Here is a 72,089-nt window from a genome sequence, read left to right on the forward strand (position 1 = left end):
CATAAATAAATAAGCATCATGATAAATCCTAAGTGCTATATACAGAGGAAAAACACACTTGAGAGGCAAAAAGACAGATTATCAGTTATAAAAGGCCAAGAGGTTAACTCAGTTCATAACAGCAACAGTGCAAGTAACCAGTCATCATACCATAATTAAAGGAAATAGAGCACATCATCAGGCTAGAAGGGAAAAAGGGATTGAAAACTAATCATGCTTGGCATTAATGGTTTCCATGCTCTCAAAGAGTATAAATCTCACAAGCTGAAAATGAAAGATCCAACTTTAAGCAAATAAATATTTAGGTGCGAAGTTAGGATTCTTTTTCTTTTCTCTTTTTTGTCAAACATTTAGCTTCTTATCATTGAACAAACAAAACATGCATTATTAAATCACTAAGTGGAATTCTTACATCATTAAAGTTATTGTATAATAAGCTAATTATATTCCAATTGACCAAGTAGAAATCTGCTTTTGATATAATAAAATCATTAATTATGTTTGATTTTATAAACTATTTCTTTACACACTGATGTCTACTAGAAAATAAATTTGCTTAAGATTCAGAACTCTCCTGAAAGTGGAAAAGTGGAAACAGCCACAAGGACTGAACTTAAAAGGGAGAAAGGAGAAAGGAAAGAGTTTAAATTCCATTAAGACTATAAACAGGGGGAGCACAGAGTCTGAAACTCCACAGCACAATACCTGGTGGTGCTCTGGTGGGAAGGGTGAATCCCCAGGAGCAGAGTGGAATCCGGAGTTCTTCAAGCCACACAGGGAGAGGTGGTTCCTCTGCTGGAGGGACACCTGGTAGAGGCTGTGTATGTCACCCAAAGGCAAGGCCCCAGTGGACCCAGGAGAACAACTACATTCACTGGTGCTGGAACAAGGTTGTTAAGGGTGAAGCCTGGTGCCAGATGTGTGTTGTGATTTTCCATAATCCCTTTAATGCTGCTGCTACACTATCTTGCAAACTTTTTCTGGGGCAGACTGGCACCTGGCTGCAGCCTCTGGGAATCAACAGCAGCATGGTCCTGCAAAAACGTTCCTGGGTGTGGCCGGCACGTGGCCATTGCTTGGTGAGACCCTCCTGCCAAGGGGCAGAACAGGTCAAAGCCACAGTCCCTCAGAAGTAAGAGGTCGGAAAAACAGCCGCATCTGAGATGAAACTCAGGAGGAAGGTGCTGCCTGGGGCTTGGTCACGGACTGTGTAAAAGCGGGCAGCGGATGGAAGCCAAAAACAAAGGATGGGTGTGCGACTGCTGATCGGGGAGAACAGAGTTCAGAGACTGGGTATCTCGGTGACACCATTTTCACCACTTCCGCGAATGCACATAGGCACCTACAGGCCCCACAAAAATCCACCTCAGTAAGGTAAGCAGCGCCATCTAGTGGAAAATGGAACCATTACACTAAGCCCTGCCCAACTGGGCCAACCTTGCTCTTCAGGAACATAAGTCTCTCCACCTGCTTAGCTTATAGACTATAAACCACTTCACCATTTTCTAAGGAAAATGAAGTAATTTAAGTCGTATTTCAGTCTGTTCACTGGTCCATCTATTCAATTTTCTTTCTTTTTTTAAAAATATTTTCATTTCTTTTTCTTGAATACAGTAAGAGAAAAAATCATTTTAATTTTCAATTGTTATTAAAAATATTTTCTTAGCCTGCTTCAGATTCTGTGTCTCCCTCTCTCTCTGCCCCTTCCTTGCTCATGCTCTGTCTCTCTCTAACTAAACATTAAAAAATTTTTTTTCATAAAAAAATACTTTTTTCTTTATTTTTTTCTACTATATTTTTTACTTTTGTGTAAATTTTTTCAAATTCTATTTTACTTCCATCATTTCATTTTAGTCTACCTCAATGTGTTCATTTCTTCAAATTTTCAAATGATTTCTTTTTTTTTTTCTTTCTCCTTTTTTCTCTAATATATCAAGCCCTTTTCAACACCCAGACTAAAACACACCTAGGATCTAGCATCATTTATTTGATTTTGTGTGTGTGTGTGTGTGTTTGTTTTTAATTTTTTTTTATTTTAATATTTTTTAATTTTAATTTTTTTACCCCATTAATTCCTTTTCTCCCTTCAAAAGGATGAAACAAAGGAATTCATCCCAAAAGAAAGAGCAGGAAGAAATGACAGCCAGGGACTTAACCAACACAGATACAGGCAAGATGTCTGAACCAGAATTCAGAATCACGATAATAAGAATACTAGCTGGAATCAAAAATAGATCAGAATCCCTTTCTGCAGAGATAAAAAAAATAAAAGCTAGTCAGTATGAAATTAAAAACTGCTATAACTGAGCTGCAGTCTTGAGTGAATGCTATGGAGGCAAGGATGGATGAGGCAGAACAGAGAATCAGCGATATAGAGGACAAACTTACGGAGAATAATGAAGCAAGGGGAAAAAAGGGTGATTAAGGCAAAAGAGCACAATGTAAGAATTAGAGAAATCAGTGACTTATTAAAAAGGAACAGCATCAGAATCATAGGGGTCCCAGAAGAAGAGACAGAAATAGGGGTAGAAGTGTTATGTGAGCAAATCATAGCAGAAAATTTTCCTAACCTGGGGAAAGACACAGACATCAAAATCCAGGAAGCACAGATGACCCCCATTAGATTTAAAAAAAACCCGACCATCAACAAGGCATATCATAGTCAAATTCACAGAATACTCAGGCAAGGAGAGAATCATGAAAGCAGCAAGGGAAAAAAAGTCTCTAACCTGCAAGGGAAGACAGATCAGGTTTGCAGCAGACCTGTCCACAGAAACTTGGCAGGCCAGAAAGGAGTGGCAGGATATATTCAATGTGCTGAATTGGAAGAATATGCAACCAAGAATTCTTTATCCAGTGAGGCTGTCATTCAAAATAGAAGGAGAGATAAAAAGTTTCCCAGAAAAACAAAAATTAAAGGAGTTTGTGACCACTAAACCAGCCCTGCAAGAAATTTTAAGGGGGATTCTCTGAGGGGAGAAAAGATGGAAAAAAAAAAAACTAAAACAAATAAATAAAGACCAAAAGCAACAAAGACTAGAAAGGACCAGAGAACATCACCAAAAACTCCAACTCTACAGCTCAGGTATCAGAGTTGAAAAACAAATGCTTATTTTCTTCAATTACCTCTCCCCCCTACTAATACTTGTTTTATTAAATACCTTTCTTATATGTTTTCAAAGCATTTCTATAATTTCCTTTAACTCATCCCCCTTATATGACAATCATTGATTTTCACCTTTAATTAGTGATGTTTTTGATTGCATAGAATCATACCTTATTCATATTTGCTTGTATTGTTGAATGAGCAGAATGAATACATAAATAAGGTCAATGCTTTAAAAATCTGAATATCAGGGGTGCTTAGGTGACTCAGTTGGTCAAGCGTCCAACTCTTGGTTTTGGCTCAGGTTACGATTTCAAGTTTCATGAGTCTGAGTCCCACATCAGGTTCTGTGCTGGCAGCATGGAGCCTGCTTGGGATTCTCTCTCTCGACTTCTCTCTGTGCTCCTCCCCAGCTTTCACTGTCTCTGTCTCTCTCAAAACAAATAAATAAACTAACTAAAAAAATACCTCTTTAAAAAATCTGAGTTTCAGTCAGACCTATAAATTAATTCAAGGAGTGAGAAATCAGAGTACATTGTTAATTTAAAACAAAATATGTAATGAGCCCATTTTACTGAAAAAATCAATGTACACTTCTATATCCAAACACAGAAGGGGTTGTCCTTTATGAAGCAAAAATAAGTAGCAATTTTTGAATAGCTCTTTGCAGATAATTAAGAAATAGATGCATAAATGGATGAATCAATCCTAACAATAATCCAAACCTGATTTGCCTTTGAACTTCATCTCCACTTGTATGTTAATAGGCAATTCATACTCAGCATGAAGAGAAGGATTCTAGATTTCCTCTCAAAACTCATAAGTTCATTTCTTAATTTCTCCTAACTCAAGAATGGCACCATGATTCATTTAATTGCTCAGTTAAAAGTGCTAGCAGTTTTGTAGGTATCTGGTTTTAACTCTCATATACAATTTCAATAAATAATTGTGGACTATGACCTGTATAATTTATTATGCTGTGACTGGAGATAGACAAAAAATTCAATAATTAATCTCAACTTCCAGGGTGCAATGGCATAATAAGGACTAAACCAGAAGAAAGTGCCAAGTGGTCTGGAAGTACAGAGGAAATCAAAGAATTGACGTGATCAGATCCATATGGAAATTGCTTTGGAAGGACCACAAGCTAGAGAATGTTAAATTAGTGCAGAGCTAATCATAATTATTCAAGCATGAGAGTAAAATAATTAAATTAAGGAGGAAGGCCCTTTTCAATAGGTTGATTTAATGTCAAATTGAGACATTAGTCAATGCTAAGAACACTTGCAATGGTGAAGTAGAATAACAGTGTCCTTGAAGTTCTATGTCAGGAAGATGAAAATCCTAAGATGGACAAGTCAGGTATTCTGATAATTAAAGTGACCTAAAAAAAAAAAACAAAAAACAAACCCAGAATGCTGTGATTCTTAGTCTTTGAGGGAAGGCCTAGAGATTACCACTGAAGTCTCAACTCTTTATGTCTTAGCACTTAAAAAGTCTTCTGGAAGGTGGAATACAGAAAAAAAAAAAGAAGAAGAAGAAAGCTTAACAATTATGATTCAGGCCCTGTGTATATAAATGTGTGTGTGTGTGTGTGTGTGTGTGTGTGTGTGTGTGTAATATATATTGTATACACTTACTGGGTCATATATAAGGGATGTTTGAATTTGCAACGGATACAGTGTAATATTTAAGAAGAAAGGTACTCATGCAATTGCTAATTTTATATGGTAGGTTGTGTTATCTGAGGAAAGATTACTATATTATGGAAATGGTAAGATTCTGATTTCAGAAAATATGAGCACAGGTTAAATACTGAACTTCTCAACTTAAAACACAAATTCAATTTTTTAAATTTCAATTTCAGGAGAATGCATTCCAGCTTCCTGTGGTGCATTGGATCCTTCATTGGAAACTATTTCACAATACATTACAGCTGTACATTCTTGCCAATTAATGGAGATTCCACACTGACAGAAAGTCAGCTGATCTACAGTTATTTGAATATGTACTTGATAATATGGGGCCAGCAGTTTCTACAAAATGCAGTTATTTAGATCTATGAACATTTACATTGGCAGCTTTCAGAAATTATAACATTGATAATGGAACAGATTTTGCCCATACCATCTGCTATTATTCAGAGACTTGAATTTCACCAATTAAAAGCTAGGTGATAAAATCATCAAAGCTAAGACTGCTGAAAGATATCTCTTCTCCAAAAATTATGATTTATTTGTTTTCTCAACAATATGTTCTTGATTATCTCAGCTATAGAATAAGACACAATGTATTTTACAGCCATTTCCTTACTGAACCTAATTTGCCATTTGCCATCACTTAGCAAAAAGGATATAACCGGCAAATCAACCTAATCACTCACTAAGGAAATTTGCATCATGGCAACAGAAAGAAATGCCTTTTGTTCCAATAATACAATAAGAAAGATAATTGTCACAAAACATACGTAATGCAAGGAAAATCTTCTCTAAATATTATTGGAAAAGACCCAGATTATATATGAGTTGCTGCCAAACTGAGGTTTTGCTATTTAATATTATTCCTCTCTCACAATAACTCCTTTTATCATTATCAATGTGATCAACGTCTGTAGTTGATTTGATTCAATCACTAAGCCACATGAAGCAACAGATTGATGGTTCCTTTTGCAGCCAGTGTATTATGTCCTTTCGACATGGTTCTGATTGTACAATCATATTTTTAGGGTATAGAACTAATACCCAGAGATACGATGGTAGATTTTTAGTGAATGATTTAAGTACCACAGGTTATTTTGTCTATTTATTTTATGTTGTGAGCTATAAAATATCAAAATCAATACAAATTGGACTTTGAAATTGAATTTCTCTGCATACAAATCTTGATTCTATCACTAGGCATAAGCTTTTTGAATCTTGGTGTCTTCATCTGGAAAATGGAGATAATAATCCCCATTTTCAGATTTTTTTTTCTTAGGATAAAGTGAAATAACATGTGAAGAATATTTCTTGCTAAAAGGATTACCTCAGCATCATGAATAAGAACTTTGTCCCCATAGTCACCCAGACCCCACTCTGCCACAAGCTGTTGTCATGCTTCGGCCAAATCAGTTGATACCTTTAATCATATGTTTGCTGATGCATAAAATGAAAATTATTCCTTCAATATTTATTGGGCACTCACAATGTTCTCATGGAGATATAATCTAGTAGGGAAATAATACTACCTAACATTTAGGGTTATTTTGAATATTAAAAGCAGCAATGCATATACTATACTTAGCCACTAATAATTATTTTATATAATTGTTGGCTATTATCATTATTACATAGGAGAAACCTCAAAGTGTGAGGATTTAAGTGATAAAAGTAGTAGATGTCACTTAGTGAAAGAAGATGCCTTAGTGAGGGAGTGAAATAGAAAACAGAGAAGGAGACAGGAGTGGATGGGTGGAGTGGGGTGTGAGGGGTGCTGTCTCTAACTAATTTGCCCACAGGAGAAGGTCTGTTTAGAAAACAATGGGGGGAAAAGGTTTGAAGTGACTGCACTTTATGCAGGGCGTTAAGGAAGTTATGCTTTATAGTCAACAGGGATTCGTGGTGCCTTCTGATGTGAATAATATTGTTATGCGAGAAAGAAAGTGAGTGGCCAATTAGATTTCATTGCCCTCTTCCTACAGAATGTGAAATTCTTTAGACCCCCTCAAGGCCATATGATTTTAGGGGATGCATATTTAAAAATATAATGAATTAGTCCTATCACCATGTTACATATTATAATAGGTTTGTGGTCTTCTGATAGATCCTTCTTAGAAGAAAATAGCCTTGAACAAAGTTAGACCCTTCTTGCATAGTAAACTGTTGTTTACTTCTCCCTGTCTCTTTTATCTTATCTGAAAATATAAAGCTGGAGCTTCAAAGTCATTAGGAATAGAGAGTCTGTCCTACACTTGAATATCCTTCATATGAAGTGCACTCCAGAGGAAGAATTTAATGATTATAGTAACAGACTGATGCTCTCAACACCCCTGAAATTCTGGCATGAAGGTCATTCTACAAGGAGTTCTTAGAAGCAGAGGCACACAGCTCTGCTCAAAACTCAGAGTAAGCTCCTCAATAGGTTACTTCCAGAGGTGAATCTGATCCTTAGTCTTGTTTCGTTGTCAGGCAAACATCTCCCCAGTTCTATTTTGAATTTAGGACTGTTGCAAACAGCAAAAGAGAGAAGTTTAGATATAAATCTCTTCTTCCTGGAGGAAATACACCACGGTTTCCTTACTGAGCTAGACACTGGATTTTTAATTTCAACCTGGCAATTAATTTTGGAAGTTGAATGCTCTCACCTCAATAACTCGCATCCTTTCTCTCCAGTGTAAGCACAAAAAAGCATACTAACTGCTTATTGTGCAGGCATAAGATGAGTGCCTGTGTTGTAAACAAATGTGCTCTTCCAAGCTTCACTGAAGATATGGTTATTATACTCTTATATTTTGTTCTTTCTTCCCAGAGTACAAAGAAGCAATTAGTTGCCCTGTGGTATATTTTTAAAATCTTTCTAATAATAATGTTTTTAACCCATCATCTAAGTCAGCTAAATGGGAGAAGCATTAGCTATAGTGAAAAGAGATTAAAGAGAAATATGAGCATCCTGGGAGAAAAAGAATAGCAGACAAAATTAATCAGGAGAGACTAAATTTTACTGGAAAGATTAGAACACTATCCCAAGGCAAGCAGCGAATGACCTGAGGACATAAGAAAAATACATCAAGAGAAAGAAATCTTCCTAAACCCTGCCAATATCAGTAACATTCGATTAATAACTACAAGTAATTTTTCAGTTTTACTGTTTAGTTCTGGCTTGAAATGTTTGGATTTGTGAAGAACATACCCAAGCCCATGGTAAAGCAACTGTTAAACACTAGATACACAAGCTTCTGAAAAGTGGAATCTTCCCAATTTCTTCTGCGGTGAACAATTACCTTGTGATTCTATTCCTCATGTTACATTGTAGCCTAAGTCACTGCAGTTAGGCTCACAGAACTGAGCCACCATGAAAGTGGTAAGCTTCTGAGAAAATTTAACAAGGAAAATAATTCCATTTTCTTTCCAAAATATTATCTAGGTGATTTAGAAGAATACAAGAATCCATGTGTTATAAGCAGGAAATCACCAAAACCTAATTTCTTCCCCATAATCATATACTAAAAATAGGAAGCAAGTTTTTTGTAATTAAAAAAAAAAACCTTGGCTGAATTAGTACAATAATATGAATCCTGAATCTTAAAAATGTATAATATTTTTAAGGGTGTTAAATTTTTAAGGGTGTTAAATTTTAAGGGTGTATAATATTTTTAAGGGTGTTATAAATTTTAAGGGTATTTGAGGACATACACAAATTTGAAGATCTGATAAACACTATGTAATACCAGATGCTTCCCTGCAGTGGGTGAATACAGCTGATTGAGATCTCTGGAGTTTGATCCCAAGAATATTATGTACATCCACAGTTCTTTTATATTTACTTCTATCTACTTATTTTATTACCACTAAATAGCACGAAACCAGCTATTATTAAGCATTACTAATACAGGTATATTTAATAAATAATTTAGCACTTTGCACACCCATATATTCACTACAATCCTATTATTCCTAGTCACTGTGTCATTAAAATAAAAGAATGTAATCTCAGAATTTCATGCACAGACTTCTACAATAGGGTTAAATATTAATAAGGTAATAATGAGCTTTCACATTTGTTTTTAGAGCCATTACCTGCTGGCCTTTAACACTATAATTATTACTTTAAGCAGTGTTTGTTAACATTCAAGATGTCTGTTAACACATGTAAACATCTCCTTTTCACAAGTCTGGAGTCTGTTTATTAATGAGTTAACCATATATACTGAAATTCAGATGAGATCATCTCTCTGTGATTTTTACCAAATGATTTTAACCTCTAAGAAATCCAGTTTCCTTACCTATAAAATGGAGAAATTGGTACTGTTCACTTAGGGAAGACTTACTGAGATAATAGTATGAACAGACTATTCTATTGCCTGCTAAATAAATAATAGGTGCCTAACAAATACATATGTATTTTCAGAAAAATACTTCCGTATCTCTGTATAATTGTAGGTATCATTGACTTCCTTTATTAGTAGGGTATAGGAAGACTGTGTATATATACTAAGTATACATATATAAAATAAGTAGTATATAGGAAGTCTCGCAGAATTTGTCCATCAAAATTTACTTCTTGATCCAGTTTTATCTTGTGTCATATTTTATAAAACATTCTATCTCTAGAGGCTTATATAAAAGCAGGTTATATTTTACTTAAGTAATATAAAATCATATATTACTCCTTATTAATAGAGGAGAAAATATTTTCTATAGCCAATAAAAAAAGATTTTAACTAACTAAGATTTCTTTTTAGTCAAATTGTAGTATAATTCTGAGCTTCCAATTTTAAACTATCTCCCAATTTATATCGTTGTTAAGTGAGCTCTACTGGTTTCTCCAGATAATGTTCTATTCAGAATTTACATTATAAGTTCTGATTAAGCAAAATTCACTAAGGATACTTCTTATTTATTTTGTCTAATAATTTATCTTAGAAGGCAGTTGGCATAGAGACTAAGAACGTAACTTCTAGGTCCAGACTTCCTGGTTTGAATGCTGGCACTGCTGATGTTATTTTGATGTTCTTGAGTAATTATTTAATGATGCCCACCTTCCTTAATTTTGTCTTTTTAAAATAAGGGTATTAATAGAACCTACTTCATGAAATTATTTGAAGATTAAATTAGTTAAAATATATCATGGTAATAAGCAAAACATTAATGTTACCTACTGTCATTATATTGCTCCAGTATCCAAAAGTGTCAAAAGAACCTTTTGAGAAGGTTCCAGCCTCTTTCATCTAAATTTGTTCTGACCACTTTCACCCCCTAATTAGGATAAATGTCATATTTTAAAGTGTTACTTTTAAAAATATATAACTAAATAACAACAGCTCTTTATCAAAGGCTATTCAAAGGCATATCTTGAAGATTTTTTTAAATAATGATAAAAAGATTTTTGTTTAAATGAACACAAGTTAATAGATTTAGAATTTTGTTAATTAAAACTAATTTCTGGTAACCAAATATATCTTCGAATGGATTAAGATTAAATGATGCAAGGCTTCTGGCTTCTATCTTGGATGGAAAAGCTGGGAAAACTGTCACATCTAATCTAACAACAAGAACAAGTCAAATAATACACTAAATCATGGATCCAGAAAACAGGAGTCACAGAATAACCAACAAGACTAGAATTGAAAGTATACAGTTTCAAAGGAAATATGGGATATTTAGCATTAACTACTCTGTGGCATAGGAGATAGACAAAGATCTCCATACAAGTAGGAAGAATTCAGCAATTCTTTTATTGAATTACTAAAGGCCGAGTGTAAAATAGCATGAGGGTATAGAATCTCAAAATGTTGTAGACACAAAGGGAGTTTGCACTCATTTACGAGCTCTTTTCTATAGAACACACTGGGTCTGGATCGTCACAAAGACTAGACAAGACAGTATACAAGACAATGCTTTTCTTGGTGATGCAGAGCTGTGTGAGTGGAGGGACCACTGTTACCCTACCTGATAGCAAAGAGAAGAGCAGAAAATGCTTTTGCCTAGGAACACATGTGATAACTTACTGCATCTAAGAGAAAGATAGGGGCACGTGGGTGGCTCAGTTGGTTAAGTGTCTAACTCTTGATTTTAGCTCAGGTCACTATCTCACAGTTTATGAGTTCAAGCCTCGCCAGGGCTGTGCTGACAGCACGGAGCCTGCCTGGGATTCTCTGTCTTCCTCTCTCTGTACCCTTCCTATGCTCTTTCTCTCTCAAAAATAACTAAATCAACACTTAAAAAACAGTTTAAAAATTTAAAAAAAGATAAAAGAAAAAGACCCTTTACCCCTGGAGGAGGGGCAGGAAACTCTCCTGAGCCCAGACTACAGGGGATCTCTTGCTGAAGTCCTGTGTGTCGACCTGGGACCAAGTCAAAAAATACTTTTTACATTGTATCCATTGTTTGTACATCAAAGGAATCCAGAAATATTCAGTGTCTGATGAATTTTCTTTTCCAACTTCAGGCCATTGAAGAGTTAAAGAGGTGTAGTCTGTGCCTTTTTTTCTTTCTGCTGATCCTTTTATTCTACTAGTTATCCACTAGTTGAAAAGTCTAGGTATCAGCAATATGTATGCTCATTCCCATTGAAGTCAGAGAGAAAACTAGAAACGGGGTTATTGTAAGCCTAGAAAGGTGACTGAGGGGGGACTGAGGTGGTTCAGTCGGTTAAGTGTCCAACTTCTGATCAGGTCATGATTTCATGGTTCCTGAGTTCAAGCCCTGGCTGGGCTCTGTGCTGACAGATCAGACCCTGGAGGCTGCTTCAGATACTGTGTCTCCCTCTCTCTCTGCCCCTCCCCTGCTCTTGCTCTGTCTCTCTCTCTGCCTCTCAAAAATAAACATTAAAAAAAAATTAGAAAGGTGACTTAGAGCTCTAAATAAGTATTCAGGCACATCCATGCTTCTCTGTGGCATTTGCCATGCATATCTTTTCTTAAAATGTATCATTGTTTTGGAATAAATTAATTCCAAGGAGTGAGATTTTAAGAACATTGTTTTTTTTATGGCTTTTAGTAATATATAAATGTACTAACTTCATAGCAAACTCACCAGGATTTAGTGCTTAAAAAAGTCAAATATTTTTAAAGTTTACGAATATAACCGTGAAGAGTTTTTATGGACAATAATCTGGCATACTTATTTAAAATTGTTTTGTGATCTTTTAGGGGCACCTGGGTGGCGCAGTCAGTTAAGCGTCCGACTTCAGCCAGGTCACGATCTCGCGGTCCGTGAGTTCGAGCCCCGCGTCGGGTTCTGGGCTGATGGCTCAGAGCCTGGAACCTGTTTCCGATTCTGTGTCTCCCTCTCTCTCTGCCCCTCCCTCGTTCATGCTCTGTCTCTCTCTGTCCCAAAAATAAATAAACGTTGAAAAAATAAAATAAAATAAAATAAAATAAAATAAAATAAAATAAAATTAAGTTTTGTGATCTTTTAAAGGGGAAAATGCCAAAATGAATTCACAGTAAACCAGTAACACTAGACTAAACTACTTCTCTCTTTTACTGCTCATCACTCTCTTCATTTTTTTCTTCCTTGCCTATAAATATTAGATTCTATGATGTAACACTCCCTTACAAACATTATTAATACTTTTCACACTTGCTAATCAATCACATCAAGTTGACAAAGCCCTAACTTCAGTTAAGCCCAGCAATCTACTCTCAAGAAGTTATCTATTACCTGAAAACATCTCAAAGCAGCATTAGTTGCTCTCTTTAAACTCATGACCGTTAGCATCATATTGGTGTTCAACACTAATAAATTATAGCATCACATTTCCTTAATAGATTTGGTTTAACATTTTCCATTCCCCAAACCACTTCCCAATAGACTCTCAGTTCTGTTTTCTGAGGATAGTATCACCTCTGATGATGGACAAATCCAAATGATATTGGAGGATCATTCGCTTTCCCTTTTGACAGCTCAACAGTTTTATCAGCTGAACAGCACAGAAGACCTTTGGCTGATGTCAGCGTTCCTGGCTGACCAGTGTTTTGCCAGAATCTGGTATGCAAAATGTGGACCTCCTTCCCATTGTACTCCAAGTTCCCTTGAACTATTTCTTGTTACTTAGAGGAAATGTAGGTTTTCTGTAGTCCAGCTTAAGCTAACCAATAAGTACATAATAGTGAGACAGGCTTGTTCACGCTGTCATAGGTACATCTGCAGCCCACACAGTTTCCTCCCTGCTGCAACCTTGGCCTTGCTGGGTATGAGACCTCTTTGCCCAGGCTGTGCTGTGGAATAATGAGATTTCTGGGGGTTGAGTGCACTCTAACACTATGAATGTTAGGTTATAACTGCTCTTTAAGCCAATGTGTTTATGATGCTCTTGAATGACACTGAGACATGACCTAGAAAACAGAAACAATCTTTGGGAAACTCATGTATCTTTTCTCCACTAAATCTGCCAGAAGATGCAGTCTAGCCTAGCGCTTAATAAAGTCTTTTCTGGAGCCTACCTGATGGAGTTTGAATGCCAGCCCCCAGTCATTAGTTGTGTGACCTTGAGCAATTTGTTTTTCTTTTCTGTGCCTCAGGTTTTGTTTTTGTTTTTGTTTTTATCTGAATAGGATTAATACAGCTTTGTAGGGTTGTAGTGAGAATTCAGTTAATATATGTATACTGCTTAAAATAGGCTTTAATATATAATAAACTAGTATTATTGTTTGTTCAGGGAACGATGCCTATCTGTAACTAAAATGACATTCCCTGTATTTCCTGCTATTACAATGGAGAATGGAAAAAGTGATCTTAAAGGCCAACTTCACCTGTTGGTTCTGGACCAGATCCCATTTAATTTATAAGAATTTCATTCTTGTGTGCATTCTGTATGCTATTATCAATTTTTCTAACTCTTCTGGATCATTCTGACTAGCATGAAAATAATCTTTATTAGCCCTCAAATTAATAAGAATGTTCCCTTACCCTTTATCTTCTCCATCTACCAGCTTGATTATCTTCCCTCCTTGACAGCAAATTCATAGAAAGAGATTAGTTGTGGCAGATTACATATTCTTAAAATGTCTGTAGCAATATTTCTAGTTCCACTCCAAAATGTCACTGGTCCCATCGAAGAGATGGTTTGTTTCCCCTCTCTTTGAACTTAGGGGGATTTTGTCACTACCTCTATAAATAGAATGTAAGAAGTGATGTTACTCCAGCCATAGGTAATAAAAGATAATATGCTTTCACCTGACTCTCTTGGAATACTTACTTCTGTGGTCCAGTCATCCTGCAATGAAGAAGCCCTGGCTATATGGAGACGTCAGGTTTAGACTCTCTGTTCAGCAGCTCCAACTAATATCAGTCTCCAACCAGCTTCATCCTCCAAACATGTGAATGAATGAGTAAGCCTCTAGATAATTTCAGCCCCAACCTTTTGAATCTTCCAGTTCGAAGTCCCACATATTATGGAGCAGAGACAATCTACCCCTGTTATGATCTGTTCAAATTCCTGACCCACAAAATCCATGAGTACAATATATAATTGTTTTACGCCACTGAGTTGTGGAATAATTTGTTATGCAGCTATAATAACTGGATCATTTGTTTATAATAAGAGAGTGACTACATTAGGGCTCAGCAATTTTCACAAAGAAATGCCAAATTGCTGGAGATAAGGAAATTATAAGAAAAATATTAAAATAAATGAAGAAATCATTCAGAAATTCTGAAATCCATCTAACAGAATTTCTAGGAAATGATATGAAAAATGCAATTAAGAAATAAATAAATCAAAGAAGGAATCCTCTAAAGGTGAAGAAAGACTCTTCATCTTTCTTGCACATACAGGTTTGTCCATTGTTATACTCCTAAATCAGCCAACTTATATAATCAGAAAATATATTAGTGATAATTTTCTTCTTTCTACTTTTTATTTAAATGGTTATTTTAAACTTTTTCAATATCAGGGTGTATTAAGCATATAAGATAAATTAAAATAAAAATTCAAAACAAGCATAAAATGTTTTAAAATGTTTATGTCAGAGTTGTATATAAAATTTCTTTTCCTTGTAACATTGCCTTTTTAGATTGCTATGAATCTAAAAGAAACAATAAAACTAAACAACATTTCCTATAGGATTCATGACATTTGATATATTTATTATTTACACTGACAAGAAAATTAATTTTAGCTTTCAGAAAGTAGGATATTGTCTATTCATAATTTGAAAACACACTGTAATGCAACTTTTTTAAAGATTGCCCACCTTAAAGCAAATGTTGATGAATTAGTATAATTTTCTATTTTCTTTAAATAATACCTTTTTAACAACATTTCACTTAACATTTTGGATGGGATGCTAGAAATTACATACTTTTCTGCTAGTTACAGATATGTGCTTAGTCATTACTTTTACCTCCATACAATTTTACAAATAAATGAAATTAGATATATCTTCCTACCTTGATATATGAACCATTTCAAGATTGGTATCATCCTAATCTTTGTCATTATCAACAAGAGCACCACCTACAGATTGGTGATTTTTAATATTCCTGTTTGTACACAGCTACATTTGTTTCTCCAGTTCCCTTTTGTTAATAACTATGTAACAATTCATTGACTTCCTGGGGACTTTCAATCCATCCACTTTGATCATGGTATTTTTTTTTCCCCTCTCATCCCTTCACACCCTTTGTTCTCTCTCATGTATTCATGTTTCATGAATATTGTCACTTTCTTGCATACTTTTACCTCTCCGGCTTCTTTATTATTCCATTAATCACACCAGGCAAATACCTCCTACTTAGTAATTTGAACTCTGTGCCAACTTTATGTCTACACATGAAGAACAAGCTCAATATGGCTAGGAAAAAATCAAACACCCAAACATGATGGCTGATCTCATTTTATAAGTTAACCACATCAGGGGCACCTGGGTGGCTCAGTCAGTTAAGCATCCAACTTTGGCTCAGGTCATGATCTCAGGGTCCATGACTTCTAGTCCTACGTCACCCTCTGTGCTGACAGCTCAGAGCCTGCAGCCTGCTTCAGATTCTGTCTCCCTCTCTCTCTGCCCCTCCCCCTCTCGTGCTCTGTCTCCCCTCTCTCTCCTTCAAAAAATAAATAAACATTAAAAAGAAAAAAAAATTTAAAGTTAACCACATCTCTCAGTGGCTCTCAGAAATTTCCACAAACCTTACTCCATTGCCCAATATAATCTATCATCAAATACTGTCAGCATTTTCACACATGTTCATCTTTACTCAAACTTCAGTGTCCCCTCTCTTCTTTTCATTTTCAGTTATGATCTAACTTACTTATTCACTGAAAACTTAGGCAGAGGATAAGATTCTCATCTTCACACCAACCGGTAATAACAACTGTTTGTATCTCTATTCAAAGTCTCCGTCTTCTCTCATATCACAATGAGCAGTCTCCTTCCCTTTTAGAAGTCAAGTTTTCCAACTGTGTACTAAATTTCTCCTCTTTGCCCTCCCTACTTGTGGAATTTTTGTTCTGCACTCATTTCTTTTCTCTTCTGTTAGATTTCTGTACTGGATCATAATCACATAAACAAATATAAATCTCTTTTTTTTGTCCTAAAAAAATCCCTTCTTTGGCCAGATGTAAAACCCCAACTATTGAAATGTTCCCCCGGCTTCTTTATAGATCATAAACTTCAAAGTAGTTGGCTATATTTACAGTTTTCACTTCCTCATCTCTGTATTTATTTTGAATATACCACCAATTCCACAAAAATGACCCTTTCAAGATTGCCAATAACGATTATGCTTCCTATATGGAAAATTCTCATTACTCACATAAGATGAGCAGCGGCTTTTGAAGAATTGGTTACATCCTCCTTCTAGACACACTTCTTTCACTTGATTGACAGGACACCACCCTTTCCAAATGTTCTGTTTATTTGGCATATATTTAACAGCTCTGTGTATGAAATAAAGATAAGTTCAAACAAAAATATTTCCTATTCAATTAAAACATTTATAATCACTGCTTTCTTTTGCATTTTAGTTTACTCCTCTCAAGTTGTAAACTATTTACTAGATTATGAAATAATCTAGTCTTCTGCACAACACTATTCAAGAATATAAAATTTAAATTATGCTCATGTATGAATATTTACAGTTTGATAATTGTTAAATTTGTCTGACTTTATTCTGACTTTAAAATAATAATAACAATATGTCAAATAGATGCTTTGTCATTGACGTTGTTGTTTTTATTATTTATTTTTGAAAGAAAATTGCATGTTTAACCAAGAAGATATAAGAGAATTTTTAAATTTCCAAATAAGGTCTCTACTCAAGCCCACTGTATTCAAATGATGTAGAATCCACTTGACTTTCATCTGTAATATGAAAGAGGCTTTTTTTTCTATAATTCAAACAAATTTGGCAAGCAGGCATGAGAGTCACATCCTTAGATTGCTCTCCACCTCTCCTTTTTTTCTTTTGCAAGGATTCAGATAGCAAGAAAACAATTCAATAGTGTCAAGAATAAATTTTTTTAAGTCTTCTATTCAGTAGATTCTGCCAGATTTTCTGGTAGATTTATTCTCTCCGCTTCCTTTGTGCATAACCCTTATTACTCCTCAATGAAAATGTGGTACTCGGCATGTAGACACAATTCTGTTGCCTCTCTGTTTATTATTATTATTACCAGTATTACATTTTTTTCTTTAGGATTGACTCATGAAACCACTTTGTAGATGTATATCCTTCTCATGAGTTGGGGTAGGTGTCTTAAGAGGAACAAGAACCATGAATGGACACTAAAAATGTGAATATGAAAATAAACTAATAAAGAAGCATTCTACCTTAAGCAATTTGTATTTTAAAATAAGGAAATCTGAAAATAAATGGGTTAATGATTCAACTTAGGAAAAAATATCAAATAAAAATAGAGGTCAGGAATTGATAATAAATAATCTGAATATAATGCATGAAAACAATAAAAATCTTAGTTTAAAAACAGCAAAGAGATTTTCAAAATTTGTGTAACAATAAAACATACAAAAACCTAGAAAATATAAGTAAAAAATAAAAACATGACATTTTTTTTTATAAAGTAACTTTTAAATTTTTTTCTTTCAACGTTTATTTATTTTTGGGACAGAGACAGAGCATGAACGGGGGAGGGGCAGAGAGAGAGGGAGACACAGAATCGGAAACAGGCTCCAGGCTCCGAGCCATCAGCCCAGAGCCTGATGCGGGGCTCGAACTCACAGACCGCAAGATCGTGACGTGGCTGAAGTCGGACGCTTAGCTTAACCGACTGCGCCACCCAGGCGCCCCAAAAACATGACATTTTAAATAAAAATGGGAAAAACTCAGATACGAAAAATATTTAAGATATTTAGTGTATCATTAATATTCCAGCCTGAACTTTGAAAATCTAGACAAATTAGATAATTTTCCAGCCAAGTATAAAATGTCAAAATTGGCCCAATTAAAAGTATTAAGTCTGAATAATAAAATAGTCTAAATAGATGGTCAAATGCAGAAGGCAGTAGATTCAGTTTCTAAACATTAAGTCAATGATATTTGATATTTCCTCAGATCTTAAAACAAAAGTTGACTTAAAAATATGCAAACTTCTCCAAATATTTTTATTAAGATCACTTAACCTTAGCAGTGGAACCTGATCAAGATGGTAAAACATATATATATTCAAACTGGGGGATGATTTTTATGTGTAACTATAGAAGTTATAGTTCTAAATAAAAGAATAGCTAATTGAATTCAGCACTGTGTCAAAAGGATAATATATGGATGGTCAGAGAGATTATATTCTAGTATTACAAAGATTTTTCCACATTTATAATTCTATAAGCATAATTTAAGAAACTATAATTTAGTTCAGAATTTACTTAGAACCAAAATCCTATAGGAAACTATAATTTAAACTATAAATCTAATTAAATAGCTTCAGAAGCTATAAAATTTCAATAAGGGACAGGAAACAAAACCTGGATATTGATTAAAAAAGTCAATCACCTCGGGGTGGGTGCCTCGGTGGCTCAGGCTCAGTCAGTTGAGCATCCAACTTTTGCTCAGGTCATGATCTCATGGTCACGATCTCGCGGTCCGGGAGTTCGAGCCCCGCGTTGGGCTCTGTGCTGACAGCTCAGAGCCTGGATCCTGTTTTGGGTTCTGTGTCTCCCTCTCTCTCTGTCCCTCCCCTGCTCATGCTCTGTCTCTCTCTGTGTCAAAATAAAATAAACATAAACATAAAAATAAACATTAAAAAACATAAACATAAACATAAAAATAAATAAACATTAAAAAAAATAAATCATCTCATTAAAATATCAATCACAAAAAAAACCATGATTTCAGTGCAACTTTTTTTTGGATAAAATTATTTCAAATTTCTCATAGAAAGATAATTGTCTTAGTAGCTAAGAATTCATGGTTGAATTCCAAGAATTACATAGAGCGAACTGCACCAAATCAATTCCTAAATGCAGTGAACACCAGTAACAGCTAGACAGTCTTGGTTTTTTTGACAAATCACATATGCATATCCTACTGCAACACAGCATAAGGGTGGTGGCCTCCAAAGAAAATTGTGGATGCTCTTTGGAAGAGGAAAAAAGGAAAACCAATGGTTGATATACAACTATCAATGACCATTTGCCATGTAAAATGTTACATTTGTTTTTTTTTTAATTTGTAATTAATTGTTTTTAAATTTACATACAAATTAGTTAGCATAGAGTGCAACAGTGATTTCAGGAGTAGAATCCTTAGTGCCCCTTACCCATTTAGCTCATCCACCCTCCCATACCCCCTTCAGTAACCCTCTGTTTCTTCTCCATGTTTATGAGTCTTTCTGTTTTGTCCCCCTCCCTGTTTTTTATATTATTTTTGTTTCCCCTCCCTTATGTTCATCTGTTTTGCCTCTTGAAGTTCTCATATGAGTGGAGTCATATGATTTTTGTCTTTGTCTGACTGACTAATTTCACTTAGCATCATACCCTCCAGTTCCATCCACGTAGTTGCAAATGGCAAGATTTCATTCTTTTTGATTGCTAATACTCCATTGTATATATATATGTATACCACATCTTCTTTATCCATTCATCCATTGATGGACATTTGGGCTCTTTCCATACTCTGGCTATTGTTGATAGTGTTGCTATAAACATGGGGGTGCATGTGTCCCTTCAAAACAGCATATCTGTATCCCTTGGATAAATACCTGGTAGTGCAATTGCTGGGCCGTAGGGTAGTTCTATTTAGAGTTTTTTGAGGAACCTCTATACTGTTTTCGAGAGTGGCTGCACCAGCTTGCATTCCCATAAAATGTTATATTTCTATGGATTAAAAATCCACATATAAAATGTAAATAAGAGAGTGATAAATACTAGGTATAAATGTAAGAGAGTTGTTGAATAAATTTATGGTTTTAGAGATCTTCCTAGTATTTCTTTGCAATCACTTTTTTCTAGTTACACAGTGAAAATACATAAATAATTCCTTTCCTACTTGCTGATTATGAATTTCACATTTAAATGTTTCTGTTGGATCATTATCTCTTTCAAGAAAAAAACATGAATGACAGTTGATTTCTTTTATCTGAAACAGACTAATTCTATTAATATTTTTTATTGTGTGTATTTGGATATCTGGCTGGATATTTTGGTTACTGACAAATAATGAATTTAAAACAATTTAAAAATTAAAAAAGATAGCCCCCAAAATAAATGCATAAATATGCTGTATTATCAATTTTATCAATTTGTTTTTAAATTTTTAACATTTTAAAAATCAGAATGGGTTTTTAATCAGTGATGTATCATATTTGAATTAGGAGAATGGTGTCCTTTCATTATAGAAGCCTAAATGGTGGGTGTGTCCTACAATTGATAACATCTTTACTGATAGCTAAAATTTGGATATTTTGTAAAACATCAAGAAGACCATCAGAAGTTCTATAGAATGACACTCCGATTTGTAAAGATTAACATTTATTAAGAAATAAGTTAATTAAGGTAGACACAGAATTCCATATGCAAGCACAAGTAAAGCTTGTTGATTTTGTTACTTTTTCTGCATATTTTCTGATTGTTTTCTGCTCAACTTATCAATAGATGAAAAAGTGTATTAAAGTGGTACACTATGATACTGGATTTTTAGTTATTTCCTATAACATCCTATATCCTTATTTTAATTATTTTTATATTTTTAGATGTGTATACTTTAAAGTCATTAGAGCTCTTTGACAAATTCAATTTTTTCTCAAAAGATTCTTACCAGGTCCTTGTTGATGCTTTTTATCTAAGTTATTAGTTTAGAAGTGACACAGCTTTATCTATATTTATGCCTCAGTATATATTACAATACTGAGCTAATCATTAAAATTTCAGATATTTTTGCTAAAGAAAAATTTGACTTATTAGTTATCTTTATTTATTTTTTAATGTTTATTTATTTTTTGATAAAGGGAGAGACAGAGCGTGAGTAGAGGAGGGGAAAAAAGAGAGGGAGACACAGAATCTGAAGCAGGTTCCAGACACTGAGTTGTCAGCACAGCTGAACTCAATATAAGATAACCACCATCTTTCAAGATGACATATCAAGGTGTCACAGTAATGAAACAGCCATTAGTAATTAGTCTGAATTATCTCTTTCCCTTTCTTTCCTTGTTTCTTTCTCTCTCTCTCTCTCTCTCTCTCTCTCTCTCTCTCTCTTTTAGAGAGAGAGGGAGCAAGAGAGAGGGAGCAGGAGAGAGGGGCAGAATGAGAGACAGAGAATCCCAAACAGGCTCCATACTGAGCAAGGAGCTGACACAGGGCTCGATCCCACAGCCCTAGGATCACTACCTAGGCTGAAATCAAGAGTCAGGTGCTCAACTGACTGAGCCACACAGGTGCTGCTGGATACATTTAAACCTTACTATCTGCAATGTCAGGCACTATTATAGGATTTGGATTTTGATTTCTTGCTTTGTTATCAGCTTCTTTTCCTCTAGACTCTGTAACTGATCTTTTGGGTGCTACCTTGATATATTTTTAGGATGTTCTATTTAAGGACTCCAGACTGATATTTTCTAGATTGCCCACCATGATCTAATTTTGTCCTCTTGGCTCCACTCTACAACCTTGTACTGCTTCTTGTCTTGTCTACACATGCTTGTTTTGCTGGTAAATCCCCATACAGAGAAAATATCCAGTTAGTTCCCTGCTGCCATCTCTTGGATCCTGAACATTACAATTAGAGTAAGTTGAAGTGATATATATATATACATATATATATATATATGTATATATATATATACATATACTTAATCTAGTTACAGACAGGTTACTCATTTGTAACCAAGACTTTAAAGTGGCCCACTATAAAATAAAAATGCTTGTTGGTAGCACAGGTTTTACTGGTAGCTAATATTTCTTGAAGTGTTGCTAAATTATCTTGTTGGCTATAAATGTGTGGAAGTTTAAAATTTTCCATTATATTCAAAATATATAAAGATTAAGTAATTATATCTTAGCCATAATTGAAATACAAAACTAACAACAGAAATGAAGTTTTCAGACTTTTTTTAAAAAATAAAGGATATTTCCTGCCATATAGATTCTGTAGATACGTATCAAGTTTAACAGAAGTCAAATATATTTAGATTTTATATATTTTATCAAACTATAAACTTTAAATTAATGTTCAATTTATGCAAAATATGATCGCATCCTGTGAAAGGACAGAGGAAATTGGGGATGTGGAGGTTCACAAAATAATTATATTTTTAGTTAAATTAATTTTATTTATGTATAATTTATGTATCATAAATAGTACACATTTACATACACTGCCTGAAGATTTTTATCAAATCTTTTAGAAAAGATTTTGCATGTATCTGTGAGGTCATTTTAGGGCAACCTGCATTTTATTAAAGACGTAGCACATTTCTTAGAAGTGAAAATCAGAAGAAAATTTAATGGAGCTTAGGATATACCCACCACATAATCATTTTTAAGCATCATACAACTGCTTGAAACATGCTTTCTTTGCTAAGAATTAAGAACAATATGGGGTAGGTTATAAAATGGATATCAGTGTTTCATATTCAGCAGACCCAGGGCATATCACAATAAGAAAAGGTTAACTGAAGGAATCATTTTACTTTTTAAATTAGAACCTACTTCATTTACGTTTAAGATAAAATGAATTAACAAAGAAAGTAACATTTGTACTACCTCACTAATTAAAGTTTGGAATCAATATGCTCTCAATGCAGAGTTGTTTAGAAGATTGGTTCTGATATTCTCTTTTGTTCACACATAAATTGTAAACAGAGGTAAATATGCGGAGTCCAATAACTTCCTCACCTGCTTCTGATTCAGTGGACATGAAGCACATCTTTTTTTTTCTTTTAACTGAAAGTTTTCTATTTTTCAAGTAGCTTTCGTAGACAATGTGTTTAAAGTTTTAAAATGTATTTTTGAGAGAGAAAAAGGGATACAGAGCGAGAGCGGGGGGAGGGACAGAGAGAGAGGGAAGCAGAGGATCTGAAGCCGGATCTGGGCTGAGAGCAGAGAGCTTGATGTAGGACTCAAACCCAGGAACCATGATCTAAGCCAAAGTAGGATGCTTAACTGACTGAGCCACCCAGGCATCCGAAGCACAGGCATCCTTAAATTAAATCTTCCCCAGGTAATAAAGATGCAGAGGGTTCCAAGACTATTCTTGAGAAATAAATAATAGGTAGAGAATGTTCTCCTATGAGTGGTCACATTTCAAAATTAGGTAAAACCTTAGAATTTAAATAATAAAAAGATATACACTAAGAAACGAGATAAATAGCAATTTAACGGAGTGAGCTTTGTTTCTTAATATTTTCAGACCATCGTGGTGATGCTGCTAGGTTTATTTTAATTTGCTGTGCTGGGCAATGAGCTTTGGATAAAAGCTTGCTTATTCTTAACTGATACAAATGTTTCACTTGAAAAATCTTTCAAAATAACTTTCACATAAGCAATGATAGCTAGTCACTATTTGTATGAGTCTGAGACTGATTTGCGATACTGTCCTAAATGTAAGTATCACTTATGTCCATCATCAATCCTCTTAGCTCTACAGGCCTTTGAGAAAATATTTTGCTTTTTCCAGTGTATGGTTAATAAGAAAAGGACAGCTATTGAATGTGTGTTTAACAGGATGAAGAGGAGATCTGGTATTAGAGAAAGTGTAATTGAAATGTAAGTAATTGAAGCATAACAAAAATTACTGTTGAAGGCTTTTTATCACTTCAGTGAAGAGTTCAGTCTAGCCTTCAATTGCTTCCTATAATTTCTGTATATAAGACTTCGCTTACTCTCTTGCTCTCTCCCAGGAAACATTTGTGATGTCAGAATTACAACCTGAGGTTACAGCACTGTGACACTTTCAAGCTCTTCAAGGTTTGTCAAGCACAGTTAATTATATTTACTAGAAGTCTCTCACCTCTCATACTCATGCACCTTAATCATACACACAGTGGAAATCTATAAAGACCTTAGAATAAAAGGAGCGCGTTTAAACACTGCCTTTAGAACACAAAGATGTATCTGTGATTTTGAAAATAAGGTAATTTGAACAGATAATTTTATGTCTTCATTTTCTTTTAAGCTAGCATGAAAACTAATAGTGTTTTTTTTACCTAAATTGCTATAGTTCAAAAAATCTATTTAAAGGCTCTAATTATTAAACACATTTAAGTTGAATGATGAAAACTTTCTAAATCCCATTTTGAAACATTGTATATTTTCTGTAACTGAAACGATCAAAATGATATTTATAGTGGTCACAAATAGAGAATTAGAAGTACTTCTAATTGAAATTTGTGAAGCTTCCAATGTAAAAAGTGCTGCTTAGAAATATTTTGAAACTTGTATCTCTGAAATTTTGTTGTGCCAATTAGAAAAAAATATTTAATAAAATTTTATGGTCACTTTATTAAAAACTATATGTTTTGAATGATGTGCACATTGGGACTATAAAAATTTGAAGGCAATGTTGCATATGAATCTTCTGTTCATGACAAGAAAAATACGAGATTTTATAAAGCAAACATCAATTGAGTGACTATTTAGTCATTTTGTAAACATTACTTGCAAAAATACAATAAAATCATATACAAAGATATACAAAAATATAATTTAGAACTCAAGCATTTGGGAAAGCAATTCTAAACATTTATTTTATTGTATGCTTTATTTTAAGTGAACAAAGATAACACATAATGAAGATAAGAATCCACCAATATAGAATTATAATTTTAAAATGTTAATAATATAAAGTAAATATTTTTGCTCTGTGAAAGACTGTTAAGAAAATGAAAAGACAAGAGGATCATGGGTGGCTCAGTCTGTTAAGCATCCAACTTTGGTTCAGGTCATAATCTCGCGGTTTGTGAGTTCAAGCCCCACATCGGGCTCTGTGCTGACAGCTCAGAGCCTAGAGCCCTGCCTTGGATTCTGTGTCTCCCCCTTTCTCTGCCTCTTCCATGCTCATGCTCTGTCCCTTTCTGTCTCTCAATAATAAATAAACATTAAAAAAAAATGAAAATGAAAAGACAAGGCACAGACTAAGAGATAATATTTGCAAAATATTTACAAAACATACATAAGTGATAACGGATTGTATCCAAAATACACAAAGAATGCCTATAACTCAACAAAGAAAAAAAATACAATAAATAACAGTCAAAATGTCTGAAAAGATACTTTACCAAAGAAGATATACCGACAGAAAATAGGCATATGAGAAGATACTCAACATCATTTGTCATTACCAAGATCTCCTTCAGAGAATGGTAAACAAACTGATAACTGTGGTACATCCATACAATGGAGTATTATTAAGCCATAAAAAGAAATGAACTTTCAAGGCACAAAAAGATACGCATGGATAAATTTTAAGTGCATAATGTTAAGTGAAAGGAGTCAGTATGAAAAGGTTATATGCTACATGGTTCAAGTTATATGGCATTCTGGAAAAGACAAAGTGATCAAGACAATCAATAGATTGTAGTTGGAGGGGTACAAGCTAGCCTCATCTGACACCTCAAGATGCCTTACTCACACCAACTATTCTCTGTCCAGGAGACAAGTAGTTTTAAACTTTCAGGTTTTCCTTTCTCCTGTAAATTTTGGGCCAAAGTTTTGTTTCATGTCTGCTTCTATTGCTGGGGCCCCAGAAAGTGGGACCCTGGCCCCTGAGTCTTAACTGTCTTCTGTATAATATCCTGCTCTCATGGGTCCAGAGGGCTCCCCTGAGAGCAGACCCCATGCTGGCCAGCTCCTCCCTCCCTTGGGCACAGACCCATGTTGGGGTGGAACAAGGATATAAAAATTTATAATTTTTTTGTGCTTGTTGTAAAACAAGGGGCAGCAAGTGTGTTTTTTTTTTATAAAGGTGAAACAGATGTATATTTTGATAATTGCAATTACAGGTTCAGAATTGTGATGGGGAGCATGGCACATTTCACTGCCCATCCCAACAGTTTGTAATCCAGAAAGAACCAAATTAAAGCAATTTTACAACAACAACAACAACAAAAATAGATCATAGTTGCCTAGGGTTGCAGGTGGGGTTTGAATAGATGAAGCATACAGGATTTTTAGGGTGACAAAATGATTCTGTAACACCATAATGATGGATTCATGAGACTTTGCATGTCAAACCCATTGAATTTTACATCACAAAGAGTGAATCTTAATGTATGCAAATTTTAAAAAATCATTTAAGTGTATGGAATGCAGACTGTGATAGAGGAATTTAAATGTATTGTAAATGCATGAAATAACCAAACTTAAGGGAGTAGTAACTGAAAATGAATGAAGACTATAAGACTTCAAATAAATGAAACTACACACAGTCATTGTATTATATTTGGTAAAATTGTTTTACTATGGGGATTTGTGTTAATTGTTCTGAAACCATCATATCTACCATACATACATAGTAGAATTCGACAATGAAATAAATGGATGGCAGATGTTGGGAGCCAGGTTTCTCACCGTTGGAGTGGGAAGCTTCAGACAAGCAAGGTGAGAAAGCTAGAATGATCCATATGTTAATGGATTAGAGTTGAAGATAATGTGAACTCATGGTTAGCTTAGTGCCGACACAGATGGATACATACAGAAATATTTATTTCTACCTTGGAAACAACCCTGGCAGAGAAAACGATATTAGATAAAAAAAATTAAGGACATCTAAAAAAAGCACGAAGTTTAGTTAATTAAAAATATTTTTTAATAAATAAATTTTTAGATAAAAAATTAAGGACATCTGAAAAAAGCATGAAGTTTAGTCAATAATAATGTATCAATACATTATTGTGCAATGTATCAATACATCAATTCATCAGTTGTGCCAAATTACCATAGTAATGTAATATGTTAATACAGAAAAAAGTAGATGTGGGATATATGTGAAATATGAGTACTATTATTATAACTTTTTCATAAAGATAAAACAAAAGGTTATTCTTAAAAAAAATTAATCTCTACTTCACCCTGCAAATGTCACTTCCTGTGAGTAGCAGATGTTCAAATTTCGGTGCGTTCTTCCACACATTCTTTTTCCATTTCATATAAATTTAAGCAAATATCAATACTTAATTCTTTTCAGGAAAAAGTGCATTTTGAGACCATAAACATATCAATTGTGAAGTCTGTATTTTCATAGTCTAAGCAATTTCATACTGTTTTCTTAAATATGCTTAGGCATAGAGTGTTAGTGGATGCATTTCCCACACTCAAAATTTTATTAATTTTGTTTCAAAATTTTATTAATTTTGTTTCAAAATTCGAGTATTTCAGTACTTTGGTGTAAAAGTTACACTGCTTTTGCATTATTTGCACAGGCATTTTGCTTATTTGGCAATTGTGTACTCATTATTTTCAAGATATGAAACAGAGATAACTCCTTCACTATTGCTTTATGCTCAAAAACAGTAGAGCTCTGCCTAACAGTAAATTTTTCACCTGGGATACAATTACTGGGAGCACAATCTAATATGACTCGGAGATCATCTACCTCCCCACAATAGTTGATACCGTCATTATGTTCGAAATCAGTTTATATTTGGTAGGTGAATAATATGCATAATGGCATCATTAGCTGAGGAGAAAATCAAGGTGAATTAGTTTGCTCAATTAAATTCAATCATTTATATGGGAACAGGTAAGAAAGCCAAAAAAAAAATCAAAAGTCAAAGAAATGACAGATATGAGAAACTGAAGAGAATCATAGCCAAAGGTATAAATAACACCTGATTCAAGACTAGAGGATAATGATATATAGGGACACATATAATAGTTAAATTATCTAAATGGTATAGAGAGGTAGTTTGTACTTAAAATTTCCTTACCTGGGAAAGAAAAATAAAACAAAACAAGCAAACCAAAAAGCATAAGCAGCCTAATTTTTTTAACAAAAGGAGAAGGAAGAAGTTATTTAATCTTTAAGTAACTAGCACACATAAATGCTTCATTTATTCATCCCCCATTAAAGAAACTTTATTATACTCCTGCTTTCCCATTTAATAAAATTTCTAAATTTCTTAGCCGAATTTGTTTGTTAACATGTGATTGACATTTTTTTCCTGAAAATATTTCTGTCTGGATCCTGCCCTTCTCAGACATAAAGAGAAAAATATAGTCCAAATGGAAAATTGTATGAAGTTACAGATCCCACTTTTAGATGAATTTTAAGTCTATGAAAATGAGGAAATCATCCTCATAGACACAAAACTCCCCAGAGAGACTGATATCCTATGCAAGGCTGTATAGAAATTGATACAATACTTAGCCAGTATTTGTATCACTTTATTTATTTTGTCATTGTAATAGATATAGACCACGGATACATGTCTTAACTACTGTGTTTACTGTTTTTGTTTGTTTTTTTTCCTGGTCAGTGATTAACTGGGACTGGGATGATAGTGGGATGTATTTCATTAGGATCTAAAAGGACCTTTGGGAACATTGAAAATATTCTCTATCTTGATTCTGGTAGTGGATGCCATAATGTATACATCTGCCAAAACTAATCAGTGCATTTTTATATGTAAATTTTGTATGTAAATAAAGTTGATAAACAAAAATATTATAAAAATAGAATAATCATGCCATAAAGTGGTAATTATCATTAGCTGATAATTAGTAAAACTGAGGGAGGAGGAAGAAATTATGCTCTAGGTGCTGCTGAAATTCTTTCATGTGACTCTCTTAACTCGAATTGGAGTATAATTTAAGGATATACGAAAGTCTGTAAATTAGGGATCATCTATCACCTATTTTGTGTATGCCTACTGTTAATTAATCTCTAGTTTCCAGGAATAGTCATCAATGATGCTCTCTTGCTTTGATATTTTTTTCCCAAAGTGTGTTTTTTTATTAGATAAACAGATATGATGGTGACACCATATACTGTTTTTTGCTTGCTCATAAAGACAGAGATAGATCATGTATTCCACTGTCAAATAAACTTAGAAAATAATTATTTAAATTATTTATAATAGAATTCTCAACTGTGGAACTTAAGTCTTTAACATGCCCATATATCTCACGATTCATTTAAAAAAATAGACTATTCAGTGTTCCCATTTTTTTAAAAAAATAATTTTTATAGCATTTGGTTTTGTGTTTGGTAAAGTAAGTTTGGGCAAAACTTATATGAATATTTCCATTCCCCAAAGGCACAGTCATGTTTCTATTATTTTTCATTACTGCTGAGGAATGCAGTAAAATTGCTCAGTGGCAATTGCTCTCTCCCACTTTAAACACTACTCTTTGGTTAAAGAGAACAAAATGTGGTAAGTGATTTATCAGCCTTAGAAGAGTTCCCACTCTGGTTTCACAAATGATAGTTTATATAAGTTAAAATAGTTTGCAGGCAAAACCCCAGCTCTATTAACTATTCTTTAAAAGTAATTGTTAGGGGCACCTGGGTGGCTCAACTGGTTGAACATCTGACTCTTGATTTCCCCTCAGGTCATGGTCCCAGGGTCGTGGGATCAAGCCCCATATCGGGATTGTGTTGAGCATGAAGTCTTCTTGAGATTCTCACTCTCTCTCTCTCTCTCTCTCTCTCTCTCTCCCTCTCTCTGTCTTTCTGCCCTTCTCCCCTACTTACATTCTCTCTCTCTCTCTCTCTAAAATTAAAATAATAACAATAATAATAAAATGAAAAGTAATTGTTATATATACTATAATTATCCTTCTAGGTGAACTTCTCCCTTTCCCGATGCATGCAAGCAATAGCTTCCTGCTTCCTCCTGCTTCTCATCTTTCTATAGGCAAGGCTATCTCTGTTTTCTCTGGACTAAGACACAGAAGCACTGTTGTTTTAGTTTAATAGGATCAGTACTTTTATATGTTTTTCTGGATACATGTGTTTCTATCTAACCTTTGTATATTATTATAAGTCCTTCCAAGAGCATTACCGTGAGTAACACCTATTTATTCTATTATCATTTGTTTCTCTATCATTAGCACCCTACCACAATGTCTCACTACATACTAAACACATATGTGCTTCAAAAAATACTTGCATTGTTAGAAATTGTGTTATTAATCCTTTTGTGTTTTAGTAAGTGTGGGGTAGGTCATTGAGAAACATAACCACCAGTTGACCCAGGAGCTGGACTGACTCATTCTATTTCATTTTTTTTTTAATTCCCCCAAATCTGATGTTTTGGCATAATGTTATCAGTCATAATTTAAAAAGGTATGTTGCAAAAATAACCAAATTCCCTTGTCAACTGCATTTTAATAAACTCTCATAGTATCTTTAGTACCTTTGTAGACAGCTATTATCTTACTCTGATGCTTTGGCAAAAAGTTTCTGCCAAAGTGGTTCATCTTCAACAAGAATCATGAAAAAGACTTTGACCAGTACTGGTTTCTAATAACTAAGATCAATCTGCCATCTTGTGGGAGAGACAATAATGAACCTTTTAAGTGATTCCCCTAGACTACCTGCACAGTGCCACAATATACCATGGGATGGTAGCCTGAGATCTGTCCCTATTCTCCTTCCTCACATCAGTAAAATGGGTCCATTACACTGATGACATAATGCTAACATGTGAAGACTTGGCATCTGCTGCAGGACACTCTGCAGATTTTGTTGGAACATCTGTGAAGAATCATATGGGCAGGGAACCCACAGAAAATTTAAGGCCCAGACAGTGCCATAAGGTTTGGGCAGTCATTCTGTCAGGCAAGACATATGTTGTCCCAGAAGCTGTATTTGATAAATGTAAGCTTATCCAACCTCAAAAATGTAACGAAATACAAGCCTTTGTGGAGATTCTGGGGGTTTTAGAGAATTTTTATCCTCCACCTGGCATGGTGCCTCCACCCGTATGCTGCCTGGTAAAGAGAGGGCATTTGTGGGACTTGGGATGAGAACAGCAAGCCACCTTTGAGAAGGCAAAATTACTAGTGAAAGAGATTCAAGCTCTAGACATCTCAAGCAGGGCTACCATTTGAATGAGTTGTGTCTGTGACTCTGGGAGGCATGGGTTGGGCACAGTGGCAGAGACAACAGAAGGGGAGAGTGACCCTAGGACTTTGGTCCCAGCTCTGGAAGGAAGCAGAAATGTGATATACTATCATTGAACAACAGTTCCTAGCAATGTACAGTGCTCCTCTAGATGGACCCTGTCAGGAAGGAATGAACCACAGCAGCCAAAGGGATGAACTCAGAGAGTCTAGTTGGTGATCACTTATGATTTCTGGTCATTAACCGTTTGCACTGACAGTTGGGTTGTTCTAATGAGATTAACCTGAAGTCCTGGACAATTAGAAGCTGAGGGGTATATAATTCATGAGTGGGCCCTTGTGGGGTCAGGATGTATGAAGGGACATTGGGTTCATCTGCAAGAGCCTGAAGTAATCCTCACTGTCTTCTACATCCTGCCTCATAAGGCATTGATACCCCCTGATAATCAGGAAGTTGCTGTTCTAGCTCAGATACAATCCCTAGCAACTGGCCTGTCAGTAGATAAAGCAGATTGGGTGCATTTAAAAAAGCAGCCACCACAGTACCCTGGAGGGATGGCATATTGCCAAGGATGCCAGATTGCCTTTGAAATACAGTAACTTGGTTAATGCAGTAATAGCAGGTTATAGGTTATGTGTGTTCTAAACAAATACCCAAGGTAACTATCAAAAGAGTTGGGGCCTTGCATTAAAGTTCCCAACTAGGGAGGGATTGGTAAATTGATTATATTCACCTTCTCCCTCTGAATGAGGGTTCTAAATATGGATGGATACCCTTGTTAAATGGAGAGTGATCTAGGGTCACATTTCAAAAGTCATGATATGTAAGACTAGTCAAAAAAATGTGACATTTGAATGGAGGTTCCATCTTCCCTTTAATCCACAAGCACCAGGGTTGGTATAAAGGAAAAACTAAATTACTGATAGGTAAAACCATGTTGGCCAGATGGACTAAAGTACAGTCCCAGATTTTAATATATTTGAATGCTCAGCCAACAGAACCTGTTGGCTCATATGCCAAATTGGGGACCCCTGCTGAGGCACCCAACACCATAAAGGTACGGAAGTTGCAGGAAACACCCTTTTCTCAGACACCCACCAAGGATCAACATTCTATGCTGCTGAGAACACCAAGCCCTATCATGTCAGGGAAAGGCATTATCTACTGGAATTTACAATGGGATGTTTGACTGGGATGGGTGAACTACTTCACACCCTGTGGTGAGGGGGCACTACTCAATCTCCACTGAGATCCCGTTGCCCTGCTACAAGTCTGACCTGTTAAAATGCACTATGCCTACAATGGAGCATGCACCATTAAAAGTGGGGAGAAAGTGAAGGTTCTGGTCTGCCATATCTTGCCCCATCTCCTCACACCTGCCAGTGCCACTTCCCCAGCCAACATGCATGGTATGTACAACCAGATCAGGTTCCTAAAGCTGCCAGCCTTCCTCTCCTCTTCAGGAGGATGGGCATGTTGCATTTCTCACTGGTACAATCATTTAGCTGCTCTCTCTGTTCCATCCATTGGTCTGGAGGACCTTACTAAATTCACCCCGCAAGCATTGAATAACAGCCAACAGAGCCTATCCTCACTGAACACAGAAATGTCTCTAATAAGAAAAGCTGTCCTCCAATATAGAATGGCCTTGGCCATTATTACAGCCTGTCAAGGAGGCACCTGTGCTATTATCCAATCAGAATGGTGTGTGTTCATACATGATGAGTCTGTTAATGTGTGGTCACATTAAATTGCATGAGGGCACAAGTGAGTGCCCTGAGTGATCCAACTCCCAGCTTAAGGGACATAGTAAATGAACATTTCCAGTAATTTTCCATTTTTTGTGGAAAAAGTTGTCACTAATTTAACTAATTATTATTATTTTTTTAAGTTTATTTATTTTTGAGAGAGAGAAAGAGAGAGACAGAGCACAAGCAGGGGAGGGGCAGGGAGAGAGGGAGACAGAATCCGAAGCAGGCTCGAGGCTCTAAGCTGTCAGCACAGAGCCAAATGCGGGGCTTGAACTTGCAAACCATGAGATCATGACCTGAGCCGAAGTTGGATGCTCAACTGACTGAGCCACCCAGGGGCCCCTAATTTGGCTAATTATGGTCTTAACCCGTGTTTCCTCTTGCATGTGTCTTTTGTTGTTGTGGCATCTGTCTCTCGTGTAGCTAGAGAGCAGCCAAAGGTGCCTCCTCCATGCTAGTGCAACCCCTTGCTGATTGCTCAGGGCACACAGCAGAAAAAAGGGAGAGCCTGTGAGACTGTAAGAGCCTGTCACACTGGGTGCAGTGGGTGGAGTGTGGGAGGAGGTCATCAGGAGGTTGTTGGAGGAACCCAGGAAATGGGAGGCTCCTCATCCTCTCTCCTGTCCTTGAATTATGTTCTCTGCTTGCCTTCCCTGCTCCCAGAAGCTGCCACAAGGACAAAGCCTTGAAATGGAAATGTGGTGTCGAGACCCTCTGGACAGTGTACATAACGGTCTCGATTAAGGCCTCAGTATAAACTTTTAGGATTTGGCAGGTGGGTGTGGAAACGTACTGGACTTGCAGACCCCCAAGACAAGCCTTGTAAATTCCCGTGTTCATTATAACTGCCACCTACCAATCTGCAGTGTCCTGCCTCTTTCTTCCATCTCTATCCTCCCTCTGCATACAAGAGCAGGTTTCAGATTATACCAGGGAGGCTCCCAAGGAGTTTGTAAACCAACAGTGAGGGAATGATACACAACTAATGAGGTTTTTCTCCTTGTATTTATTCTCTCAAAGGACATTTTGTTCTTTGAGGATGATAAAATTATATGTTTGGGTTTGAAAATGTTTGCTTGAAATTTAGCTATGTAGTGTAATACCTTTCATGATTTTAGTTTCATATATATAATGAAATATTTACATTGAAAAGAGGAAAAGGACAAGTATTAAGTATTTTAATCATAGGAGTAGGACACAAGCAAGAAGTAACAGATGTGACAACATTTTGATGGTGAGAGTCAAATGGTTCTATCATTTTCTACTTTAAAAAAAAAAAAGAAAGAAAAAGAATTCATCCTCCCACATGGTCAGTGACCCATTATTCTCCAGATTCCTAAACCTACTGATTTAAAAAAAATAAAAGGAAAAAGCCTAACCAATGATCAAAATATAGCTGCTTTAGTTTAGCATATTTGCAGTAATAAGATAAAGGCTGCAAAGTTAAATATTCATGGGAATTTGAGATTAATATATATATATATATATGTACTGCAATGGCATGCTGGACACCTGAAACAATATGACTTACGCTTTTAAAAAAGAGGTCAAAAAATCTCATTGCTCTTTTGAGCATATTCAGACAGTATGTAGAAAGGTATTACTGTTTTAGATTAATATTTGCATTTCCATATAATGAACTATGTAGAAAGTAAATGATACATGCCTTTTACCTATCTCCAAAAATTAATGTAAATTTGTCATTTATCACCATATGCACTTGGGAATAAACCCATTTATACCATATTAATTTTTTTCAATAAGAAGCTCTTTATATGCATTGTGTAGAAATATTCTCAAAGTAATTTCTCTAGTTAAATATGTTCCCATGAGCTTAAGTTAAAATGTCTAGCTCTTATTTATGAGAAGAAATGGATCTCCTTAGCAAGGTTAACTGATTATAATGTTATTGCAATTCTAGAATGTACAGTGTTACATTTATACGTATATATGTATGGGCGTTTTTCCCTTAAAATATTTCATTCATGAATAAGGCAAATTTTAACATAATACTAACATATAAAAACGAAAATGTACTGCTAATTATTTGACTACATATTTAAGATAAAATCTTTCCCAAGGAAGCTCGCAATAGGCTATAGAATTTACTTGCAATAAATTAAATAAAATTTGTCATATAATCATATATTATGTGCTTTATATTTTCATAACACTGATATGTGCATGGATGTAAATATATTTGGATTTTATTTATTATCCATTGAGATGAATATTGTTAACATTGCTTTACAGAAGCAATGAAACTAACTTATGAAAGGTATGGGTAGTTGTCCCTGCTAAGTGCATATAGGCTCCACTCCATTGTGTGTTTTCCATATTTTTTCATTTGTGGAATTTAAAGTGTTTATGCTGTGATATAATATTAATATTGGTTACTGAGTGCTTATTCTGTTCCAGGAACTATTCTAAATTCTCTTCCATGTAGCAACATTATGGAGTAGGAACTATTATTTCCATATTGTGGATGAGATAATTGATGGCTAAAGGGATTAAGTAATTTGCTGAAATTCTCACAACAGCTAACTAATAGAATAGGGATTTCCCCCACACATCCTACACTTGGAAGTGAGTCTAGATAATACTACAATTCTGCTTCAGAATGATTTCTAGACTGGTGTGAGGACTTTGTTCACGTACCTCATACTTGCAAGTTGAGAATTTATACTTCGTGGTGTTTAGTTTTATGTTTCAATGTGGCGACTTATAGTTGCAGAGATAGTACAGACAATTACCCAATATCCTGTACCAGTGTCTTCTATAGTTAACATCTTACAATGCCACAGAAGACTTGTCAAAAGTAAGAAATTGAAATTGGTATATGCACCAGCTAGGTGGCAATCGCAAGGCTTTGGGACACTCTCCATATGCATAAGCTCTAAACATGTATCCTATATATGGTGCTCGTTTTTCCATAGCCAGGGTTTTGTGGCCCAGTACTCAAGAGGTGAAAATGGGAGCGGTGATGCTCGCCATTATTCCTTGTGAACCGCTAGCAAAAATTTTGTTTCTTGTCCCTGCAACCTTTTATTCTTCTGGTCGAGAGAGGTCTTAGTTTCAATGGAAGGAAGCTTCCATCAAGAGACACACAATGACTCCACTGAACTGGTGATTAAGACAGCCACCTGGCCACTTTGGGCTCCTCATGTCTCTGAATCAGGATTAGAAGGGAGTGACACTGTCTTGGGTGATTGGCCTTGACTATCAAGATGAAATTGGGCTGCTACTACACAATGGATGTAAAGAGGAGTAAGTCTGGTATATAAGAAATCACTTAGGGCATGTCTTAGTACTACCATGCTCTCTAATGAGAGGCAATGGAAAACTGTGGCAATCCAATCCAGGCAGGACAACTAATGCCCCACACCCTTCAGTAATGAAGGTTTAGGTCCCTATACTAAGCAAAGAGCCATGATCAGCTGAGTGGCTTGTTGGGGACAAAGTAAATATGGGATGGGTAGTAGAAGAAGGTAGTTATAAATACCAGCTACAATGTTGTGACCAATAGAAGAAACATGGATTGTCATTCTATAATTGTTATAAGTAGTTCTCCTTTATTTTATTATGGATATGTGGGTGTATATTATTTATTTATCAAATATTTTTATTCCATCTCTTTTCTCCTTATCATTAAAATAGTATGTATTAATAACAATTTCAATCACATTTTTTAAGTTATGGAATTATCAAGGAGAAGAGCAAATATCATCCAATGACTTTTGTCTTTTTCTGGAGAAAAGGTTAACAGTTTTTGGTTGTATACAGGATAAGTATATCATAGTAAGCAGAAGTATGACTTTGTCATTGTCTTTGGAGATTAAGTATGTTTTAAGGACATGTGTATGAGTGCCAAGTTGACAAGGAGTGAAATGTGGTAGATAGTTTCATGTGTCAACTTGGCTAAACTATAGTATGAGGTTATTTAACTAAACATTAATCTAGTTGTTGTGAAGAAATTTAGGAATGTAAATGATATCTACAATTGATTATCTTCAAGTAGATTATCTTCGATAACTCTTGTGGGCCTCATCTAATCAGTTGAAAGCACTTAGAACAAAACAGGGGTTTCCCTGGGGAAGAATAGAACTGATTTTTCCTCACTGAAGAACTCACCAGGATGGGAAAATATTCAGCTATTAGAATTCCCAAGGCCTTGGTCAAATTTGTGACCACTTACAGACCATTTTGGCTCATAGCAAATGAGAGACATGAAAGAGAAAGAGAAGGAATGTGAGAAGAAACTACGAATAAGGGAAATTTTTGGGCACATTAATAAAGCTTACTGTACCACATTCATAATCTAGTAACACTCCTATCCAGCCCTGGAGTCCTGAATATCCCTTTGGAAGGTTTTTTGCTTTCTTGTGGGTTTTTTTGGGTTTTTTTTGTTTTTTTGTTTTTTTTAGTTTACTTATTTAAGTAATCTCTACACCTAATGTAGGCCTCGAACTCATGACCCTGAGATCAAGAATCACATGCTCCTCCAACTGAGCCAGCCAGGCACCCCTGAAAAGTATTGATACACATTTGAATTAAACTCAGAATTTTAAAAAATAAGCCCTAATTAAAAATAATTTCTTCTTCCTTAAGACTGCAATAGCAGCTCCTGGCCAAGAATCTAGCTTGCCTTATAGATTGTGGACTTGCCACCCCTGAACCCTTAACCCCCACAATTCTATATACCTCTACTACTGTTTCTCTGAAGAATTGTAATTTCAAGTTTAATGTACACTTGAAGGGAAAAAAAAAAAGCAATAGGAAGACGATTAGCTTATTAGTTGGGTCTCATGGCAAAAATGGAGAAGAAATAAGCTGCCAGCTTCCCTTCCTTCTAACCCTTATTCCCTATTAGGATTTAATTATGTTTCAGATGTTCTTGTTCAGTGTATATTTCCTGTCTTGGACTATAGCATGACCATAGCCATTTTTAGTTTATTTATAGGTTATTTCAAGGAAAACCTCTGGGTACAGCTTAGTATCAAAAAGCAGTATCTAAATAAGCAAAATATTGTCTATAGCTCTCCCTCTACAGACTAGGTCTTAGATATGTGTGTGTGTGTGTGTGTGTGTGTGTGTGTGTGTGTGTGAGTGTGTGTATCTCCTCTTCTGTAAATCAGAATCACACTGTTTCTGACTGGTGCATCTCCAGTAAAGCTGTTAATAGTAGACATTCAGCTGACTTTTCACTGACTAATTTACTCCCAGGTTGGAGACCAACTCAACTAATTATGTCTTTATAAGAATCAAATATTCTTTTTGAACAGGACTCAGTGAGCAACAGAATGGTATGTTAGCTATTGTACCATTGCATTCAGAAACTGACTAAATAGCCTCTATTTTTCTTAGAAAATGAATCATATCATTAATCTCTAGCAACTTTTTAGACCACAGGCTAACACCTAACTTCTTGTACTTGTGCACCTTCTAGCAAACAAAAATTCTCTATTACAAGCTACAATTCTCAGTTTTCTTATTTTAAAGGTTGTAATAATATTTTTGAAATTGACTGCTATTAATAGTAGTAATATTATTGGTAAAGTGCTTTAAAAATGCCTTCCTTATATACCAATAACTATCATGAAGGGAAATTATATAAACAAGCATAACAATACAGCACTACAGGAAATAATAGTTGACTGAATAATGCTAATGAAGCATGATGCATTTGACCTGTTTTTAGCAAAGTTTAATAGCAAATAATAACAATAACAATAGAAAAAACAAATTTTAAGATACTTCAAAATATTTTATAAATACAGCCTCACAGTAGTAAGTTAATTATTTAAAGCTATGTAAGTGGATTAATTAGGAAGGAGAGTATCAGGACATAAGTGTCAAAGAGAGTGACTGGAGACATGTGCATTGAGTTGCCAAAAGACAACTGGCTAAAACTCAAAGGACTAATTAAAATTTCAGCCCTAAATAAAAATGAGACTACAGTGGAACATTAGTCAACCATGGTGAGACCCTCCAAAAACAAACATAGATAAACAAAAAAATAGAGTGCCCTTGGCCTCTTGTTCTTCACTTAACTAAGAATAAAGTGTTCCTAAGAGAAATGTATTGACTAAATATGACCCAACCTTTTCATAAGTCAATCCTTCTATGATGTTAATTTACCAGAACAAGATAAAATAAACACATGTATGTCTTTGTAAATGAACACTAATACTGATGAATATAGTGAAAATTGTAAGCTTTTCTCTCAAAGGAATGGTGCTTGTGGAAATAATATTCACCAATATTATTTGTAACTGAAACATGGCAGATAGGTCAGATTGTGATTAATATAATATCAACAGGTCATTTATCTGAGGAAAATGCAGTATTTTGAAATACTGTAAGTCAAATTAATTGTTGAGAGAAAGAGAGAATGGGGGAGAGGAGCAGAGAGGGAGAGAAGGAATCTCAAGCAGGCTCCATGCCCAGCATGGAGCCCGACATGGGGCTGGATCCTACAACCCTGGGATCATGACCTGAACCGAAATCAAGAGTCAGATGCTTGAATGACTGATTAAATATTTTGGGGAAGATAATTTGGAAATAAAATGTGTTTGTAATACACAGAATTACATAAAAATGGCCACAAATAATGGTCATGTCTTTGCATTTTTATATAGCTTTCATGGTGCACATAATTCAAGTGATACATACAGTTCTTAAAAATAAGCAACCCATGGGGCACCTGGGTGGTTCAGTGGGTTAAGCGTCTGACTGTGTTTTGGCTCAGGTGATGGTATCACGGTTAGTGAGTTCAAGCCCCATGTCAGGATCTGTGCTGACAGCACAGAGCCTGCTTGGGATTCTCTCTCCCTCTCTCTCTCTCTCTCTCTCTCTTTCTCTGTCCCTGCCTTGCTCATGTTCTCTCTCTCCCTCTCTCTCTCTCTCAAAATAAATACATAAACTTAAAAAAAAAAGAAGTAAAAAAAATAAGCAATCTACAAACTCGTTTAGGAAGAATTTACATAAAGCTGATTTGTGGTGACAATTCTAGTGCTACTAGTGACAATTAACTAAGGGGTTGAATATTGTGAAGTTTAATTAATTTAATAGCATTAAAATTTGAAAGGTAACTGGTGACTAGGACGAAAGAAAAAAGGCGTAATTAAAGCAGTTAGAGGTTTTGGTTATGGTCAATGATCATATATTTACCTGATTGATAGAAGGATACTTGTAATCAAATTATGTGCATACAACATATTGATTTCTAATTTCATATCTATTTAGAAAGAATATGTCTCTTTCCTAAAGTATTAAGTGTCATTAAAATAAGCTAGGCAAAGAAAGAATACAAATCTGATCTGGGTAGGTACAGTTATACTTAATGGTGACAAGGTTCAGCTTATGCTATTAGAGAAAACATTGTTATATATTATGGAGTCTACAATATTATCTATTTTAAGACATTTTAGTACCATTAATAAAGGGAAAAAGTTTTCAATTAAAATTACACATATTCACAAGTTTTAATATGCATCATGATTAAGATATTTTAAAATGTGAAAAAAGTGTGTCTTAGAATTGATAAAATGCTGTTTTTGTATCACAAATAAATTACATATATTTTTTACAAATGAATTAGTAATAGATATTTATAAAGAAATTTGAGAGTCATTGGGGCCCATAACTCCCCATAATCTAGTATGTTTGTGTTTCTTTTCCTATTTATTTTCTCACAGTTCATACACATTCACTTTTACTATTGGTGTCAAAGTCCCTACGTGTTACAGGTTGAATTGCGTCCACCTAAAGACATTGACATTCCAGCCCACCGATATCTATGAGTGTGACCTTTTCTTGAAATAAGGTCTTTGCACATGATCAAGTTAAGATGAAGTCACTAGGGTGGGCCCTAATCGAACATGACTGCATCTTTGTAAAAAAAGAGGAAAACTTGGACACTAAAATACATGCACGCAGAAAGAACGCCAGGTGAAGACAAGATTGGACTGACGTATCTACATATCAAGGAGTGACACAGATTCCCAGCAAACCACCAAAACTGAGAGAAAGGCATGGAACTAATTCTACCACACAGCTCTCAGAAGTAAGCAACCCTGCTGACACTGATTTCAGACATCTATCCTCCAGAACTCTCAGACAGTCAATTGTTTAAGCCACCCAGTTGTGGTGCTTTGTTATGGCAGCCCTAGAAAATGAGCACATTAGCAATGAAAAAATGAAATCTGGCCATTTGCAGCAACGTGGATGGAACTGGAAGGTATTATGCTAAGTGAAATAAGTCAGTCAGAGAAAGACAGATACCATATGTTTTCACCCATAGGTGGATCTTAAGAAACTTTACAGAAGACCATGGGGAGGAAAAAAAGTTACAGAGAAGGAGGGAGGCAAACCATAAAAGACTCTTGGATACTGAAAACAAACTGAGGGTTGATGGGGGGTGGGGGAGAGGGGAAGGTGGGTGATGGGCGTTTAGGAGGGCACTTGTTGGGATGAGCACTGGGTGTTGTATGGAAACCAATTTGTCAATAAATTATATTTTTTAAAAAGGAAGAAAATGAGCACATTAGGATAATTTCTGGATACTTTAGCAAAATATTTTACGGTGTTGTAACAAATGACAGGAATGATTACAATTTGTTTCTTATTATTCTTCAGTTAGGCAAGTAACTTAATCAGAACCCATTACCAGCATTTTTGTATTTTGCCCACTATTGACTGCTATTTTCCTCCTGTAGTGAGATTATGTATTTAAAAAGTTGTGAATAAAGAATCTGAGAATGAAATATTTGCTACTTTGAAGCAGATAAAACTCTAAAATCAAGTGTTTTCTTAAATTTACTATTTGTTGTAGTGAAGTTTTTCAGAGATACCTCATGCTACACACTGGAATAATCTTACTTCTTTTAATATGTACGTGTCTGTGTACACATGTGCCTGAAACCATGTGTGTGTTTATGACTGTGTGTGTCGAAGAGGGTGGGGAGGGCTAGATTTTCACATATCCTTCCAACATATCCCTCTGTTTGGTTTGATTTGGTTTTGGCTTTAGTTTCCTTCACAGGGTCTACTCTTCAGATCTTCCTAATAGTTAGTGTTTAAGAAAATCACATGTAGATTAGTAATTGTTAGACACTTGTGCATCTAAAAAGAACAGCTATGATTGAACCTGAGCATTAATCTTCATACACAGAGGGTGTAGGGGAGGAAAGACTTCCTCTACCCTCTTAGCTCCTGTAAGGGAGGGAAAACGATTTCCCTCTACCTTTTGGAGTTTTTCCTGAGACTCTTATAACAAAAGATAGGTGACCAAGAGGAAAACAAACAAGTTCATTAGCATGTTTACTCCAAGTATATGTGGGAGATACCCAGGGAAAATGAGCAACTCAGAGATGGCTTAGAATTCCAGATTACATAGCATCTTCAACAAAGAATAATATACTTGTGGAGAAAGGACAGGACACAGGAAATCTGTTTGGGGCCTCGAAGGAATGAGCTAGAGGCCAATTAGTAAAGTTTGTTGTATAGATTCCTTTGATACCTTCTTCAGGCTGATAGTGTCTAACTTTTGGGGTGATTAACTTTTTTTCTTCCTGGTAGAGAGGGGTGGAGGGAGATCTTTGAAAATTTATGTCTTGCTTTTAAGCTAATAAGGAGAGGGTCATTTCTTATATCTTCTCAATTGCCTTCAGTGCAAAGTATCTGTACCCCAAAATCACATATTTTGGGGTGGCATATTCTGTTTTCCTTCAGTTCAATAACTGGGTCTATGAAATTAGCGAAAAAGCAAATTAACAGGAGAAAAGATATACAAATTGATTAATTTTTAGTATTACATGTATGGGGTATCACAGGAAAAAACAGTGAATACCCAAAATAATGGTGAGATTTGAGAGCTTATATATCATCTCAATAAGGGAAGAGAAGGAGGAATGTAACCAACTTAGAAGACAGTGAAGGGTGTTTAGGTAAAATGAATGGGCCTTTTCTAAGGCTTTTTTTTTTTTTTTCTTTTTTTCAGAAAGTTTTATTGTTTTCATTTGACCCAGGTCTTGAGCAAGGGCTTCAGGGAGAGGCTCAGACAGAAGACCGGACACCACAGGGGATGATGCCAGAGGGCCCCTCAAAAACTTCTGGGCTCCCGAGTCTCCTAGTCACGCTTGAGGGTGAACCTTCCGGGGAGACCCTCCCCCAGCCCAGCCCGAAAAGTCTCACCTCCTCCTCTAGGAAGTGGTTCTCCAGGAAGTCACAGAGATGGCTCTCTCCACGGGCACGCAGATCCCGAAGGGCTTGGTTCAGGATCTTCCCCAGAACCTTGGCGGCTTCCTTGGCCTCCAGGGTTTTACCCCCACTCCTCTCGCGAAGGCTTCTGTACTTTCCGGAAAAGGGCACGAAGCCGCCCCCTCCCCCGCGCTGTTTTTGCATTTTCAAGGGAGGCTGGGTGATCTCGCTTCTCCTTGCCAACGGGCAGAAGTGGCCCACGCCCTGCGGAGCCACACCCTCCAGGCCAGATAGAAGCCCAGAGAAAGGTAAGTATAGGAGGCCTACAAATGCAGGTTGGCCAGCTAGTTGAGTGCAGGTAGTTCTGAGAAATCTGGGAGCTCCTGGTTGGTGGGCAGCAAAAAATTAAGCGCAAATAAAGTGGTTTGGTCCCAACGGCAGATGATAGCAGAAAAGATGGTCTGGGAGGCTGTGACTGGACAGGAGGTTAGAGGTTGGTCAGAGGCTAGAAGAAGGGGAGTCTCGGCCTCTGTTACCTGGGAGCATTGCCGGAGCAAGAGGGAGCATTGTCGAAGCAAGAGACAAACCCCAGGCTGGCGGAGTGCTGCGTTTGTTTGTTTGTTTGTTTGCTTGTTTTTTTTAACAAACCATTTTATTAAGCTGGGTGGACGGGAGCCTGTAAGGAGAGTGGGGGACAGGTGGCAGTGCGGCATTGGAGCGCCCAGACGGGTGAAGGGAGGAATCAGCGGTGCCTCTGTGTGCCAGACCGGGGAGGGCCAGCTTGGGGCTCCCTTTTGGGGGAATGGGAAAAGGAGGAAGAGGCCAGACAGCCACTTTCCTCTCCTGTCACACACACCCGCGGCATTAAGAAGCAACTCCATACCGCGCAGAATGTATGGGGAAGTCCTTCCCCTAAGCCCTGGATGCTGCAGGGTGGGAGGGGCCGTTCTGGAGGACTGTGTTGAGGCCTCCAGCTTTGGACTGCTCCTCAAACCCCTCCCCAACACCGTTCGGTCAGGCAGCTTTGAAAAGGAAACTAAACCCTAACTTCCCCTGAAATCCTAGGCAGACAAGTACATCTGTGTGAGGGACTCCTGGGTTCAAATATTTTCTGCTCCTCTCACATATGGACCTTTGTCAAGAGCAGCTGCCCTGAATTCTCCAGCAGATGGAAGGTATGATGGTTTGTGACTAAGTTTGTCTGGGTGCTGTGTGCGCTTCTAGTCCCCTCTCCTGAGAGAAGGGGTTCATCTGGCTAGATGATACTCTTGGGGAGGGGATTTCAGACAATTGAGTTCCCTTTGGAGGATCTGGTTTTCGGGCAGATCAGGGGAGTTCAGAGAAAGGCTCTTCCTGCATTTACTGCTTTTCAAGTGTGTTTAGCTCCAAATTACCAACCTACAATAGCAGCATATTTGGGGATGGCATGTTGAACTACTTCAGGGTGATACAATTCTAGAGAAAGTACTTCTGATAAACTAAGTCAAATCAACATGTGGAAAATAACAAGAATGTTATAGAAGACCATTTCCATCATATAGGACTACTATCATAATCCCAACAGGTGGTGGTGTTTTTATTTTTTTTAATATTAACATCAATATTTTCAAAGCCCATACTAAAAATATCAAGATTTTGGTGCAAGTAGTTCATTTCAGAAATGAATTTGAAGCAATAGAAATGCCTGTCAGATGCCTCACTGATTAATTGAAAGATTATATTTATTTTTTCCTTGATAAGCACACTCATATATGTTTATACTATGCGTTCAAAATGTGCCATGTCAAAAAATATACTATAATTTGAGCCATATTTTTGAGCATTTAAATTTTTGTTATAAAACTTAGAAACTCTTTCAAACTTTGTGGTATTTTTCAGAATTACAAATAATTAGTGTCCTGTGATAAAAATGGCTTTGGAGGGAGCTCTACTCCAAAACAGCTGTGTGAGGAGCTCTATGGCCTTCATCTCAGCAGAATAACCATAACAGATAAAAATTACAAAATAAGTGACCTTGTAAAGTTTCTGAAAATTTTCCTAAGAACATGGAGAAAATGAAGAAACTGTTTTCAAAAAAAAAAAAAATCTACTAGACCTCATGGCCCTTGGGGCCTATGTCTTCTCCCAGCTCCTAGTTAAGGGCTGTGGTATCTCTCTGAGACAGTCAGATATTTTCCATCCTTCCCCACCGTTGGCTAACTGCAGAAGGATGAAATTGCACAGGGTGAACTTCAGTCAACTGCAGCTGATAAATTGGGGGCCACTTTCTCCCACCCCACCCCAATTTGTAGGGTGAGCGTCTTACCCAGGTGTGGCAGGGGCAAATACTTTGGCCCCAATTTTCCTCACCCCAGCTCACTTACAGTGTACAGGTTCCACCTTGAGAGATGCAGGAGGAGAAGACCAGGCTTAACCACCTCTGTATAACACCCAGTCATTCCAAGAGAAGTGAGCCACTGTCCCTACCCTCAGCTCCAGAACAGAAACTCAGAGATTTTTTTTGCTCAGAGAAAGAGGCAAGCTAGAAGAACAGAGAACACCAGAACTCTCCTCCAGGGAACTGTATTTTTGGGACATAGTTTGGGAAAGTTCAAGCATAAGGATGTTATAAAGAAAGGGGGGAAAAAAGTGTAGATTTTGACGATAAGCCATGAAGATAAAGCTGCTAGTTTCATGATAGCAACAAATTAATCACAAGCTACTAGTGTACCAAAAGAGAACTAGGAAAAGAGACAGCTAAAAAGACGCCCCCTGTGGTCAGAAGAAAAATTGACCTCAAAATACACATGCAAAGGCACCTATTTTAATCTGAGTCCAAATTATGTCAAAAACAGTTGAGTGCTCAGCTGGCAATTAGTGGAGTCTTAACAGTTGGATGTGATACCAACAGAAGTAGACAACATAACAGAAAGATCAAGGAAAGAGACAACACTGCTAAAAACACTATCCATTCCATGGTTAGTGTGAAAAGACTGTCCTCTGTGAGGATTGGCATCAGAGGTTTCACACTGTGGGGAAAAATAGACTTCACTAAATTAAGTTCATCCAAGTCAGTAAATAAATAACAAGCACCAACCACAGCAACTCCCAAAGAGAAAGAGATCGGTATCCAGAGTCAGAAACTAGTCATTGCAACTGCTCATATGAGACATTTGATTCCCACTTGGTGCTAGACTGCTAAAGCCCGACCCCCAGTGATGCTGTCACACTTAAATACCATGCTTCCATTATGAATAATTTCTGCACCCAGTTTTTACCTGCCTGTTTCCTAAGGTACTAGAGTTGGTCAAACATGTTTTAAATGTCATAATATGTTTAAAATATGTATTTCTCAAGTGATCTATTACCTATGATAAATTTATCAATTTGAGGTTGAAGATAAGCAAAACATTTCAATATATTAACCATTATTCCCTCATTTAAATATAACAAGTTCTTTATAAGCACTGCTGATGATGGAACATATCTCTTTTCATTAAAAAAATATAATTTTAGGGGCGCCTGGGTGGCTCAGTCGGTTGGGCGTCTGACTCATGATTTTGGCTCAGGTCATGATCTCACGGTTCCTGGGTTTGAGCCCCATGTCCCACACTGACAGTGCTAACCCTGTTTGGGATTCTCTCCCTCCCTCTCTTTCTGCCCCTCCCCTACTCACTGTTGATCTCAAAAAAAAAAAAAAACTTTAATGTATATATATATATTATATATGTATATACATTATGTATGTATATACATTATGTATGTATATATAATATATATAATTTTAATATTTAATTATATTATTATTATACATTATACATTAATTATATATACTTTTAATATTTAATTACAAACTCTAAAATGTTGCTAGCTACTACATCATGCAGCAAAAGGATGGCACAGTCCGTAGAAACTATGAAAAAAAAGGTTTAAGAACACAATAGGAAACTTTGCATTTACATTCAGTATCTCAATACCTAAAGACAATTGTGAGAGTAGAAGACAGCAACTGCATATTGGAACTACGATTTGTAGCCATAAGAGAATTGGGAGTATTTAAAGATATCAAATCTTTGGGAGAATCTTTTATTTTTTATCATTTTATTTTTGAAGCTCTTTCTTCAGGCACCAATACCAAAGGATAAAGAAACACAGTTCAAATGACAGCCACTTCACAAGGCTTTGTAAAACGTGTGAAAAATACATTTCAAAAGAAAGAAAAACTCAAGTTTTTCCCAAAAGTATATACCACTGGGTTCTGTTGTTATTTTTCTTGTTTCCTCAAGTGAGAAATTTAAGAAGGGAGCCTGACAGAGGTACTAGCTTGGGTATAATTCAAGGGGATTTATAATAAAAATTAAATGGGATTAGAATTTTTAAGTACAAGTTATAAGGCTCTCAGGCAAATGCCTGTATTACTAAAGTAGAAATTTTAAAAATGATTACTGTTTCTGACACTCAAAACGTAAACCCTTTTTTCTTTTATATCATTTCATCTTCTTAACCTCAAATGAGTAAGATATTTTGAGATTTTTTTGTTATATATTTTTTCATGTACAACTTTATTATTTGATAATTTTCTTCTTTTTATAAGTGTTGCCATAAGTATCATATGGCAACATATAAACTTTTAAGTGTATTTATTCTAGAAATAATGAAAGCAGTAAGGATCTTGTTTTTAGGATTATAAGAAAACAGTAAATTTAATCCCAACACATTAAAAAGGACATTAGCTTGATTAATTCATTTTATAAAATTGAAAATATCTACTGAGATTAAATATTATTTTTTCCAAGTTCAATTTTTATTTTAGCTCCCATTGTGGATTTTCATTTATTAAACAGCTTTAACTCTCAGTCAGATGTTTTGGTTTTCTAATATTTGTTCCAAAATCTTGCAAACATACCTTTATTAATTATAGTTGGGCAGCCTAAAGTGAGTAAAATGGGTTAAATTATTCTCTTTTCAGCCATGACCTGTTATGTATTTATAACAGATACCCTGTAGATTCAGTTTAAGCTAATCTTAACCAATGATGAAAGATGTGTTCACTTCCCTGTAATGTTGGCTTAGTTTAGTGTCAAAAGCACCAGGACAGCAAATTCTCAAGTCTTCACATATCAGAAAGAGAGAAACTTTTGAAATAGTTTTCAGAAGTCAGAAAGGACATCTATGTAACCTTGCCCTATATACTTGGCTTGCATACCAAACACTGAGTGAAAGATTTGACTTGTGTTGTTCCAATTCCTTCAATTCTTTTGCATAACAGCCCTTGTCACTAGTAATATAACAAAGACTTCCAAAATGAATCTGTTTAAACTACATAGTCTCACATAAGAAATAACTTTTAAAAAGTTACAGTACGTGTTCTTTCTAATGAGTTTTTCATTGGACCAGACTATATACCTTTGTTTTTTAAAGTAACAAGTTTTGAACTACTTTATATTTTTTGAAGTGACAATATGTAACAGGTGTTCGCCATATGTAGAAAGGTGATCAAAATGAATTAAGATAGTTAGGTGTTAAAAAACATGACAGTGTTACATATCTTACTTTTTTCCACTCTATTGAAATATAATTGACATATAATGTTGTGTAAATTTAAGGTGTATGACATAATGATTTGATATAGGTATATAGTGCTAAATGATTACCTAATATAGTTAACGGTTTTTTTTCTTGTGACAAGAATTTCAAGATCTACTGTCTTAGCAACTTTCAAACATACAACATAGTATTGTTAACTATAGTCATTATGTTTTACTGTATTACATACACAGAATTAATTTATCTTATAACTGGAAGTTTGTACCTATTCACCACTTTCAACCAGTTCTCCCATCCCCCTGTCCCCACCTCTGGCAACCACAAATATGAGCTCTGTCTCTATGATTTTGTTGGTGATTTTTTTTTCAGATTCCACATAACTCTGTATACTAATACTCAAGGAATGAGGTACCCAAAAACAGTGATAGGTAAGAATTAGCCCTAGGAAAAATTGGGAAATTAGTCAAGTGTTTGTTTCTTCTTTCCTTTTATCTTTTTTTCAGTTCATCTCTTCCATGACATCTGTTTTGCCATTTTGCTCCATAGCTATTCAAGACTTTCAAGCACTGCTCTGTATGGTGGGTGGATATAATTTTGCCTTTTTTGCAATAACCCCCATAAATACATACCTACCTGGCATCTATTTCCTCAGGTCCCTTAGTGTTTCTTAAGTTCATTAATATAAAAAAATAGTCTGGAAAAATATGTTAATGGATATTAATGGCTTACAATTTCTTCTTCCAAAATAATACAGTTGCTTTTTAAATAGGTTCTCCTATGAATACGTAGCATTAAGTATAAAGAATAATTATAGCAGCAAAAATTTAACACAGTTAGATAAATGGAATTTATTTTTGGTAAGCTGAGCCTTTTAGCACCTACTCTGATGACACATACTTTCGAAAGTCCTATAAAATACACCTCTGGTATTCAAAATGTAACCTGATGATTTTTCAATCATATCTCAAACTTGGAGACAGTATTTTAAAACTTTGGTCTATATCAGATGAATGTTCTGGGTTAGGGACCCAGAGATCTGTAGCAATATAATGAAAGTTCTCTTTCATATAGAAAGTAGAGGAAGACTTGAGATTTATGGCATACATATAAGAGAATTATATACAATTTTCCCCCATCTTAAGCTTAATGCTATATAACACATTAATATCATATGTACTGAGTTTCTTATATTTTATAATTTATTGTTAACATAATTAAATACTTAAACAGTGGTGCCAAAAGTAAGTTTATTGTCTTTTTCTACTCTCATTTTTTGGTGTCTCTTAAACTTGTTTCTAGACTTTTCTCTGCATTTTTAAAATTAAAATGGTTCCTTTATTGTGTCATGTCTTTTTTATTAGTTCACTTTAGTCACATCCTTCTATTCTGAATTAAAAGATCAAGCTTTTAAAATATAGCCATTGTTAATTTATTTGTATAATTTTCTTTAGCTCTTCCTAGAGATTTCCTCTGCTTCAGATGCAGTGATGAGAATGTCCGCCTCTGTGCTTCTTCAGTGACAATGACACACCCACAACACCCCTGAGCTCCACCCTGCTTTCAGTAGCTGCCTCTGCATGCTACCTCACTTCTGTGTTCTTCCATAGTTTTTCTGATGATGAAACAGTGGAGTGATTACTTTCCATCCTATACATCTCAATTAGGTCTTGGTTAAAAATAGATTTTCCCTTGCAAGAAACATGAATGTAATGGTGCCTTTTGTGTCACACTATTAAATATCTTCCCTGGAAGAACCATCTCAGGAATCTATGCTTTAACATTTTCATGGTCACAGTTATTCATGCTATCCTTGTCTTTTAGAGATATAAAGAGGCATTTTAAACGCAATAAGCATCAGTGAATTTCAGATTCAGTCTGTCCAGTTAACGCTAAAACAATTAAGTAAAAATATATACATATGTACATTTATACATACATAAAAATAATTAAAATATAACAAGAAAGCCCATATAGAAGATCACATGGCTATGAATTACTCTTTTTCACTCTCCCAGTAATTGTCAAGATTTTCAAAAAGAAAACATGCTACAAGTATTTCCATATACTTTAATATGAAATATAATTTATAAATACCCTGATATATGTAGCTATGGACAGTACAGATACAGACACAGATATAGATCAGTCAAGGTTTCTTCAAGAATGTAGAAGACTATATATTACAAAAATAGCAAAGGTGAGAGGAATCACTTACCAACAATTTCAGCCAGTGGTGTGAAGACAGGTGGCTCTTAATAACTCTCTAAAAAGTTGCTGCAATTTACAAGGGTCTTTGGGAAGTCTTCACAAATTTTGTGGTTTGGGCCACAAAAGTGAACAGTTATCCAGATAACCAACTGTGAACTTAATATCGGTATCTGCCTGAGACACCTCTTTCTTCCTCGTGTACAAATCTTGTTAGATTACTTCTCATTGATAAATTCTGGAAAAGCATAAAGTGATGGTGAACTTCCAAGAGACCACCCAGGACAAACATACATACAGAAAAATTGAAGAAAATTGAAATGTCCATACAGCTGAGCAGTAAATTATAAAGCAACCACCAATGGAAGTACCGATCAGATAAAAAAAAATAAAACAAAAGTGACATTGCCAGCATCCATGAAGGTGATCTCCTTCTTCTTCCTATCTTCTTTGTACCCAAGAAGCGATCTCACTTACAATATTTATAATCATTTTTCCTTACATTTCTTTATTGTTTTACAACAGACACAGTAATTTTTAAATACAATAGTTTACATTGCCTACTTTGATCATTATATAATTGGAATCTTTATGTGTTGCTAGCTTGCTTAATTTACTAAGCAGTAAGTTTGTGAGGTTTATTCATGTTGCTTTGTGTAGAAGATATTCCAGACAAACATTTTTTTGTTGTAAACACACACGTCACCTAAAATATACCATCTTGACCATTTTTTAAAATGTTTATTTATTTTGAGAGAGAGAGAGAGAGAGCACATGAGAGAGAGCAAGGGAGAGACAGAGAGAGGGAGACAGAGAATCCCAAGCAGCCTCTGCGCTGTCAACACAGAGCCCGTCACGGGCTCAAACCCCTGAACCCATGAACTGTGGGATCATAACCTGAGCCTAAATCAAGAGTCAGCGCTTAACCAACTGAACCACCCAGGTGCGCCCCCCACCACCATCTTGACCATTTTTAAGTGTACAGTCAATGGTACTATGCATTCACAGTGTTCTGCTACCGACACCACCACCCATTTCCATAGTATTTTTACCTTATAAAATTGAACCTCTGTACCATTAAACAATAACTCCCTATTTCTCCTCTCCCTAGTCTCTGGGAACAACCCTTATATTTTCTGTCTGTATGATTCTGACTACTCTTAAGTACCTCATATAGTGGAATCATATAGTGTTTGCCTTTTTGTGACTGGCTTATTTCCCTTAGCATTATGTCCTCAAGTTTCATCCATGTTGTAACATATTGCAGAACATTCTTCATTTTCAAAGCTGAATAATATTCCACTGTGGAATAATATTCCATTGTGGAATAATAGTCCATTCATACATATATACATGTATGTATATACACACATACATGTACATATACATATATATGTGTACATATATATGTATTATGTGTATATATGTGTGTATATATATATATATATATATATATATATAATATGTGTGTATATATATAGCATTCTCTTATAGAACCATCCACCGATGGACACGTGGGTTGCTTCCACAGTTTAGCTTTTGTGAATAATGGTCCTATAAACACGAGTATACATATATCTCTTTGAGATCCCACTTTCAATTCTATTGGGTACATACCCTAAGGTGGAAATGCTGAATCATATGGCTATTCTATTTGAATTCTTGAGGAACTACCATACTGTTTTCCACAGTGGTTGTGCCATTGTACATCCTACCAACAGTGCACAGGGGTTTCAATTCTACACATCCTCACCAATATTTGTTGTTCTTTGTTTTGTTTTGTTTTGTTTTGTTTTGTTTTTGTTTTCCCAGGAACCATTTTATTGGGTGTGAGGTAATAATCTCATTCTAGTTTTGACTTGCATTTCCTTATATTCAGTGATGTTGAACATCCTATTGTTGTGCTTATTGGCCTCTTTCGAGAAGTTTTTATTCAATTTCTTTGCCATTTTTTTTTAAATTTTTTTTTCAACGTTTATTTATTTTTGGGACAGAGAGAGACAGAGCATGAACGGGGGAGGGGCAGAGAGAGAGGGAGACACAGAATCGGAAACAGGCTCCAGGCTCTGAGCCATCAGCCCAGAGCCCGACGCGGGGCTCGAACTCACGGACCGCGAGATCGTGACCTGGCTGAAGTCGGACGCTTAACTGACTGCGCCACCCAGGCGCCCCTCTTTGCCATTTTTTTAATAGAGTGATCTGTTTTTTGTTTGTTTGTTTGTTTGGTTGGTTGGTTGGTTGGTTTTTGGTATTGCTGAGTTTTGGTAGTTCTCTATATATCCTGGATATCCTTGGATATCCTTTACCAAATATACGATTTGCAAATATTTTCTACCCTTGTGGGGTCTGCCTTTTTATTTTGTAGATAGTGTATTTTAATGCATAATTTAAAAAAAGTTTCGTAAAGTTCAATCTATTTTATTTTAATGCTTGTGCCTTTTTTTTTTTTTTTTTTTTTAATTTTTTTTTTTTTTCAACGTTTATTTATTTTTGGGACAGAGAGAGACAGAGCATGAACAGGTGAGGGGCAGAGAGAGAGGGAGACACAGAATCGGAAACAGGCTCCAGGCTCTGAGCCATCAGCCCAGAGCCCGACGCGGGGCTGGAACTCACGGACCGCGAGATCGTGACCTGGCTGAAGTCGGACGCTTAACCGACTGCGCCACCCAGGCGCCCCAATGCTTGTGCCTTTTATGTCATATCCAAGAAAGCAATGCCAATACCAATCTCATGAAATTTTGCCCTATATTTTCTTCTAAGAGTTTATAGTTTTAGGTCTTATATATATGTCTTTGACCCACTTGGAGTTTATTTTTGTATGTGTTGTTAGATAAGAGTACTGCTTCATTCTTTTGCATGTGGATATCCAGTATTCCCAGAACCATTTGTTGAAAAAACTGTCCTTTCCTCATTGAATGGTCTTAGCATCCTTGTCAAAACTCATTTCACTGTATATTGAGAGTTTATTTCTGGGTTTTCTATTCTGTTCTATTGGTAATTATGTATATGTTTATGCCAGTACCACACTGTTTTGGTTACTATAGTTTTGTAGTAAGTTTTGAAATCAAGAAGCGTGGGCCCTCCAGGTTTGTTCTTTTTTAAGATAGTTTAGGCCATGCAGGATCACTTGAGATTCCATATGAATTTTATGGTAGGAGTTTTTATTTCTGAAAAAAATCATCATTGGGATTTTGATAGGGATTGTATTGAATTTGCCGATTGTTTTAGTAGTATTGACATCTTAGCAATATTAAGTCTTCCAATCCGTGAACATGAGATATGTTTCCATTTATTTGGGTCTTCAGTCTCTTTTAGCAATGTTTGGTGGTTATCACTGTGCAAGTCTTTTACCTCCTTGATAAATTCTTAAGTACTTATTCTTTTTGATACTATTCTGAATTGAGCTTTTTTTTAAATTTTTTTCAAATTGTTTATTCTTGGTGTATAGAAATACAACTAGTTTTTTGTGTTGATTTTGAGTCCTGCTACTTTACTACTTCACTGAATTCATTTGTTCTGACAGTGTTTTGTTTTTTTTTTTTTTTGGTGAAATCTTTAAGGGTTTCAACATATAATACCTACAATACTCTGCAAACAGAGATAATTGTATATCTTTCCTTTCAATTTTGATGTCTTTTATTTCTTTTTCTTGCCAAATTGCTCAGGATAGAACTTGTAGAACTGTATTGAATAGAAGCAGTGACAGTGAGCATCCTTATCTTATCCTTGCCTTATATAAAAGCTTTCAGTTCTTCAACATTAAAGTTCTTCAGCTTTTCATGTATGGCTTTTATTATATTGACCTAGTTTTCTTCTATTCCTAGTCTATTGAGTGTTTTTATTATGAAAGGATGTTAAATTTTGTTAAATACTTTTTCTGTATCAATTGAGATGGTATGTGTGTATACATACACACACATATATGTATATATATGTACATATATATGTGTACATATATATATACATACATATATAAATATATATGTATATATATGTATAAACACACACACTACACACACACACACACACACATATATATATATATGTGTATATATATATATATATATATGTATATATATATATATATATATATATATATATATATATATGAAGAGGAAGTGGAGGAGGGGCAGAGAAAGAGGGAGACAGAGGATCCAAAGCAGGCTCTGTGCTGACAGCTGCGAGCCTGATGTGGGGCTCAAACTCACAAACTGAAATCATGACCTGAGTTGAAGTCAGATGCTTAACTGACTGAGCCACCCAGGTGTCCTGAGATGGTTTATTTTAAGATCATTGTAGATACACATACAATTGTAGGGAATAAGAGATCTTGCATATCTTCTACCTAGTTTACCCTAACAGTAATATCTTGCAACTTGAATAATATTTTAAATATATCATTGTGTTTTTATATTCCATATTTTGTGTACATATTTTTGCCATTAATTAAAGATGTCTGTCTGCTTTGGAATCAGGGAGAGAGAAATGGAGGGAGGTAGAGAAGCCAGTAGAATTGTTAAACTGGGAATGAAATAAAAAGAAGTAATTAACACAGCACTAACTTTATAAATAGAACTATGAAGCAAGACATGATCTTTAAAGTTTTTACCTGAAAGATGAATTTAATCACTAATTGTGATTAATATATTAGGGTCAACTTTGATGACCTAACATGAAATTAATACAAGAAAGTTCCTCAGAATACGGGAACTGGGAGGGAGCTATTGTGCCCATTCTCACCAAGGGAACTGTGGGGGGGAAAACAGAGAGAGAACTAGTAAAGACAGATTGATGTGTTTTGTCTCTCCACTCTCTTGCTTTTGGTTGAAGGAAAGTTTTAGGTGAAATGAAGGGAATATAGAGAACATGAAAATTTTGCCTCAGTGTAATTTGAATCTATGAAGAAATAACATTTCATTCTTAATGGTGACCTGGGATAGGTTCTTTATAGTTATCTCAAAGTTAATTTGGCAGTATAGAATCATTACATAGAGTGAAGGCAACTACTAAATCATTTTTAGGAATCACCATCAAATTCTTTGGCATGAATAAGACCCAAAGTTTCCCAAATGCTTCCAATTAATAATACAGAAAATAGCAGAAATTAAAACCACCAGAAGTGCATGAGGCTAGCTAAGACAAGGATCGTATGAAGGAGCCTAGGCTAGGAGACTGGAAGCAGTGACTGCCTACAACATGGGAAAGAGCTGGCTAATGCTTAGAACATGTGACAACTAAAGCAAGACCCAATCAGCCATGGATTGCATTAGTCCTGTGTAAAGTTACAAGTCCACAGATTTCAATATTCACAGATTCAGCAGAAAACCCCTGGAAAGGGCTTGTGATCAAGACCATTTATGTCTTAGTGGTTACCAGTTCACAGAGTAGATCAGACCAGTGACTCCACAGCAGAGATCAGGCAACAAAGACTCTGTGAGGTTTTCAGGTACTCTTTCTCTTCTGCTGTTAATAGCACAGAGAAGTCAAATTTCCACATCAGCTTGGAGAGGAGCAGAGAGAGATAGAACTCAAGAGAATAAACATTGCTTTGACCAACCTTTAAAATAAATGTATTTAAGGCACTAGAGTAAAATTACATATTCCCACTGCCTTGAAGTTGTCCTTGAAGATCAAATCAGTTACACATAATATAAAGGTACTTTTTATCTGCAGATGCATTACTTCATGAGTACACCTTTAATCCCATTATGTGCCTATTGATCTTTATTTTCTCTACTCCACAGCTCATATGTCCCAAACTAGTTCCTTCACTGACTTCCTCATGTACCCATTAATTATTTTCTACATTTACTGATACAGTACTTCCCTGATCTTTACTTATGCAAATCACCATATGTTCTACAAAATCAAATGCCTCTCTGCTCCACAAAGAGGTTGCCACTGACTTCAATCCATAAAAATTTTCCACTTCTCTAAAATTGTTTGTGGTTACTATCACTCAGTTTAACATACAATTATAAAAAGCCTCGTATATTTCATTGTTCTTTCTTTCCTCCTGTTTATCTCATATAAAGTATATGTAATCTGGTAACTGGTAAGGAAACAACAATTTTAGAAAGAAGTATTTCCTCATGAAAGGCAGTGTCCATTGTCATGTCTCTGAGATTTTCTGAGTTTTCCATTATGTCTATTAGGCTCACTCTACCTAAATTAAGTAAACATCTTTATGTCTTATATATTTTTCATAAGTTAATTTTTACCTAATTTCACAGCATTTTGGAGAACTGTGACATGTATACAATGTGTGAAAAGTTATTGCTACACAAAACCTGACATGCTTTTACATTTATTTACTGTTGTAACATTAATATTGTCATTATGAACACTCAAAAGATGCATGTTATTTGATTACACAGCCATATTATAAAATTATTCCTTTAAAATATTACAAAGTAAGCAAAAGGAAAGATAATTAACAAATAATTGAAAAATTCAACCAATTAATTATTTTTTTTTTTACTTCATCAACTTGATACCAAAGTAGTTAATATAAGCTTTGGCTTTTTTGTCTGTCTGATGTATTGTTGGAGTGTTTAAGTACTGTCTGGTTTCTTCTTTGTGTAACTGAAAAACCTACAACTGTGGTTAATTCACTGTCAATCTTGTGTGTTTCTGCAAAATTAATCATTAACAGCAGAAAAGATATGTGTGATTGAGAAGAGGCAGAAAATGAAGATAATGAAATTTATGATCCTTAAAATAGTGCACATTTACCACATCAGTCTTTTCTCCTATGTGCCTTATATTCACCTTGAAAACCAAAAATATAAAAAGATACATATCACAGCTTCATTACATACACTCTCCTTTAATACATAGAGGCACAATAACATTAGCTGAAATCATTTTATAAATGTTTATAAATGTTCTTATTACTTTTATGCCATCTTTTAAGTCAGATAATATTTTACAAGTTAAAAAAATAGAACATACGTCTTTCGAATTCTACCTTAATCACCTCACATGGGAACCATGAATTTAAAAAAGTAAAAAATTTATTGGCATGCTTTGATATGAGTCACATTCATTTTGGTTTCATTTCTAAATAATCACACAACTTTTCTTATTTTTCACAGACATACTCATAAAAGTGAATAATATGTGCTTTCTAGGAAATACAATATTAAATTTGAATCTGCTCATATTACCATGCTGAAGAATATATTATTTAGTGTCAATTAAAACTCAAAATATTGATTTAGGCCCCAAAGTAAGGATTTTATTTCTATATTTTTTTTAATTTATTTATTTATTTTGAGGGAGAGAGAGAGAGAGAGAGAGAGAACCAGTGGGAGAGGGGCAAAGGGACAGGAGGACAGAAGATTCAAAGGGGGCTCCATGTTGACAGCAGAAAGCCCAATGTGGGGCTCGAACTTACAAACCATGAGTTCGTGACCTGAGCCAAAGTTGGACACTTAACAGACTGAGCCACGCAAGCACCACCCAAAGTAAGGATTTTAAATTATATGCTATTATAAAATACAAGATAGTTTGCCTTCAATCAACATTTCCTTTTTTTTACCACTTTGTTTCATAAGAGATATATGTATGTGTCATAAAATATATGCAGTATAGATATATTACATATTATATTAAGTGTCCATAATGTGTAATATATATGCACATATACACTATATTACTCTGTGGTTAGAAATATATGTATACAACTCTGGAGTTAGAAATTGGTCCCCCAAAATGAAGCCCCATTGCTACCCGAGAAAAAAAGGTAAGGCCTAAAAAGATCTCTATATAGTCAAAAAAAATATCTTATTTTATGGTATTTGTTAAGCTTAATATGTCTCTTGCCATTTTATCAGCAAAATAGAATGATAATGGAAATAATCTCACTTGATAATTTCCTTGTTTTTTCCCTTTGGAAATGAGACAATATTTAAAATAGGTTTTCTTAAAGAAGTACTATAAATATTTTTTAGATAAAAATATCAGTATCTTAAATACCTCTGAGACTGTTCCGTTCAGAGAGATTAGTTCATCATAGTTGTGCATGTTCATTTACCTACACAATAATTTTTAAGAAATATGATTAGAATTTACCCAGCATAAATTATTTGTACTCACCTCATTACTTGCTACTTTTGGTGGCTGACATATCTCAATAAATCAAGTTATGTAGCTCTACAATTTCTAGTGTTTTGATTGCATGCACATGATTAATATATTTTGATTTATACACAATATTTAGATTAAATATAAAACATCTTGATTAGATATGTTTTATTAAAATAAGATGAGAAATATTAATAAGGAAGCTTAAGGAAATGCATTTGGAAAGCATGCTCACTGACATTTAAAAAGGATGTTTCCTAATATAAACACAAATAGCAGAGAATTTTAAATGCTTTTTTGGAAAGCAATACTAATAATCTGAGCTTTAATTTCTTCCCCTCTTGGGCTCATGCTTTTTTGTGTAGAATACAGAGTTGATTTGAGAAAACTATTAATACAAGTAAACAGTATGTAGAGCTGTTTTATTGTTCTTGTTTTTTTATTATGTAAAAACCAAACACTTTAGAAAACTAGGAGAAGGACGAGTCTCTGCATAATATTTTTTGGGAGTACGAAATATTACCTGACCACATTTGAATTATGCATCAGAAACCTTTATTTAGCCTTAACTACCTAATCAAGACTTTTCCCTGGAAGTAATGCTAGAAATAATCAGGGATACAAGCTAAAGTTTGTTTTAAAGGTTGTTCATCAGAGTGATATTTATGCAAAAAAAAATTCCAAAGGAAAAATAAAACTAATAGTGAACAATGTGGAAATATTTGACTAATGTGCTGCATATATGAACTGTTACATATTAAGTAGAAATCAAGTTTTGGTTAATATTTAATGATGAGTAAAATATTGAAGGCACAAATCAGATGAAAATGCAAAGATACAAAACTATATATATCTTCTTATTCTCAATTACATAAATAGAAATGTATTTATATAAGCATAAATATACATATAATATGCATATACATATATACACACATACATATGCATTAAGGAAAACAATTCTTGGAAAGAAACATACAAAATGTTAATGGTGACCAAAATTGCTTTTTAAACTTAAAATAATCAAATGTATTAAGTGCTCATTATAGCCAGTGAATAAATTCACATTGTTTATAAACTTCTGTTATCCTGTCTATACCTGTAGCTCAATTTACATTCTTAAGATATTTATAAAGAATGCTTTAAAAGTGCTCACCATTTTAAATTCAGGTATTATTCGATTATAGTACCAACCTAGAAATTGAGGTTAAAGAAATTTATATATGAAAATATAATAAGACCTATGTGATGGGGAGTTTTAATTTGAAAAGGAGATATCCACCACTTGGATTCAGAGTTCAGAAAAAAATTCTAAGACCAGCTTTTCAGAAATTAATTGATGAAGAAATTCATGGGAGAGGACTTACCATAAAAAATAGGTGAACTGAGGCACAAACAAAAATTTTGGCCTTGGACAAAATGATTTTGAGGACAGGCTGTATCTTTTGTACCTGAAGGCATGCAGTGGACCTGAGGACGGAATGTAATGATGCTCATCGGTACATAATGAAGCACATTTGAAGAGCTGACATCCTGAGTTGTTATGGAGGAGGTGTCCAATAAGGTAAGTTCCAGAGAAGAAAACAAAACACATGGCTTATTCTTAATTATTTATAATATATAAAGCATTCGTATATCTACACATTACACATTTTATATTCTTTAGTTTGTTTCTTATTTTCAATTATATGTTTGCCTGATCCAAAATAAGGTATCTAGAAACTGTGGATATATACAAATCTGTATATTTAATCATAGCATGATTCACAGCACAGAATGGCAAAAAAGTAGAAGGCGTCACAGGAACAGTTTTGTGGAGAGGAGATTAAAGATTTTCTATTTCTTCTGATTCTTTCAATGGTACACAAAAGGAAACTGAATACATAAAAATGTGCTGAGAAAAAAAATCCCTAAAATGGTTAAAAAAAATTTTTTTCCCTACGAACACACTATTCCTGTATCTCAGTTCTTAGGATAGATGACTTTATGCTTATTTAGTTATCTCTAAAATCACTTCTTTTTTTTTAGCTAAAAATCACTTCTTTTTTTTTTTAAGCTAAATCTGTGTTTGTTTTTGAAAAACTGTTCAGAGGAAGCCCAGATGTTAGGTTAGCAGGAAACCAAAGCATCTATTATAAATATGTTCAAAGTACAAATAATATAGCACTAGTGTAATACAAAATCCTATAAATATATTCAAAGAAAACCGTGTTTAAGATTTAAAGGAAAGTTTGTTGACAGTGACTCAAGAAATTAATGATATCAGCAAGGGACAAAAATTATGTTAAAAAGAACCAAATGAAAATTCTAAAGTTGACAAGTTCAATACCTTAAATTAAAAAAAAAAAATCACTGTAGGGGATCAACAGCAGATTTCAGCTGGCAAAGGAATAATGTAAACTTGAGGACAGACAAGAAGCAGTTTGCAATCTGAAGAACAGGGAAATAATTAAGCTGAATAGTTTCTCAGAAGCTATGGGACACCAGGAAGCATGGCAACACACCCATAGTGGATAGATTGGAAGAGGAGAAGGAGAAGGGCACGAAATATTTGAAGAAATGATGATGGAAAACTTTCTAAATTTGAATAAAACATTAATGTACACATCTAAGAAAATCAACAGACACCACAGAGGATGACATAAGACGTCCACAGCTGGACAGCCCAAACTGTTGAAAGACAGAGACAGAAAATGTTGAAAGCAACAAAAGCAAAACAATTTGTGCTGCAGCTGACTTCTTAGAAATACTGTGGAACTTCTTTAAGTTTACTCATATTAAATACTGAAGTAGGCATACAGATTTTGTGGTCTTCATTTAGGATAGGCCTTCAGTGTTCAAAAATGTCTCACATTCTTGATCTCTAAAGCCAAATCTATAGAAGAAGAATGACTTGTCTGGATCTGGGTGTGAGCCAAAACTTCAGAAAATAAACAATCCAAGAACACCAAGGTTGATAACCCAAACCGTATGGCTTGAAATGTAGCTGGTGAGCCAGAGTACCAAGGCATGGAAATAATAGGGAGGCAGAAACATGTTCTAGCACTTGGAACAAATGAATGATAAGATCATCTGGAAAGATGTGGAAAGAGCACAAATGGCCCATGATTGGATATATTTTACTAAAAATAAAGCCAGATAAACTGGCTCATTTCTTTTTTTTTTAATTTTTTGTATTTTTTTACATTTAATATTTATTTTTTCTTTTTCTTTTTTTTAATATATGAAATTTATTGTCAAATTGGTTTCCATACAACACCCAGTGCTCATCCCAAAAGATGCCCTCTTCAATACCCATCACCTACCCTCCCCTCCCTCCCACCCCCCATCAACCCTCAGTTTGTTCTCAGTTTTTAAGAGTCTCTTATGCTTTGGCTCTCTCCCACTCTAACCTGTTTTTTTTTTTTTCCCTTCCCCTCCTCCATGGGTTTCTGTTAAGTTTCTCAGGATCCACATAAGAGTGAAAACATATGGTATCTGTCTTTTTCTGTATGGCTTATTTCACTTAGCATCACACTCTCCAGTTCCATCCACGTTGCTACAAAGGGCTATACTTCATTCTTTCTCATTGCCACGTAGTACTCCATTGTGTATATAAACCACAATTTCTTTATCCATTCATCAGTTGATGGACATTTAGGCTCTTTCCACAATTTGGCTATTGTTGAGAGTGCTGCTATAAACATTAAGGTACAAGTGCCCCTATGCATCAGTACTCCTGTATCCCTTGGGTAAATTCCTAGCAGTACTACTGCTGGGTCATAGGGTAGGTCTATTTTTAATTTTTTGAGGAACCTCCACACTGTTTTCCAGAGTGGCTGCACCATAAACTGGCTCATTTCAGTGATCAGAGTTGGAGTGGTAATAAGGACCCAATCCTTTCCTAATAATAAATGCAGGGAATCAACCTAAAGGACTGGAGAATCCACATCATGTAGAGGAAAGGCAGAAGGGCAAAATAAATATTATTTTTGAAAGACTGAGATGTGCCTGCAATATCATTAAATATCAAGAAAAAGCTAAAGAATGTGAATTTTTTTTTTTTAATGTTGGCCACGACAAGGCGTAACTATCAAGAAAGCAATCAAAGTGCTAGGAGTACAACCAAGTTTTTGAAAGAGACAGTTTTGAAAGTATAGTGAGGAGACGTAGACCAAGAGTAGATAGATTTTTGATAAATTTTGGAAGACCTAAATCAATTGTAAAAGACTTACTGAAGAAGATCTTGTATGTAAGCACTTCTATGGGCTGTAAAGATGTGAGAGAGGGAAATAATTCATTGGAAGAAAATCATGAGAGAAATAGAATGCTTCTAAAAATAGTTCCAAAATATTTTTGGATTATATGGAAATGTATTTCTTAGGAGTAAGAATCTGAGACAGTAAAATTCTGGCATGTGGTGTTATGATTTATAATACCTCCCAAAATGTACATTAATGGCTGAAAATTTTCCTCTATATCTTATTGTTATTTAAATTGCATTTTTCCATTCTGTAAATTATGGACATTTACTTATGGTCTACATTCAGGTACACCCAACTTGTATTCTTTGGCCTAGAACTTTCAAATATACCATCAGAGTGGTCTTGTACTTTTGAAGTGGTGATGGGTAAGCAGGTGGAAGACTTCTGTCAAATCAAAAATCATTCCTTGGACACAGCTTGTCTGTGACACCTGCACAAAGAAGCTCAAGTGCCAGATTTGGGTCTTGAACACTGAGATGCACACTTTGCATTTTCACCATCTCATTATTTTGACAGGGTGTCTGGGAGAGCTGGGATATACCAGCTGTAACAGGAGTTGTGAATGTTGGCAGCATAAGCACCCAAACACATAACTCCAGAAAACTTTCTTGGATCATATGAGTCTGAGAATTCTAGCAGGTTATGACTCATCAATTAGAGAGTTTTCCTTATAAGTAAGGAAAACAAGGTGCCAGTATGATATTGCTATTTTGGGGTAACTCTCATTATAAGCCTTATGGCTACTCATAGTTAAATATTTATGTGTGTGTGTGTGTGTGTGTGTGTGTGTGTAACTTCCCTTTAACAACTTACTGTGATAATATAAGCAAAAGCTGAAACCAGAGGTTGTGCCTATTTTCCCTGTTTCTTCTCTCCCAGCCCCGTGAATATAAGAATACATACCTACATAATATTTATATATTCATGTGTAGCATATAAATGTAGGTAACCACTAGAGCAAACTTGACATTGAATACCTGAACTCCTGTGAGCACTCTGCAACTCTTAGATTTAGCCCTGTAGTAACTGGCATTTTGCAGCCATATTATTTGCTACAAACAAGGTGGGGACTATTAAAATTGTAGAGTAATGAATTCCCTTTGATTTCTGCCTCCTCTCCATGCATGCTTCCTATGCTTTGCTTGCTGCCCCTTGACTTTTCTCCAAATAACAGCGGTCAAGTGCTGACTCCCTTGCCCCTCTTCATCCAATGCCAGCTTTCCACAATCACCCAGCTTTATATCCAGATATAAAGCTCTCTTCTCCTCACCAGACTATAGTTCTAATCCTTTATCTTAACTAGTATTCATTTGATTAAACATGTCTTCACATTAAATAAAGTGAAGGCCAGTTATACATGTTTTAGTAACACCAACCTCACTGAAATAATCACAATGAAGAGCATCTTTATTCAAGGAAGGAATAAATATCTTTATAGAAACATTTCAAGTCACAGGTCAGAAAATCCATGGAGACCGTGTAATCTGCATTGGAGCAGAAGAGAAGAAGTCTGCATTTGATTTTTTTACCCATGTATGACAGCGTCGGTTTCCTGTGCAAAACATGAATGTGCAAAACATTCTTTGGGTAAAAGTATCCCAATCACAATTATGAAACAGCACTGTATTCCCTTTACTGTTAATCTGACTTTCCTTCTTTGTTACATTTTCTTGGATAAGTTGTCGCCAAGGTTTATAAGCATATCCTCCTTTGTGAGGTCTTTTCTCCACTTTTCTCCACTTTCCCAAGTTGGGAAAACTGGCTTTTCCAATTCCCAAGTAGGGATATAGCCTTCTATTTTGTGGTCCAGCACTTAGCAGGGTGCAGGCCACAGGATGTGCTCTATAAATAAATATCTGCTCAGTGAAAACAGAAAACTTACAAGAGTGATACGTTTAGAATGACTTTTTAAAACCTCTGAAGAATATGTGTATAACTTTGTGAGATGCTTTGCTGAGCTGAAAAGAGCTGAATTCTCAGGTGTTGAGGTGGCTGATCAGAGAAAGAAATCTAAAATGAAAGTAACAAGCAAACCTTTAATCAATTACTGTGATAGTATAAGCAAAAGCTAAAGCCAGAGATTGTGCCTACTTGCCCTGTCCCATCTCCCCCACCCCATGAACATGAACCAGTGCACAGGTGAAGGTCAGGTGGGTCAGCACAGATGTAGCAGTCCTCTCACTGACCAGGGAATTCTGAACAAAAGACTCCTGTAGTTTTATGGATCCTGGGATGGGGCTAAGGGACAGGAGAGGCCTTGGAGAGGGAAAGTACCGAGTACTGAGAGAAGAGAACAGTATCTTCAACATTTCCTCCCCTCCCTGCATCTCACAAAGAGGCCTCTGGAGGACCCAGACAAAGAGACATAGGAATGAAACTGCATGGGTGAGGAGTGCAAAATGTGGATATGCAAATTCACAGAAGGGCCTGTGTCCTTGATTGTGACTCTAAGAGACTCGAGTGGGTAACTGTGCACCAGATCTGGTGTGGGATGTGCAGCTTCCCCTTGGGAAGCCTGTTTGGAAATCCTTTGTACCAGTCTGTGGTCAGGCCTGCGAAACCTCGCATAGATTTTTAACTAGATATCAGTCTCCTTACACTCAAAGTGAACTATTAAAAATCTGCATACATTTCCAGGGCCTGTTTGGGGGTGTTCTTTGTTTGGGACTCATTAACTTGAGTTGCATTTGTCTTTAACCTTTCTTAGGGGTAGAAAAAATTATAATACACTGTATTTGTTGACTGTGAACATTTTCTCTACAAATACACAAGGAAGAAGACATACATCATTCTAACAAACAGTGCAAATGTTTTTTTTGCTTATGAAACAGCTTACATAAATAGAATCCACAATCTTTTAAGATGCTTTAAGGAACCAGAGAAAACCTTGCTTAAAAGATTGCAACATTCAGTGTTTTGTAGCAAACCATTGTCTGTTTTAATGGCCCTTATTTATACTAAAACACAAGCGTAGTGTTTATTTATCTAGACCTGACACGTCTCATAATAATCTCTTCTCCCTAATTTTGAAAATATAATATTTCTCCTTAAAAGTTAATTATATCAAAAAATAGTCCTGCAGGCCTGAAGACTAGAAGAAAGTAATTAGACAGACATGCAGTGCTTTAAATATTTTGTGGCGCATCTGGAATAAGAGATGGCTTAGTCACTCTTCACACTTTTCTGACACTCAACATGATGCTTAGTGTGCACCTAATAAATAGTCAAGGATGCATAAATGAATGAATGAGCTTCTTCGTTTTGCTGGGCTTTGTGCCCGTCATGGATCTCTCCAGGGAATGACGTTGCTCTGACATCCAGTGCCTTTATCACATAACTCTGCATGTTCTTCTCCCATTTTCTACCAGGTTGTAGTGGCAAATACAGTATTCTGGAAAAAGGAGAAAAAAAAACTTGGCAGTTATACAAAAAGCTGAGAGTGTTTCTACTTAGGAGGAAGCTATTTTATAGTTGTTAAAAACATGTAAATAGAAGAAGATGGCTCTAGATTTGAGTCTCAGCTACACAATTTCGCTTTTCCTACCAAAAAAAAAAAAGAAAAAAAAAAGGTAAACCACATATTTTTCTCCTCAAATCTTTTTGAGATGATTAAATAATTAATGAAAACAGAACTTCTGGTGAGGTCAGAATATTACATAGGTACATTCTAGTCAAAACCTCAATATGTACAGCATAGTTACTAGAGTTAATAATACTCCACTTTGTACTTGAAATTTGCCAAAAGAGTAGATCTTAAGCATTTTTACACACACAAAAAGGTAACTGTGTGAGCTAATAAATGTGTTAATTTACTTGTGGTTATCATTTCACAACGAATACATAGTATATCAAATCTTCACATGTAAGTGTTAAATACAATTTTATTTGTCAATTGTATCCCATAAAAGTTCCAAAACATAATAAGGGAATCTGGATGTATGCATGGTATTTGATAACTCTTTTTTTTTTAATTTTTTTAATGTTTATTTATTTTTGAGCTAGGGAGAGAGACAGAGTGTGAGTGGGGGAGGGGCAGAGAGAGAGGGAGACAGAATCTGAAGCAGACTCCAGGCTCTGAGCTGTCAGCACAGAGCCCAAGGCAGGGCTCGAACTCACAGGCCTTGACATCATGACCTGAGCCGGAGTCGGACACTTAACCGACTGAGCCACCCAGCCGCCCCTATGATAACTCTTTTACCTCTACTTCCATGCTGATTCATCTGACTAGTGCTTGACTAGTGCAAAGTTCCATGGGGAAAAATGGCATAGGAGGAGCCTGTTCTTTGGTTTAAGGGTCTTGCCTACACCATTGCAGGAAGTGAGTAAAGGCTTAACTCTCATTTTAGCATGTTGGTTTTTTTTTTAATTTTTCTTAATGTTTATTTATTTCTGAGACAGAGAGAGACAGAGCATGAACAGGGGAGGGTCAGAGAGAGAGGGAGGCACAGAATCCTAAGCAGGCTCCAGGCTCTGAGCTGTCAGCAGGCTCCAGGCTCTGAGCTGTCAGCACAGAGCCCGACGCAGGGCTCGAACTCACGGACCGTGAGATCATGACCTGAGCCAAAGTCGGACGCCTAACTGACTGAGCCAGTCAGGCGCCCCTTTGGCATGTTGTTTTAACTGACTCCTTTGATACCTGGCAGTCCAGCTCTTCCAGCTCAGCTTGACTTGAATTAGAAATTGTATTGAAAACCTCCTTTGTGCCAAGTCAAAAAATATTTTCTCTCATTTGATACATCTTCCTACAGAATAAGCAAGCTTTACAAGATTTATTTTATAGTTAAATCTAATGAACACCAGAGGATACCCCCTAAATCCAGGACACCTGACCAATACTGGTTTTAAGACCATGTCTGTGTTATTGTACCCTCCCTAAATTGTAGCACTATAGAATCCGTAATCCTAGGCTATGGTCACAGCTTCGTTCAGCCTCTTGTAATTGGACAGGAGTCCTGTCCCAGTTTCTTGCAGTGAACCTTCATCACCTATATGCATTTCTTATTTCTTTGACAATGAAGCCATCTAGCTCTTAGCTACCTCTGTTTGCTTTGGGGCCTCAAGCTTCATTCTACTTAATTTTTTTTTGTTTTGTTTTGTCTGGTGAATATCTTTTTCTTGATTTTAAAAATGGTTATGTCTCTTTTTTTTGTCTTTTGTGTTTTGTTTTCCTTTGGAATATATTTATATTTCTTTGTCAGTATTTTTCTTAATCTTTTTGTATTTAAGAGTGATGATTTTGGGGCTGCAGTTATCAGAACTGTAACCTCCATTTAATTAAAGTTTTGTTGAATTGAGAATTAGAAGCAACCAATATGCTTTACTCATAATTTTTAATGAAGAACAATTAACCAATATTTTTGACTAAAACAATTATGCCTTTTTTTCTTTTTTATTGAAGGATAATTGACACACAATATCCTATTAGTTTCAGGTGTACATCATAGTGATTTGATATTTTTATACATAACAAAATGATCCCCATGGAAAGTTTAGTTACCATCTGTCACCATACAAAGTTATTATAATATTATTGACTATAATCCTTATGTTATACATTATATCACCATGAATTACTTATTGTATAACTGGAAGTTTGTACCTCTTAATCCCCTTCATCTATTTTGCTCACCCCAATTGCTCCCCACTCTGGTAACCAATAGTTCCCTGTATCTATGAATCTGTTCCAGTTTTGTTTTGTTTGTTCACTTGTTTTGTTATTTAGAGTCCACATATATGTTAAATCATAGGGCATTTGTCTTTTTCTGTTTTCTTTTACATACATCTCACATTTTCTTTATCTGTTCATTTGTCAATGGACACTAGGTTTGCTTCCATATCTTGGCTCTTGTAAATAATGCTACAGTGAACATAGAGCTGCATATACCTCTTTAAATTTGTGTTTTCATTTTCTTTGGCTAAGTACTCAGAAGCAGAATTGCTGGATCAAATGGGAGCTCTATTTGTAATTTTTTGAAGAGCCTCCATACTGTTTTCCATAGTGTCTACACCAACTTGCATTCTCATCAACAGTGCATGAGGGTTCCCTTTTCTCTGCATCCTGGCCAATACTTGTTATTTCTTATCTTTTTGATAATAGCCATTGTGACAGATGTAGTCATATCTCATTATGGTTTCAATTTGTATTTTTCTGATGATTAGTGATGTTGGGCATGTTTTCATGTGTCTGTTGGACACCTGTATGGTTTTTTTTTTTTGGGGGGGGGATATATTTTGAATTCATCTACCCATATTTTAATTGGGTTATTTGGGTTTTTTGATATTAAGTTGTATAAGTTGTTTATATATTTTGGATGCTAACCCTTTATTGTATATATGATTCACAAGTATCTTCTTTCATTTAATATGTTGCTTTCATTTTGTGTATGGTTTCCTTCACTGTACAAAAGGTTTTAGTGTGATATAATTTCGTTTGTTTATCTTTTTGCCTTTCCTTGAGGAGATTGGTCCAAAAAGACATTGCTAAGACCAGTGTCAAAGAGCTTATTGCCTATGTTTTCTTCTAAGATTTTAATCATTTCAGGTCTTTAATCCATTTTGAATTTATTTGTGTATGTGGTATGAAAAGTGGCCTATTTCTTTTGCATGTAGCTGTCCAGTTTTACCAATACCATTAATTGGAGAGACTGTCTTTTTCCTATTGTATATTCTTGCCTCCTTTGTCATAGATTAATTGACCATATATGTGTGGGTTTATTTCTGGGTTCTCTATTCTATTCCATTGATCTATATGTCTGTTTTCGTGCCAGTACCATACTCTTTTGATTACTGTATCTTTGTAGTATAGTTTGAAGTCAAGGATTGTGATACCAGCCTGCTTTGTTCTTTGTTTTCAAGATTGCTTTGACATTTGTGCTTTTTTCTTACTACATAACTATAAATACCAATTTCTCAATACCACCCACCTTCATTGTTTTCAGTCCCACCCACATACATTTCAAATAAATTAATGTTAAAAGATACCTTTTTAGGTTTTGCAACTTTAAGAGCTTACATAACAAAAGAAGAATATTTTAAGGAAATACATAATTTTATAAGTAGAAGGAAACTTTATATATGTTATGGTAATAAGAAGAACATAAGGATTATTTTATCTAATTTCTGCTCATTCTATCCTATTGATTCTCATTTTCCTAGGTTTCATTGGTCTCTAGTACACTTCAATCAAGTGTCTTAATAGCTAAATATGACTATAAGAATGTAATTAGAGAAAAAATGCATAAACTCTATCTTTAAATTTTAATCCTACACATTATTTTAAATCCCTAGAGAGATAAAACTGCATACATAAAGGATTGTAACTTTAATGTTTCTGAACCCAGTTTTTGAATATTGCTCTATGAGATATTTAAGCACAGATAATAAAAGTAAATTAACCTTGAAAAACTCTTAGAGCACTATGCTCAGTGAAAGAAGTCAGACATGAAAGAATATATATTGCATGATTTTATTTATATGAACTGACCAGGAAAGGCAAGTCTATAGAGATAGAAAATACATGGTTACCTAGGAAGAGGAGTAGAGATGAAGAGTGATACTAAGTGGGCACAAGATTTCTTTTTAGGATGATGGAGATGTTCTAAAATTTGATTTTGGTAATATGTGGTGATGCCTTTAGAATTCTATAAATACACCAAATTCAAATACGTCAAAACATGGCTATTTTGATAGAAGAAAATTGATATAAAATAGTTTGACATAAAAAGAGAACATATGCTTTATGGCTTTAGAGTGAGGTGGACTTGAGTTCCAGTCACAGCTGCACCATCAACTGGGTATCTGACCTTGAACGATTTATTTCATTTCTCTGCACCTTAGTTTTCTCATCTCTAAAATCGAGGTAAGGGGAACCTGGATGGCTCAGTCGGTTAAGCGTCCAACTTCAGCTCAGGTTGTGATCTCACAGTTTGGTGGGTTTGAGCCCCTTGTCGGGCTCTGTCCTGACAGCTCAGAGCCTGCAGCCTGCTTCAAATTCTATGTCTTCCTCTCTCCCTGCCCTCCCCTGCTCACACTCTGTCTCTCTCTCTCTCTGTCAAAAATAAAATAAACATTAAAAATTAAAAAAACAAAACAAAACAAAATAAAATAAAATAAAACAAAATAAATAAAATGTAGGTAATTGTACGTACCTGCCCTGAAATGATGAATTAGAGCCCATGGAGATAAAGTAAGTAAAACAAGTTGTATCTTTTCTAGCAAATAGTAACGATTCAGTTAATGGTATCAAATCTGCTTGAGATATTTGGTATGTCTTTCTCTAGGAAAATAAAACTGGCCTCTTGAACCTGCATCATTTTTTTTTCTATAATAAACAAAAGGAACTTCATCTAACTCTGCCTGTCAGATCTTGTATATTTTTCTCACTCAACACTAGAAAGTTGCCAGCATTGTTTTCTAAGTTAAAAAAAAAAAAGTTCTGCCCTGTGAGGATTCAATCTGCACACCAGATTGAATATTAATGAAAGAGGGGTTGAGTTTTAATGTTGTTGTCCTTGTTGGCTACTGTTGAAATCTTACTTACAGAAAGGAGACAGCAATAGTATCCTATTAAAACTTGACTGCAATTTGAACCTCTCAATGCCTTCTATACCTCTTTATGAATATGTTTGATGTAAGCGCTCCATGAGAAATGAAAAGTGCTGAGGCTCTAATTTAAAAAAATGTGTTTCTCTTGGGCTAACAGGCACTACAGTTAATTTCAACTATTGGCAGTAAACAACTCCAATGTGAGGGCTATTAAGTTGCAATCATTTTAAGAAAGCTTCCAGGGTGACAGAGACTATATGGTGCCAGC

General features: G+C 35.3%; 1 protein-coding gene across 1 annotated transcript; it reads left to right on the top strand.

Annotated features, from left to right (window-relative positions):
- The first annotated feature begins 24,193 nt into the window (after positions 1 to 24,193).
- On the top strand, positions 24,194 to 50,439 carry LOC109503023. Its single transcript, XM_023260050.2, has 5 exons — positions 24,194 to 24,330; positions 43,015 to 43,522; positions 44,280 to 44,389; positions 49,244 to 49,318; positions 50,192 to 50,439. Exons 2-5 carry the CDS (start codon positions 43,099 to 43,101, stop codon positions 50,258 to 50,260), a joined length of 678 nt encoding a protein of 225 aa, XP_023115818.1. The 5' UTR covers positions 24,194 to 24,330; positions 43,015 to 43,098; the 3' UTR covers positions 50,261 to 50,439.
- Positions 50,440 to 72,089: the final 21,650 nt, after the last annotated feature.

This window comes from Felis catus, chromosome C1 (genome assembly GCF_018350175.1).
Source record: "Felis catus isolate Fca126 chromosome C1, F.catus_Fca126_mat1.0, whole genome shotgun sequence".
Classification (NCBI taxonomy): Eukaryota; Metazoa; Chordata; class Mammalia; order Carnivora; family Felidae; genus Felis; species Felis catus.

Bases quoted from the DNA above. Each gene is read 5' to 3' on its own strand.
- LOC109503023 (XM_023260050.2), top strand. From the start codon at position 43,099: ATGATGCCAGAGGGCCCCTCAAAAACTTCTGGGCTCCCGAGTCTCCTA. The intron at 43,523-44,279 runs GTAAGTATAGGA...CTGAAATCCTAG, and splicing joins AGATAGAAGCCCAGAGAAAG to GCAGACAAGTACATCTGTGT. The intron at 44,390-49,243 runs GTATGATGGTTT...TCTTTTTTTCAG, and splicing joins AATTCTCCAGCAGATGGAAG to TTCATCTCTTCCATGACATC.